Source organism: Cinclus cinclus, chromosome 8, assembly GCF_963662255.1.
Source record: "Cinclus cinclus chromosome 8, bCinCin1.1, whole genome shotgun sequence".
NCBI classification, from domain to species: Eukaryota; Metazoa; Chordata; class Aves; order Passeriformes; family Cinclidae; genus Cinclus; species Cinclus cinclus.
Genome location: NC_085053.1, coordinates 17050382 through 17122470, shown reverse-complemented (window position 1 = coordinate 17122470; position 72089 = coordinate 17050382). Strand labels below are relative to the sequence as shown.

General features: G+C 37.4%; 1 protein-coding gene across 1 annotated transcript; it reads right to left on the bottom strand.

Annotated features, from left to right (window-relative positions):
• Positions 1 to 27280: 27280 nt before the first annotated feature.
• On the bottom strand, positions 27281 to 71326 carry TTLL7 (tubulin tyrosine ligase like 7). Its single transcript, XM_062497390.1, has 21 exons — positions 71302 to 71326; positions 71017 to 71148; positions 69978 to 70099; positions 69223 to 69290; positions 64044 to 64202; positions 62321 to 62537; positions 59680 to 59844; positions 58707 to 58865; positions 53876 to 53970; positions 53088 to 53235; positions 52931 to 53004; positions 50007 to 50142; positions 49109 to 49195; positions 44587 to 44782; positions 43601 to 43881; positions 42225 to 42281; positions 40521 to 40655; positions 38812 to 38892; positions 34890 to 35050; positions 30629 to 30802; positions 27281 to 27401 (listed from the first exon to the last, which is right to left on the bottom strand). Exons 1-21 carry the CDS (start codon positions 71324 to 71326, stop codon positions 27281 to 27283), a joined length of 2793 nt encoding a protein of 930 aa, XP_062353374.1.
• Between the last annotated feature and the right edge of the window lie 763 nt (positions 71327 to 72089).

The window sequence follows — 72089 nt, the reverse complement described above, 5'->3', positions numbered from 1 at the left end:
ATAAACTAGTCCAGTTGAAAATTTTAGCTCATTGTGACTTACAGGTTTCATTGCTACAGCGAGTAACTGACAGTGTGTTCATCTACTCCACAAATTATTAATATCCTGTGTGCCCATTGCAATATGCTGTTACAAGGTAAGCCCTTTTACTCCCTCTAGAAGGGGCTCAGGAAGGATAAGCAGCACTGCATTCTCCAGTAAATAAATCTGAAAAAAATAAGCTGCCAGCACACAGAGGTGTTCATCTCTTCCACTCCAGAATTATGAAGAGGAAAGTAACATAGCCTGTAAATTGTGCAGGCAGCCCAAGAAGCTCAGTTCAGTGTCTCTCCATACCATAGTCTCTCCATATGTGACTACTTAACAGTCTGTGAGAATCCTGGGGAGGAGGATCAAGATGAGGGGGATGACTTGTCCATGGAATTCAGTCTAGAGGCATTTGGCAGCTTTTCATTCCCCATGTTACACACAAATTTTATAAACGTGCCTGCCCAACCACAAGGGATTTTCTCATGAGTTGCCAACTTTTTGTTATAGGTTGATTCTTGCTTAGAGAGCAAGAGAATAGAGATGGCACCCATTCCAAAGAGCTGCCTTAGCACAGTCACATAGATGTTGAAGTAAAACAGTCAAGGTCATGTAGAGAAAATAAGGATCTCCAGTCAGGAAACTCAAACAGATAAAAGCAAATGTGATTTCTCCAGAAATCCACAGCAATCCCTACAAATGTGCCTCTACTGATGTACCCTACAAATGTGCCTCTCTACTTATGGCTGCATCATTCTTTGGAATAATTCTTCAAATGGACTTCAACTTGACGTGATCCTGACTTGAAAAATATTTCCTTGTACTGTTACCCTACTAAAATGAGAAGTATCATGTTGCTTCACAATTTCAGAGAAGCAATGACTGACCTAGGGCAGAATCTTCAGGTTTAGAGTCAGAAGAAGTGCAGACTGCCAAATTCTGCTGCAACAGTTCTGTTCTGGGGTAACACCAGGCTTTGCCTTGAGAACTGATCCCCAGAGGTACCTGGGGTCCACTAGAGAGGAAGTCCAAAGAATGGGGTGAACATCATACTTGTTGTTCAGTCTCATAAAGACCAGACACAGGTCAATTCTATTTGGAGGGAGCAAAATATTTTCTGTGTTACTACAATTTGTAAAATGAGCACTTAGATTTCTGAAAGAAATCAAAGAATGCATAGCATCACCCTCCATACTGCACAGATTCAGGAATTACAAAGAGGCGGAAAAATCCAGTCTGCATCACTGGCAAAATTTATAAAAAATTCAGAAGTATTTAATAATTTACACAGTTGGACCACTGACCTTAAAAGTTGTGTTAAAAAATTAAGAACCTCAAAGAAAAGCTATTCAAAAATACAGACTACACTTAACATAGATTATTGGTTCCCCAAAAGCATTAAATAAGAGTGAATTTAATAACAAATTACATATAAACACGATTATATGCATAAGTAAGTGTGATCAGATCTGAGAATTTCAGAGCACAGCTATGCAGTACCAGGCTGAGGCAGTGAGTCAGCGTGGCACCTAAAAGCCTGCAAAAAGCCTCTCGGAGGTACTAACAGTTCTCATCTGTGCTCAGCTGCTGCCTGGCACAATACTGAGGACATTTGCAGCCTGGCAAAATATTTATTGTGAAACTCATCTGAATTTAGATTTCATTGCAAATGAGACAACAATGCCTTTGCTACCATACCTCATCTATGAAAAATTATCTCTAAATGTCAGATCCTTCCTTCCATCTTATTACACCTAATCTATTCATCACACAGGCCACAGCAAAACAGCATCTGAACAGTGATTTAAGAAACATAGCTATGATCTGAAATCTGGTGTGCTGTGCAAAAGGATGTGCTTATTGTCACTAACATGGCATTCAGTGGAAGAAGTGTTAATATCCTATCTCAACAAAATTCAAAACTCAATTAAGAATGACGAATATATTTTTCACATCTCAAAACTATTATGTAGATTTATCAGTACAGAATATCTGTAATTTGGTCGGTTGGTCAATGATTAATCCCTAGATATACACTCAGTAAACCACTTCAGGATTTGCTGTGAAGAAATAAGTACACACTGCAAAAATAACAAGCCCTTCACTTGAGAGGAACTTTTTTGGGTTTCAGTTTAAATAAATAAATGAAAGAAAGAAGTGTTAACTTGCATGCATGAGAAGTGCATCTGTGATTGCCAGGTGCTAAAATATCTTGCTCAATTTGCCTTGACTTAGGAAGTGCTCTCTGATCTCAAAATTGTTGATGCTAAAAAAAAAATAGCATTGTCTTAAAAGAGCAAAGCTGACAGTACTATAAAAATAATGAGCTGGGAAGACTCTTAAGCCATTTACATAATAAAACCTCTCACTGCACTGAGAAGGATTCCCTCAAGGCCCAGTGTAGCTCTTTACTTTTATTTTGGTTTAAACAGGCAAACACCACAGCATCAATTAAAAAGGCCACTTATTTACTAAGCATTCAAAGACTACAGCAGTTAAGAGGATTAATTGTCTTCATGCATATGAAATTTAAACATAGGAGATTAAAGACAAACCAACCTGGTCACACACAACTAACTTCAATTAACCTATCTGCACCCCCTAAGCATTTTTGTTAATAAGCACAGACCACTGGTCCCAATTCAGATGCTGATCTTGCAACAAGTTTTCTCCATGTGAACTGTGAAAGGAGTGCTGTCAGAACACAGCTTCAGAAGGAAAAAAAATAAAACCCTTGGAAAAAACTGTAAAGCAGCAGCTGCAAGAATATGCCAGCTGGACCACAATGGAAAACATACATGGAGACCTCCATAGTCACCTTCCGAAACTACTGGCATTTAAGCATCCTAACACTGGAAGCAACTTGGCAAATCTGAAATTTGCAAACAACTCTGACTGCAATTGATGGGACAGGAAATATTACAAGCTATAGCTGCTCCATTTATTTCAATGACATTACAGTGCTGAAGTGATTTATACCTATCACATTAAACATCTCCTAGTGGTGACTCCAGCCATTTTATCCTTACATAATTAAATTAATAACAGTCATACTTCAGCTCTGCCTGGTTATGAAGCTTCTATGTTCTTTCTGACCTTCACCACGTAAGAGGCTGCAGCAGTACTGTCTTGAATAGTACACACTTGTCAATATTGGTTTTCAGTATTAGAATCAAGTCCAGTTCTTTCAGTGACACTTTTTTTCACAACAAAATACTATCTTGAAATCTTCCTGGTTCCTATTGCAACCATTGCAATAGATCAATGGCTGGGATGGTGGGAGAGGGAGGAAGAGTTAAAAGAGTCTTGTAACAGACTGTCAGAGTTGTAACCACTGGGTTTATTTACCTAGAATGTACAAGCCTTGTCCATAACAAATACAAGAAATTTCATTTAAGCATATGAACAACCTATTTTTATCCTGCAAGGGCAATTGAATGCTGGAACACATTGCTCAGACAGACTGCAGTGTTTCCATCCTTGAGGATGTTCAAAACCCAGCTGGACACAGCTTTGAGCAACCTGTTCCATCTGACCCTGTTCTGCACAGGAGAGTTGCACTTCAAGGTCCAGTCTACCCCAATTGCTCCCTGATTCTTCAGCAGCTGTTATAATAGTGGTACCCACTGCTTCTGGCCTCTCTGTACATGTTCAGTCCCCAGCAGAACAGCAACAATAAACTCCCTCTCCACAAAGTCAGAAACCTCTGTAACTCATCCAAGGTATGGATGCTTCCCTTCCTACTTTTCTGATCTCTTCTGATTTCAAACCACAACACCACTTTGAGCAGCACCTCCCCGAAAGTGTCAATACACAAGTCCCACATTCAACACAAGTTGTTGTGGATTTTTCAGTTTATCAGGGTTTTATAACAGTGGATACCACCCACAGCTGTCACACCATGTGCCTTTCCAGTGAACAGCAGGCAAAGTACAAGGCAATTAGGTGACAAAGAGTCACATAGCAAAACTGAATCTAGGATCTCTAGTTTTTCTGATTAATAGCTCACTAGAAAGGGTCTTGAGATAATACCAGTTTTAACCACCATTTCATTTGCATAAGTGTCTATTCAGACAGATAATTTTCCTGCTAGCCCTTTGTAGGTAATCACCTCCGCCAGCCACAAAGAACTGTGAATTTTACTTCTCCTTCTGAAGTGCCAGCAGAATTATTGTCTCGTTTCACTAATTTCCAACCCATTATACCTGCGCAAGCTTATGTGCTCTTCATAGAAGCAAGCAACATCAGAATTTGGCCTGATCTTCTGTGATGGCACATAAAGATCATCCCACAGAAATTGTGCAGAGCTGCCAGTTCAGAAGGGAATTCCTGGCTGTCACAGTTCCCTTCCCCCACAGCCAGGCCTTTCCTGCTGCACATCCTTCCTACTAACTCCCCACCTAACTCTAGGTACCTGAAGGAAACCACAGCTCTAGATTAGGAACACTATTTTTTTTTTTAATACAGTTAGAGTAACATACCTCTTTTAAATCCACTTTGGCTATCGGAACAATTAATGAATTAGAAAAAAGTAAGGAGTTTCAGTGTAAGAAATCTTATGTATTCTCTCCTGCAACATTTCATGGCCAGGCAGCTGACTTCATGATTGCTGGGCATCCAAATTTTGGATGTAGAAAGATAACAGTGAATCTAATTGGTGACAGATGGACTATGGCACATTTCAACAGTTTCTCAGTGGCTGCAACTTTTCTGCTAATAAATAAATGCAGTAAACCTGTTCTTTAAAAGTTCTTTAAAATAGACATGGTTAAATATCCAGGGAAATATAGACTTGAGGCAGAGAAGAACCCTGTCTACCTCTTGTCTGTAATTTCCCTAAATGTTTAGGCAGGACCAGTGAGTTTCTTGCCCCATTTTTAGAGGAACAGAATGATATATCATCTGAAATCATCGTTATCTAGTGTAGGTTCCCTGCTGTGTTTCCTTCTTGAAGGCTCCTTCATTAAAGCATCATATATGACATCTGGAAGTGCTGTAACATGATTCTAGGATCAGGGAACAGGTTTATTGTTTGGGATTTTTTAAAAGTAGAGCTTCAATAATGTAGCAAACACCTCACAAAAAAAAAAAATCTCTCATTTATAGTAACTCTCTCCTATTTGCAAGCAGAATACATTTGATGTAAATATCAACAGCAGTGTCAAAAAAAAAATCAGGAACCAGAACCTTAAATTTATTTTTTATAAATCATGTCATGATTCTTTTTTTCAAAATTGAAACTCAGTCATAGAAGTAAGGCCTTATATGGTTCATAAACTATATCAAAAGACACATCAAAATTAAGAGGGCAGAACATTAGAAACTGTTGTGTGGTAGCTACACAGGAAAAAAATTACAATTATTAATTTAACATCTTTCCCTAGCAACTATGTATTTTAGACAGAAACAATCTGACATCGTACACAGTCATGTTCCATGAAATTCAGGCCAGTCACAAAAGTTGGGCCTTTATCAAGCAAAACCAGGGAGTTTAGAATAAAGAGCCAAAGAGAAACAGCAGATTAAACCAGAAGCAAGCAGTGTGGAAATGTGACGCCTCAGTGCCCCTCAGTCGGTGCCTTGCAAAGCCCTTTTCCCCTTGTCTGCAGTGCCTGCATGGAGCCCAGCAGCCGCAGGCAGCTCCCGAACACCGCCCGGCCCTGGCCCTGATTCACAGGAGGGGAGGGGAGGGCAGGGGAGGGGAGGGGAGGGCAGGGGAGGGGAGGGCAGGGGAGGGCAGGGGAGGGCAGGGGAGGGGAGGGGAGGGCAGGGGAGGGCAGGGGAGGGGAAGGGAAGGCAGGGGAGGGCAGGGGAGGGGAGGGCAGGGGAGGGGAGGCGCAATGAAAGAAGCGAAGGGCTCCATCCACAGGAACAATTTCCACAGCTAATCCCGGGCTGGCACAGGGCCCTCAGTGCAACACCAGCCCCGTGGGAGGCTCCCGGCGGCCAGGGATGGGACACAGGGAACGAGCCAGGCTGGGAGCTCAGCTGGCTGATCCATCACAGACAGCTGATAACCACCAGCTAGAAACAGAGCCCTACGCCCTATGCTCCACCTGCAAAAGCCCATCACTGCTTAATTAGGGTGAAAAAAAAAAAAAAAAAAAAGGCAATAAATCTGAAATACCTCACAAGTTTGAGAGAGCATTCAAACCATCAAGGTGAAGCATGAACAAAAACCACAGTCCATCAAAATATTGCTAATTAGGAGGTGTTTCTTCCTTGTCGAAACTCCTCTGCTTGATATAAGTAACATTTATAATGAGAAAGGATAATATCCTACACACTGTACATGATATCTCTAAAGATACCAGAGACCCAAATTTTGATTTATACTGCAAGGTAAAAAAACAAATAATTTTAAAATAACAATATAAAAAAAAAATCTCATTATGCAAATATCCTGGTCGCACCTCAGCACACCATCTCAGCACACCATAGCTCCTCTGCTTTTGGTTTCAGCTGATGCCTGCTCAAAAAGTGCCTCTGCAATTCAACTTTGCTGATCTTGTTGCCGAGCTCTGGTTTCAAACAGACGATTGGCTATAAGGTATCAATAACAGGTTGAGGTAGCAAGGGCAGGAGGGTTTTAAAACAGTCACTGCCACTTAACAGGAAGATCAAATACCTAAAAGCTCACATAGCCGTTAAGTACATGTGAGATTATCATTCAAAATTATCATTCAAAAGTCACAAAAGGTCTGAGCCTCCAAAAATCCAAGTGCTTTAATCACTACCTGCTATTTTAGCATATTCCATACAGATGTGCCTTCTGCTTGTGTAACTCTAGCAAGACAACAGAATTGAGCTGACCCCTCACCTATTGCCAGACTGAAGTTTACAGTGTTCCCTTAACCAGTTAACTCATAGAGTGTTCCCAGCAGTACAAAAAGTATTAGCCTTGGAGACACACCAGCTAGGTCAAATTGATCAAAATAATTGCTAAGAGCAGACTGCAGTGGTTTTATAGGAGCTCTCCAGACCTGCTCTCTACTCCCCAGTAATACCTACTTTGTTTCAGAGGCATTAGGACTACTGAAAGGACAGCTAATACAGAACAACTAATTCTGGAATGAAATGGTTCCATGAAAATATAAATCCTTGCTCCTGAAAACCTTCACTATTCAACAGACAGTAAAATTGACATCAAACCAACCAACAGAGGTTTCCCTTCCTTCAGTTGGCCGGAAAGGGAAAAAAACCACAGTTTATCTTCTTTCACATTCCCCATTCTTTACAGACCTTAACAATCAAATCAAGTAAGTTGCTGTCAGATTAACCTAGACATTTATACTGTATCACTGATTTCCCAAAGACTGCCTGTCAACACTGAGACAAGTGTCTGGAATCCACTATCCAATCTCATCAGTACAGGAGAAATACACATTCTGTAGATTATCCCAAATGTTAAAGTGCTCATTTGAATAATCAAGATTTCCTCAATATACACACAGTAAACAATCAGAGAGGTGATAATTTGGCAAAGGTCAATTCTTTGCAAGAAAAACAGAGGAAGCCTGACTCCATAAGAAGAGATGTACAATGCCTGGAGGCCATCCTTAGACAGCACTGGGATCTACATGAAAAAAAACTCTTGTCCATAATGCAACATGTGCCACTTAAATAATAAAGACCTCTTTTTATGAATTTGCATTTCACATTTGCTAGTCTGGCAGAACCACTTTAACCTAGAAACCTTTGCATATAATCTTCATTTCTTGTCTGTCCTCTTCTGCTTTTATCTCACATTCTATGTGTATACAGCTGGTATATAAAGAACCTTAGCATGAACAAAACTGAAAATCACTCAGAAATCCTCACTGCAGAAGAAGTCACTGCATTATAGGATTAATCTGTTGAAAAACTTTTTTTGAGCTGCAAAAAATACAGAAACTGGCCATGTGTAAAGTCAAGGTTAGCTGCAGAATTCATGAAAAAGACAGAAAGGTTTGTGTCATCAAACAAACGATTAGTTTCTCAGTCCCAGAGTGTCATCTCACAAATCTTTGATAACCTCATCAGGTGAGATAACTCAAGTCACTTCACATTTCAAAGATAAAGCCCTAAATAATTGCCTTAGCTAAAGTAATGAGGATTATAATAACCAGAAAACTACAATTTTATAAAAACAAATATGAAAAATATTTTTGAAATAAATTCCAGGTGCTCTTACATATTCTAAATTATCATTTTTTTTTACCTATATATTTGAGACCACATTGCATTTTTCCTGATGTTAAAATCCCAAACAAGTCAGCTTTTCTTTCTAAACTTTTGTTTCCTTTAAGTTTCAGCATGAGTTCAAATCCAGCACCCATGTAATAGTACAAAAAACCATTTTTTTTTAATTATGTAGAACACAAATTTATGGCAAATGATGCATTAGGCACAGGTGTTCTAATGTTGATTACCCAAACCCCAGTTATCTAAAATTCCTGGTAGCTGAAATGAGGTCGTATGCTGCTGTACCTAACTGTCAGGGGAACTTATTTAACATGATTAACTGAAACCCTGATCCTCTGAATTCATGTTCCCTCTGACATTTGGATTATTAAAGCTATAACTGCTCTGAAAAAGAAAAGGCTAAAACGAGCTAAGAGGAAAAGACTTTTCTAATGACTTTGTTATTTTAAAAAGAATGCCAGGCAATTACCCAGGCAAGAAGCAGCCAGAGTCCCCCAGCTGGAATGGCCCACGGTGCACAAAGCTGGAAGGCACAGCAAGGCCCAAGACAAGGTACAGGAGTTACAGCAATGTGATTACACGGCTGCACGGTTCAGGAACGTGAAAATCCTGATGGCTCAGTTGCAAGTCCGCTGGTCATTTTGGGTGTGTAATTATTATTGATGTACTTCTTGACAGAATCTCAGAGAAAACACCAAAAAAAAAAAAAGTCGGGTGTAAATGTAGGTTTTAAATGGTATTTTCATTTGGAATTAATTGTTTTAATGGTATTTTTAATTCTGCTTGCCAATATATAATTTTTTTTTCTCTTGACTTCAAGTTATCAGATACTGTGCTTTAGCAAAATGAAGCAATCAAGTGTGGAATGGGCACTGAAGGCAAAGACTCAATAAAAGAGCAGCATGCTTTTCAATCTGGCCTTTTAAAACATCCACTATCAGAGGGCTTTGGAGGTTTAAGGGATTAGATACCGTGACACATCTGTCAGATTATTATGTAAGAAAACTCTCCTGCTGTTTTCTGTGGGGAGAATGTCTGCTGTGGAATATTTTTTTTAAAAATTACAAACAAAAAGACACAAAAAGGGCAATATTTCATTTGCTTCATAGTGTTTTTTCATGAGAAAAAAAGGAGATGACTTATTTTTCCTGGCCTAAAACCAAATTATATTTAGTACTCTGACTGCAGCTTCTATCTGAATATGGATTAGCAGAATGCACATGCTTTTACTGTTCACAACAGAGATTATGCAAAGATATCAGGATTTGTAGGTTGGCCTAACTTAGCAATAATTTACAGAGCCAGAAATCACTGACAGCATGAAAAGAATTGCAATGAAATGTGAAATGATAAATCATGTTACAGCACTTTAAATGACTGCTAAACTTAGGAAGCTTTCCTATCTAAAACAAAAGCCAAAATAATTTTATGGAAAATAGCCAGTATCATCCTACTGCTCACATGCTTTGCTTGGGTAACACAATTACATCTCAGTGGTGTGGCAGCAGTGTCCACATCCTGCTGCTGAGGGCACTGCAGAGCAGCAGCCAATCTCCAAATTCACATCACACATGGCTGGAAAGCTGCAGCTTCATTGAAATTATTATGAGAAGCAAAAGTCTGAAGCCATCATCCACCACCAGTTGGATACTACAGACTTAAACAATTATTGTAAGTTCTCTTTTGGTCCATTCTGATCTTCAAGCTCTGCAATTCCCATGCCCCTGCTGAGTTCTTTTAGACATCTTGCCCTTACAGCAGGGGTCCAGATGATGCAGGGCTGTTTAGGTGGTAAGAGATACAGTACTGTGCTACACAAACAAGTCACAGAGGCAAACACAGCAAGAGCTGAATTGGATGTTTCTCCCATTCCAATAAATTTTCTCTCTGCTAGCACCTGAAATCTACCTTTGCCAGGAATTCCATTACCAACTGCACAAAGCATTTTAGATTCTGCTCTGCATAGACAGATGAACAGAAAATAGTTGTCAATAGATAGAAGCTAGAAAGAGGCAAACTAAAATTAATCAAAAACCTGGAACACCACTACAGATTATGATCAGGGGAACAGATAGTTGGGTTTTTTTAATAGACTTATGCATATATATAGTTATAGATATATAAAGTTTCTCCCAAACTTGACCTTCACAGGAGCACAGTATGATGATGAAAAGGAATCCCTGCTCAAGGATCTATCCAAACTGTTTTGGTTTTTTTCTCTACTGACATTATCACAGTTTGGAGCTACAGGGTTCCAGTCTCAAGCACTAACCCATTAGTTAGTGCAACTGCACAGAGTGTATTAGGGCACCTCCTAAGCACAGGAAGCTCTCAGCACTGACACACTCATTTGCTTAATGTTTCAAAAACATCATCCCCCTTACAGAGGGGCCTTGTTTCTTCTGGTTTCCCCTATAACTTCTGTGAGTGAGAACTTAAAGGAGGGGTCTTCTTAGCCACACAAACTCATTTCACCAAAATGTCCCCAGATTTACAGTCTATGACTGGCAGTTTCATTCTTTCACTCCTGGCATTTCTGTAAACCAGAGCATCCTGAGCAGAAGGTTTGCAACGACCAAAGAGCAGAGCAACAAGAACCATAAAAATACACATTTCACACTAAACAAGGATGGTTCAGTCACAACATCACAGACTATATTGATGAATATATAATGTGTTAGTAAAGGATAAGCACCTTTTGTTCACAGAAATTGTACAAACTTAGTCTGGAAACATTGAGTCGTATTTTGTGACTGTGTGTACCACTGGCTTCCCATAGTGAAGTCAGTTTAATTCACATTGATAATTTAACACAGTTAAATACTTAAAATACCATTCATGGCTGATTATGTGCATACATAGACAGCTACTATAGTAAGTTTAAAAAACAGTCAGTTTAATAACAACAGTTTTCACAAGCAAAGAGTTTCTAGGAAACTGTGTGCCAAATGTAATTCAGAAATCCATGAGGATCACTCATTCAGATGTCTCTCGTGCAAACACTCTTCTTCAGCTGGGTTCCCTAGCCTGACTTAATAACCCATGATGAATCTCATTAATCTGGGAAGAGGGAATACTCTTTCCTAATACTGTAGGTCAGAATTAGGAATGGGAGTTCAATCTACAAAACCTAGTAATCCATAAGGTTTCAAAGCAGTGTTCCTAAATTTGGCTTTTTAAACTATGCCAACACCTCTCATTTGGACAGAATCACTGTACCCCCACTCTGTAGAAAACTAGCCAAAATTTTGTTGCAAGACCTCGTACCTTTACAACAAAAGTTTCAAAAATACTGTCTCAATCTGAGATGTGAAACATCCAGAGTCCTAAGGCTTGAAAGCTTCCACAGTCCCAAAATTACTAGTGTATACTTCTTTCAAATGATTATTTAGTCTGAAAATATTTGGGAAAAGGATGATACCTTGGCTCATAATCAGAAAACCAGTTTTTATTGAACAATCTAGTCTTCCAGAAATCTGGATTTAATTATTTTGAGCAAAATTCATGTGTACATGCATGTAGATCTGTAGAGATATACACATTTTATCTTATTTGCATGCAGTACTTCTACTTTGGGCATCTTATACAGACATCTCTTCTTGAGGGATTGAAAGACAGGTTCAATCCAATGTTTATTATCAGCTGGCAAAGAGATGAGAGTGCAGCTCTTCAGGAGCAGAGTCTGCCTGGCTCACACAGGGTCACTCTCTGTGCACAGAGGTCTCAAATGAAGAGCTGCTCATTCCAACAGATGCACCACAACAAGCAAGCATGGGCTCAAAGCCTCCAGCACAGCCAAATCTTGCTGCACCTTTGCTCAGCTCTCCAGAGCCCCAAATACTCTCACTCCCACACCAAGTATCTATCAGAGCTTCCCTTTTGTTCATCACATGGAACTTCCACAGAATACTGAAGTGTGAAATTAACTGTTTGTCTTTAAACAAAAGTAAATAGGGGCGCATCATTCAAAAATCCAGGCTATAGTAGACTACAATCTCCTTTCCAGTGACATCCATACCTAACACTTCCTGGCTCCAGCAAGCCTTTCATGCAAGGTTTCTACTAAAAAAAAGACATCATTTGTGTTGCCTCTGGCCACATTTAAATTCAAATGCACTCCTATTTCACATATATCTCACATTTCTGTTCCTACCATCATCCACATTACTAATAATGATGGGATGATGGTTTGTTACAGCAATTTTTAAGGATTTTCTCTTCCTCTTTTCTCGTACTCTGACTCTCTCCATCCTGCCACAGGCATGAAGATGTCATTCAGCTGACTTTTTGCTGGACCCTCCTAAGTGAGCCCTAGTAAAGCCCTTTGGCATACAGGATCTGTTCAAGAGTCTTTGCAGAGTTCAGGACATGCCTGAGGCCACCCATGCTGTTGAGTCACTGGCACAAGCTGCACTTTGGAGCTCCAGCCCTGTCCCTGCCTGAGGATCCCAGGGTACAGAATATCCTCCCAAACACTGTGTGCAGCCAGTGGTGCTGTACTGAAGAAATGTCTGCTACTGGGACATTGGAAGTGACCAGAAAGTTTACAGACCTTGGTTTCTAGTGGCTTAGCAGGAATATAGCTGAAACTAACTCTTAATTCACTTAAGTCTTAATTAATTCTCTGAACTAACAAGGAAAAGGAAGTCAAATGATTCTTTCTCTCCTGCATACAAGAAAGAGGGAGGAGAAAACTTCCCTTCTCAGCCTGGTACAGGACAGACTTCATTGCTCATGCCTCCATTTCCCTTTGCCACTGCAGTAAGGCCTCCCCTCGTTTCAGCCTACGAAGATCTAGATCTAGCACTGCTCTAAACAAGGTCACAGGACTGTGCCCCAAGCACCTTGATGCCAGCCAAGGCCCGCAGGGTACATGAATTTAAAGACAGTGTAAACAACCACTTGCTAATAAGCAACCCCCAAATCCAAGTTATAAGAAATGACACAAGTAGGTTTTGGGCACTCCAGGTAAATGCTTCCAAAAACAGCCTTGTGCATTACAAAGTCCTTGTTCTTGTAGCTTGAGGATCATTTATCTTTAGTTTTGCTTCTAAAAATTCTCAGCTACTAACTCAAGATGGACATAATAGTAGGAAAGGGACTTGGAGGAACTTCCCAATGCTTACCAAAATAAAAATTTCTGAGTTTATTTATTAGCTTTGGGGCTAGAAGGATTATTCAGCAAAATTAATCTGAATATTAAATAAAATAATCTGCAAACCCAGGATAGTGACAAATACCAATGCAAAAAACCCCACTCATTTCTAGGCCTACAAGTGCTTTTTTTCCCAAGTCGATCAAACACGTAGCTGATCTCATGCCAAAGTATTTAATAAAACTAAAAATGTTAAGTACATCCTAATGACTTTAGCCAAAGAAAATTCATGAATACAAATTCTGCCGCTGAAAAACGTTTCTAGCAGGAAAGAAAAGCAGCAAAGTTTCAGTAAATGTCTAAAGCATGTATCCTGAATGCAATCATAATGAATGAGGAAACATATTGTACATAAACATCTGAAAGACAAAAATACGATCCATAAAAAAATACATCATCAATAACTATAAACTTAAATAATAATTGCACCACATTCATCACATTCAGAGGCAGGTAAAATATAGACTAAAACAGAGGACAATATGTTCCTGCTTACAGTGTAAAATGGCCCCTTGCCTGAAGCACATAGAGTGTGCCTATGTTGCTCTCTTTTGGTGAATGTGCTGTACTGACACAAATTTCTCTCTGCAACAATTCCAGCTTTAAAAACATATTTATTTAACTCTGATTCCAAAACTGGTCTTACAGATAACCTTTATCTTCTGATTTTAATCCTATTAAAATGCTGATTCTTCTTCATCATTATTACATGTGAGAAAAGGCTAACGATGTAAAAAGTTACCTGCTCTTGTCTTTGCCTCCTCACCAGGCTTATATGCCACAGGCTACTTTACCAAAGTGGCATAAATACTTTGCAACACCTTATCTACGTGTGCAAAAATATTAATCAAAAACCTGTATGTTGAAAGGGAAGAAGAGTTTTGGAAAAAGTATTATGATAAACTGTTTTGTTTTTTTAATATGGCAATGGCAGCTGTACTTTACTGCATTGCAGGTTAAGGAAGGAAAATCAAAGGCCAGCAAACAGTAAAGCATTCACTGAAAAATTCAGTGTAAATACAGTTGTTTGTGTGCAGTGGCAGAATAAACAGGATATGAAAATTAAAGCAAATGGATTTGTTCACTTCATGCTTGTTGAGAGACCATTATCACAGTTCATAGAGCAGAGACCTTGCACAGCATCACAAAACAGTCCTTCCCACTTTCTATATTCTCCTGCATCTCACCCTCAGTGGGCCTTCCTTCCCTCCCTGTCCTCCCAATTTAAATTCTTCCTTAGCCAACACCTTCTCACAGTGATATCTCTAGATCCTTGTTTTCCTCATCCCTTGTCCTGTTTTGTCTCCTCTGTGTTCACCTGTTTGCTTGTACATATGTTGTGCTATAAAAATGTTTAAGAGCAATCCCTGTCCTTTCCACCTGGGTTGCACAGAACTGCAGTAATTATGTTTATAACCAATTCTGTGTGGTAGCTATACAGAGCCCAGTAACCTTCAGGCTATTTCTCATTCAGGACAAATAATCTAAATTAAAGAGACTAATCCTTAGGGTACACACGGACTTAAGGTACTAAAGGAGGGAAACACTTTGCTCCATTTTTTTGGTGAAAAAGTCTAATCAACAAAGGACAGTCTTCTTAATTTAAGCACCTAAAATGAAGATTTCAAACTGATATGCATAAAAATAAGCAAAAATCATTCCTCATTAACATGAGAGAAAACTAATTGGTTCTCCTGGATTTCAATGGCACAAAATGAAATGTTCAGCATCTTTAAATCCCCTTTATTTTACTGAGATGCATGAATTGTGGTGACGTATAATTTTATCCATGACAGTTTGAAAGCTTTGTCCTTCTTCTGTGAAGAACAAATAAAGGAACACATAGATTTTGCGGAAGTATAAAAAGAATAGCTACTCAAGGACTTAGTGATATTTAGAAAAACCTTATCTTTTTACGTATTTCAGAAAACAATTCATCCCACTTGATCCAGATGTACCCACCTACTCTGTAAATCAAACACACACAGAAGTGTGAGAGTTAAATCATTGAGAGTTTCTGAACCACTTTAAAACTTCCCTAAAAATCTGTGGGGAAGCCTGTGAAGTTAAATTGCTGCATCTGTACACAGAACAGAGTAATAGCAGGAGAACTATTGTGACCATACCATTTGATAAGTATTCCCACTACAGCTGCTGCCCCAGTAACTAGAAGTTACACCTAATGCAGATATCATTAGTAAAATTTTAAACTAATTATTACACATAAATAGGGAAGAGAGAGATTAATGGAGCCATACTTCAGTCAAATGATTCTGCCAAAGTCACAAATGGTAAGAACATAAACTGAATAATTCATAAACAGCAGCACACCTCTGGAGCAGAAATTGTAGTAGCTGTTTTTACTAATGGCCCAAACATGTATATTTGCAACATACAACAGAATCAAAAAAATAGTGTAATTCAGGGGACAACAAACCAGATAGACTGTAACAATGGAAACCGGTCTCAAGAGGAACAGAATGATTGTAAAATCACAGAATCATCAAGGCTGGAAAATACCTCTGTGATCAAGTCCAAGCACTGCCAAATCCACCACTAAACCATATTTCTAAGGGCTATATCTACATTTTTTTTAATACTTCCAGGGATGGAGATTCCACCACTTCCCTGGACAACCTGTTTTAATTCTGGACCACCCTTTCAGTGAAAAAATCTTTGCTAACACGCATTCTAAATGTCCCCGGTGCAATTTGAGGCTGTCTTCTCTTGTCACCTGGGAGAAGAGACTGACCTACTGCTCTCTACAATTACCTGTCCTTCCAGGTAATCAGAGAGAGCAATAAGTTCCTTCGTGAACCTTTTTCTCCAGGCTAAACACTCCAAAAAAAAAAAAAAAATAGATGTGAAGAGTTATGGGAGAGCCCTGAGAAATTATCTGCTACAGTACTTCTCAGCCCCCCTCCACCCCATCAACACCAGCATCAGACTGCTGCCACTTCAGAGTACCTCGGGGCAAAACCAAGGAGGAGATACCTGGGCTCAGCCAAGGACGAGCCCTGTGGATAAGTGTTTGACAGCTACACTCCCTGGTCACAGGTTTTCTCAGACTGACTTTGCAATTAGTTATACAGCCATAATTCTTTGTTTCTCACTTGAACACTGCTTGAAAGCACCTCAGTGGAGGTCTATGCAGTCACTTGAAGCTAGGCAGAAGACAGTGTCATTCAAAAGGAAAAGTGTATGAATTCTGACAGTCTAATGCAGAACAATTTTTTTTTTTAAAAATAAGGCATAAAAAAAATCTCAGATAAAAAAACTGCCCTCAGATAGTGACTTATGAGATCAATTCCAGAGCAAGGAAGCACATTTTAAAGCCACACTGCAATGTGTAGAGACTCATTTTCAAACACTTGACACAAGTTTAGGTCCAACGCTTGCTAACATGGGCAGTCTCAGTGATGTCTACTCATTCTGCTGTGAGTTTGTCAAATCCCTTGTTTCACTGAATACCACCCACTGCTGTATCTCTCTAGAAGCCAGTCCCAACAAACTGCAAGGCAATTTTCTACACATTTCCATTAATTCTCTTGATCCCCACCCCATACAGCTCATCCCCTGCATGCCTTCTGCCATCCTGCAAGCCAGCTGCAGAGAGCAGAAGAGAAGGCTCTGTACCCTCTCAGGCTGGAGTTCTCTGCAGCTGGAGGGATGCAGCCTGTTACATCCATGACCCTTCACAGTAGTCAGCTTGCTGCTGCTGATCTGAACACCTTAACTGGAATGACTTCAGCTACAGTTGAGCCCAAACATGAACAGAAGGCAGAAATTTGCTGGTTACAGTCCCTTGACACAGCTGATACATCCAAGAGCAACTTTCCACCACTGAGGCTTTAAGGGTCACACAGATTATTTTGCCTTTTAATTTCCAGTTTACAGAATAAATGAAAGTTAAACACCAAATGCCAATAACACCTAGTAAATGGGCAAAAAATATCCTGAAATACTAAGCTTTAAAAATTCAATTAAACATAGAAATAAATAAATAGCCAATCAGTGTTTTTGCAATTATTCTAACTTTGATCTTTAAAATCTCCGAGTTGATTTGTATTCTATTGCTACAGAAACCATTTTTACAGTTGATAAACATTCAGGCTTGGTAGTTAATTAAATCCTTTTTAGATTTTTCCCCTTTCTTTCAATTTTAATGGAGCAAAAGTTTAAGCTTTTAATAGCAAAGTGGAACAGCATTATATAATTCTTTTAGATGATGTTCTTAATTGCAATTACTGGTTTAAACTAGTGAACTCCTTTGGGGGCAGACCAAGAAGGGTTTTTCTTCCTTAACTAGAGCAGTAGTTAGAAAATACTTGGCTTCTCTATACCTTTGAAAATCTACCTTTTTCTCTTCCAAACTGCAAGTTTCTCATATCACTAAGATGACACGCACTCGGTGTGCAAATTAATTCCCACATTATATGTGACACACTTAGTTCATACAAGTCACACATTAGTGACATTTCAGACTCCTGAAAAACACTAATATTTTATGCTGCATTATAAAATACTAAAAAAGCAATTTTCATGTGATGTCACACAACACAAAAAAACTACAGGAAAAGCAAACTGCTTTTAAAAGTGAGAATACTTAAGGAAAGCACCTTTTATTTGCATTTTTGTAGTTATGTTTGACAACATCTGATTGCACAAATGCTGCTGGTCCTCATATTCCACTTGATAAAATCACACAAGATTATAATTTTAAAAAACCACAACAAACACCAAACCACTTCCTTGACACTGATTTGCAGAAAATTATTGCTACCGTAAGAATTGCTTCTCAGTTTCATAGGGGTAGGGTCATTTTCATTATTTGATTAAAGAGTGTTAACAGGAATTAAATCTTCCAGAAGAAAAATTTCCCCAGAAACAATAACTACCAGTACAAAAAGGCCAGGTTAATTATTACTAGACTGCTCTCTCACTTGGCCTCGGCAACAAGAAAAAGTTGGGAAAAAATCTCTCCCATCAATTTTGAAGAAAATAACTAAAATAATAATAGGTAAGAAAAATCATCATTGATAGTGCTAAAGTAATTCCTTCACTGCCATTGCACCACAAAACCTTAGTGCTTTGGGCTGAGGGGCTTGCAGCTGGAACTGGATTATTTCACCAGTGTTTTGAACAAGCAAAACCTGCAGGCTGAGAGAGCCCTCCCTGCTGAGGGAGGACCATGGCTTTTCACAAGCTTTCTCACACAGACTTACAGAACTACAATAAAAAGAGAGCCCAGTGTCAGAGGAATGGGAGGAAGAGACTTCTCTGGCAGACACAGACCCTGGTGCTGGAAAGGCTGGTTGCAGTGGCACAGGTGACACTGCTGGTGCCTGCTGAGGACGGGAGGCAAGAGAGCTCAGAACTGGCAGTGTGAGAGCACGGTCTCTGCAGTGCCTCCGTGCTTTGGCACGGGGCTCCTTTGCTGTCAGATTTCCACACAGGGTTCCTGAACTAGAAAAAAATCTCAACACTCAGTAGTTTAAGACCAACATGGCCAAAATGTGAAATCATTTCTCCCCACAGAATAGCAAACCTTGATATTGAATGTTTTAGGTGTACAGACACAAGAAAGGAGCATTGCTGGATGGAAGAGGCTCACTAGTAGGTATGCAATGAAAGGATAGTTGCTTCTGAAAGACATGGCATTTTATTTAAAAATAATAAAATCAACAGCACAACACAGGAAAGTACAATATTTATTGTTGATTAAATAATTAAAGTATTATACTTCCTGCTGAGGCTCTGCAAGCTAAGCCGCAACTCAGGTGAGGTACAAATCCCTAAATAACAAAAATGCTGATATGACAAAATGCATACTAGAATTCCTGGATGTTGTTATCGTTGATACAGAGAAGAAGATACACAATTGTCCTCCTAGAATGGTAAAACAAGCTGTATGGCTGCCACCTCACAGAAATGTGTATACCAACTTTATTTACTTGAATTGACTGATAACCAGTAAAGTTATCCTCACCATGTTGTTCCAGCCTGCACAGGAGAAAAAACAATTACTGTGAAATAGATCTAATCACCGTGAAAGCTTGACTGAGAGCCAAGCCTCTTCACAACATAGGTGTTTCTCAAGTAAGAGTAGACATCCAAGTACGTCAGCATTCTAATCCTAAGTAGGTTTTCTCTTATTGTCAATAATATCTGGATTGGTGTACTTGAAAGAAGACATACAACAGGCAGAGGTGTTGCAGAGTACACTAATTGGATACCATTTGGGCAACTGAAACATTTTCTGTAAAAGAGTTATATTCTAACGCACATGAGAACATATACTTGCATAGTTTAAACACTGTTTCACATCAGATGACAATTCATATTTTTATCAAAGCTTTTTCCTCGAACCCAGACTTGTTTGCATTTGGAAGTTATAAGATGTACAAAACTTACTGTTTCCTTCATTTGAGTGGGCTGGGAGTGGATGGAAGGAAAGGAAGAAAAACTACACAGCGTCACAGCTTAGGAAGAACAATCTGAGTTTGCAACAACTTCCTCTACCACAGCAAACAGCCATTCTACTCTGACAGCTACAGCACCTGCGAGAAGGCACCAACAGCTTGGAAGATGGCAAGTACAGAACTCCTGCACTTATCCTGCTTTTCAAAAAAAATCCCTTGCTACCTGTGTTTGCATTATTCACTACTTGTGACCAGTACTGCCATACTCAGTGGCACACTTGTGGAGCAAAGCATTTGGCTTCTCAGTTGGTCAAAAGGCACGTCACAGCTGAAGGAAGTCAGGGGTTCCTGGGTTTCAAAATAAAAGCAGAGGCCATGGTGACAGAAGAGGAACATACACACCGAATCCACTGCAGACAGAAAGAGAAAAAAGCACTAACTCTCTGTCTGGTGTGACACATTGTAGAGGAGACGAATCCCTCTGCAGATACCCCTGTGAGGGCCCCCTGGAACCTCCTTTGACATAAGAAAAACTACTTGTTTAGAAGTACTCATGTTAGAAAAATGCAAGCTCTTCTTATCTTTTCAGAATATTATTGGTTAGGTTTGGTTCTTTATGATAGGTTGTCCCAAACAAAGAAAGATAATGTAGTTGGTCAAATGTGTTAACCCTGTTTTCCATTGGTTTACTTGTGATTGCCCCAAACCCTATAAAATTCCATGTGTGATCCCCCATCTTTGGATTTGTAGCCTGACCCCTTCACGGACAATAATAAAGCCTGTGGAAAAAGTCTGAGCTGCTCTCCCAGTCTTTTTATGCCGGCTGGAAACTACAGGTTTGTGTGAGAAACCATGAAGCTGAGTGCCTGAAAGGTCAGCACTCACTAACCTTGTAACTTTCCCCTGCCCAAAAACAACAGGGCAGGGGACACAAGCAAAAGTTACAACACATAGTCAATTTAGTGAGTATAACCCAAGCACACAACTTCAGGCAGTCATTCGGATTCATCTGGCAAAGCATCTCACAGATTAACTGAATTAAAGTTTGGAAAGATGCTGTCAGGTCCATTTTACCAATACTTGTAGAGAAGTTGTTTTAAGAGGAACATATTTCTCACCATGCCAGTAAGATTTCTCAGTTGCTTCTGATTGCATAATGTACTAATCACCAAAGCAACCAACAGTGTGACTGAAGTTAAACTGTCCCACAGCACACTTGTCTACTACTGTGCCATTTTGATGCAGCTACTTGGTTCAGTCTCTGAATCAGAATAAAAGAAAGGAGAAGGCTTGAATCCCAAACAATTGTGAAAAAGCACATCACACCCATGAAGAGTACAAACCCTGCATGGGGAGGGAAGAGGCCTGACTCAGCAGAACACCGCCAATTACCTAATAGGGCTGAATGGGAAAGGAAAGTTAGGGTGGAAGAAAGTCCAACTGTTCCAACACATACATATCTCTGAGTTTGCCAACTATTTACCAACATGGTCAGTTACAAAAAAAAAAAAAAAAAAAAAAAAAAAGTCAGGACTGCACAGTGTCCCCTAGTTCATAAATTACAGAAAGAGTCCAGATCTCAGCACAGGACAATTTGTACTACTCCTCATTGTCTATGTTTAGTTGTTTGACAAATTTAATGCCTTTGGAAGGGATATTGTAAATCAGTTATTTTACCAAACAAACACTAGAATTAATGAAACCTGTAGCTGTATGTGACCCACAAGTACCTGGACAAGCAAGAAATGTCAGAGCTGCAAGGAAGCAACTTCAGTTTTGAACAAGATCATTCAGTGCTCAGCAGAGAGGTGCTTGCACACCAGGGCTGCTCGGGGCGCAGGTGCATTCTCCTGGAAACACATATTGAATTCTCGTATTTGTCTACTCTTGTGCCAGATGCACCTTTACTGAGTACACTTGCTTGTCACTCAGAGCTGTATTTCTCTTTGCAAAGTAAATTAATCCCATCCCTCTTGTGCAAGGACAACCAGAATGATAGTCTGCTACCTGGGTCAGATCAAGAAATCTGTGCACTACATAGAAGTTTGAAATACAAGTATTGAACTACTTTTTTTTTTAATCTTGAAATTGAAAGGTTCTATTTAGAAAATAAGGTCCTCTATGTGCTTCTGATAAGCTTCCAAAAGAGACAGTGGATTGTGGGGAATTTTTTAAGGAACAACTGACAGGGTATAATGATATAAGGTAGCCAGATGACACTGCACCACTTAGTTAAATATTATATATAGCTTTAAGTGAAACCATCTGTTCTGCCATGGCAGAATTATTTGCCATAACAGCAAATAATTTCCACAAAGGTGGGCAGAAGGAAAACTTTTAATGTGAAACCTTCTCCAGAATAATGGGGGTTTTTTTTCTCACCATATCCCCTTACTTCTTATATCATTTTTGGGCTCCAACCTACCTCATGAATTCCACCTTCAGCCTTGAAAGGCAGTGCTTTGCAGCGAGTGCTGACAAACACCCCAGCCATGGCACTCAGTGTGCTGGTGGTCAGCAGAGCTCTGTGACAGGAGCTGGAAGCAGCCAGTGCTGGGAGGGCACAGCAGGAAGGGCAGGTGGGCATCACTTCCCTAAGTGTCCCTGCCCTCCATGACCCTGCTGATAAGTCCTGACAGGGACAGGCACACAGGGGACCAACTGCTGTGCAGCCACCTGAGCCATACGGCATGCTGAGGTAACTCTGGGCACCCATGTAAGACACCCTTTCACCCAGGCACAGGCTGCACTTCACTCTGACCCATGCAGTGGGTACTTGGGGCCACACACAGTAGCCTTAACTGCATTATTTTATACCAAAAGCTATAGCATCTATGTTGAAAGGAGGGCAATACTCAATTTTAACAGTTTTCCTTTCTGCAAAGATGTTGCCTTTTGTTTCAAAGAAGAAATGAGGATATGTTAAAAACGTCAAAAATGCATCTGCCTTGCTTCCCCACAAGCAGAGTCTTCCATATACGTAAATGGTAAAATTACCCCCATTTCCTTAAGAGTCCTAAAGTGCTACACACTATTTACACACTAACAAAGACTCTTCTATGTTAACAAGAGATTTCAATAATATAGGGAACTGCACAGAGGTGGCTGGCAGAGAACAAAGAACACAGATGCAAAATAACAAGTAACACATGGGAATTTTACCACATGCAGAAAAAATTACAAATGTTTTTTAGCAAATGCTGAAGTGAAAGATTTCCCAGTAAGAATGCCAGCCAATTTTAACAGCAAATTATTTCCTCCTGAAAATGGATTCCCATTGTAACAGCTTCAAGTTAACTTTTAACAATGAGTGCCAAGCTAACTTGCAAATACTCATATTTGCTAACACCCAAATTAGATGCTATAACTGTCAATGCAATTCATTCTTGTCACAGAATCAATTAGGTTGGAAAAGACCTCTGAGATTAAGTCCAAACTATGGCCAAACACCACTATGTCAGCTAGAGCCAAGTGCCACGTCCAGCCTTTTCTTAAATGCCTCCTGGGATGGTGACTCCACCACCTCCCTGGGCAGTCCATTGCAACGTCTAATCATTTCTCTGAAGAAATTCCCACAAATGCCCAACCTGAGACAACCAGCTTGAGACTATGTCCTCTTGTCCTGTCACCAGGTCCCTGGGAGACCAGCCTGACCCTACACCCTCCTTTCAGCGAGCTGCAAACAGAGATAAGACCACCCCTGAGCACCCCCTTCTCCGGGCTCAACAACCCCAACTCCTTCAGCTGTTCCTCACAGGACTTACCCTCCAGACCCTTCACAGCTCTGCTGCCCTGCACTGGACACCCTTCAGCACCTCCATGTCCTCCCTGCACTGAGGGGCCCAGAACGGGACTCAGCACTCGAGGTGCCTTGCCAGTGCCAAGTGCTGGGGGACAATCACTGTCCTGGTCCTGCTAGCCATGCTACTTCTCACATAAGCCAGGATGCCATTGGCCTTCTTGGCCTGTGCCAGCTCGTACCCAGCAGCTGTTGACCAGCAGCCCCAGGTCCCTTTCTGCCAGGCAGCTTTCCAGCCCCTCTGCCCCGAGCCTGTGGCACTGCATGGGCTTGCTCTGACCCAAGGGCAGGACTCAGCATTTCTCTTTGTTGAGCCTCATACTCTTGATCTCTGCTGATCAATCCAGACTGTCTAGATCCCTCCGGGCATATTTTTAATATTTTCACTTGAAAATACAGGGAAAGTCATAAACCATAAATTTAAGTTTTTATATATAAAAAGTGAATTTGTTCTAGAACTCCTAGATCAGATAAGGAGCCTTTCAGATGTAATTTTAAACACTGATTAATTTGTTTACTTTTCAGTACAGAGAATCAGCACACATAATAAGACATTCTTTCTTGGCACGACAATAACCTAAGGCCAAAGTCTGGGCGTCCTTATGATGTACTTCAAGTAACATTTCCTCCAACGTCATTTAAGTAATGGTTTCAAAAAGGTATTTTACTGGCTCTGGACCTCAAATAACACGTGAAGTCTTTGCAATTTTTAATAGCTGGTATTTCTGAGCCCATCTGCAGCCGGGGCAGTAAGAGCCCCGGTGAGCGCTGCCGCCGCACAGCTCTGCCCGGGGCCGCTCCCGACCCCGCACGGGCAGAGCCGGCGCTTCCAGCCGCTCCCCACTGATTGAAGCGTGCAAACCGCGTCACGGGGAATAAAAACAAAACAGGGCGATATTTCTAACTGAGCACCAGCGGGGCTTCCGGCAGTCCCGTTATCGCAAAGCGAGGAGCTCGGCGCTGCCCCGCTCCGGGCGGGCCGGGGCTGCGCCTCAGGCGCCGGGAGCGGGACGCGCACCGAGAGCGCTCCAGGTGCTGGGACACACTGCTACTGAACCCATTACCTCCTTCCAGTCGTGTCTTAACCGGGTAAAGATCACCGCTGGTAACATCTATCCGCGCTCCTTCGCTTCGCATCGCAGCTCCCACCGCGCTGCCGAAGACATTGCGGCGCTCCCTCAGCTCCACGCTTGATGCATCTGCGCTCCCCAGGCAAAGCCTGGATGGCGGGGCCGGGATGAGGGCGGACCTGCTGGCCAAAATGCTGCAGGTGCTGCCACAGCAGGGCTTGCAGGAGCTCAAGGCCACTAATTGAGAGTTCCCGGACCACTGGTCTGATCACAAAGCAAATTGCTGCTGTTTTGCAGAGGAGAGGGAAACTGCTTCCACCTATGGCACCGCCCGGAGCTGGGCTACAGGTGCAGCCCGTAATTCACCCGCAGAGCACACACTGGTTCTGAGGAGCTGCAGCAAAGTGTAGCATGATGTTTATTGAAGGTATTGATTCACACATTATTAGGAACACATGACCACTTTAGGAAAGGTTATCAGAAATACAAATATATTAAGTCGTGTCAGACGTAACCCACCATCTGTTTCGCTTTTCTACATGCTAAATGTACTCTTTTTCTAGATTTGTCCATAGGTATGGTTAGTAACCCTCTTTCTTTGGGCAGAGTATTCTGTGCAGACTGAGTTGGCCCAGGCCTGGTATTCGAACAGAGAAATCATAGTGAAGTGGTTTTTTTTGTTTTGTTTTATTGGTTTTTTGTTTTGTTTTGTTCTGGATTTTTTTTTTTTTTAAAGAAAATAAAAGACATGTGAACATCCTATCGTAATGCTCTATTCGAGTCTGGCAAGCTAAGCTGGAAGCTGATCTTATGGCAAAAAGGAGAATACAATGGAAGCCTCCTCCAAGAAGAGAAAATTTACAGCTTTTATTACATGTTACAGATGATCAGAGTATGCTTTAATATCACTGTATGACCAAAAGAGATATACAATTAATGTGAGCATCCTACATTATGGAACTAGTATTACCACAAAAAATTAAAAAGACTTTACCAGACCAAAATACTGCTTTGATCTGGTAATCTCAAGAGGGTTTTTTATTTGTTACAAACATTCTTGTTATATATTCTGCAATTCTAGAGCTGAGGCACTACAGCACAGGCATCAAAAATCTCAATCAAATTCCCAGTTTTTATATATCTTAGGACTAAAACTTCTTTAAAAATCATTTCCATACAACTTCAATCTCAAATCTCTTAAGTCTCTTAAATTTGTCTTAAACTGCTGGATATCAAAAAACACTAACATATTTGCTCCTGAGGATAATTAGCCCCCCAATTATTTTTAAAGTATACCTGAAATACACTGATAATTTACAAACATGTTTCAGGATTAAATGATTGATAAGTACACGAGTCTTTGGTAAATAATAACTACTCTCTTCTTTATTCAGTTAAAAAAAACTTAATTATTTTTAAATCTAGATTTACTGATTTGCTTAATAAATATTTCTCTAATGAATAAGGCTCACATGGCACAATGCTGAGCGGGATGAATGGCTGTATGTATCGAAACCCGAATGATGTTTCAGGCTACAAATTCTGTTAATACTAGGTTCCTGCTCTGGCTCATTTTGGTTTTGTGTTGTTCAGCCAGACTCAGGAATCTAGATCTGAATGAGAGCTTTCTAATGAATTAGATTTCCTACATTTAAAGGTGTCAGCAATCTAGAAAATACTGTCCATTGCAAAGATAGATTCTACAGCAGGTACTGGATTGCATGCTAAAAACTACAACAAACCAATTAGTTTAAGTTTGAAATAATACATTACAGCTGCAGTATTTCCTAAAAATGTCTGCTTTACCACTTATGCAGTGTAACAGAAAAACTATGCACTATGCATGCGTGTGGAGCTGAGGATGACCACTTGCTCCCAAAGGAAACCTAAAGGCACAGGATACAGGTAATGTGAATGAAAACCTGGAAACAAACATTGGCTTCCATTTTATTACGAGAATCCAATTAGGAAGTGAGTGCCTAAACTGATACTTTACTGTTTGTGTACCAGATGCCTTTGCTTTGGCTAAAAGATACTATATCATGTCCTCTAAGAAAAATAGCAGAATTAAATAGGTCTTGTCATTTCAGAGGAGAAATAAAAGTATGTCTGCTTTAGGTTTGGCTTACAGAGTTTTGGGGTTTATTTTAAACATGTCCAAGAACTGATCAGATTATTTTTGATAACTGTTACAGTTTTACTGTTCTACTAGAATTTTTAAATTATCTGCTTTGTTAAAGGATAAATTACATTTGAGACAATAAATAATATAGACTACAATAAATAATTTTCAAGTCGAAGTGTTGTACTTACAAAATAATGTAATACTGTAATAGAATCTTCAAGAACAATTCCATTTTATATATTCTGCAGCAAAAATAACATTTCTAGTAGGAAGGAATTACTATAAACCTAGCAAGATCTACACATTCACATGTGTGTGTAAACAACAAGGTTTATTATGTTCCCAGAAAAGCTATGCTTTTAGAGTAGGTTTTCAGCTAAATTTTATTATAATATGATGGTAGGAAATATATAACAGTGCTTATGTTTAGCTCCATCATAAGTTAAAAAAAAAAGAAATTGAGTGCTATTATTTACAAACAGCAATTTTCCTTTTACTTCACAAGTGACTGTATCTGTGAGTGAACAAAATGTTAGGGCGAGGCATTCCAGATGAACTGCAGCTAAGTTTGGATGAGGATGATTTCAGGATGAACAGTGTAGGTCTTGGCAATAAACACCTAGAAAGGATATGAAAAATACAGCGAAGTTTACAGACAAAGCAACATTCAAGAGCAAAAGTTAGTTGTTAATGTGCCAGACTTTATAATTGCTGTGTGCAGGAAACTCAGTACAGTAAATGCTATTTATGAAACACAGAGGGCAATAGGCACAAACTAACTCAGAAAAGGAATCTAAACTCTGTTGTAAGAGGATCAAACATCTTTCCAGTCCTTTGTGTTTCAAGCCATAAATAAACAATGGAATCCTGGGTAAACAACAGAATCCTGTTTAATTTAAACTAGGCAAAAATTGTAAATGACATTAACCATTTGAAAAAAGGTTGTATCATAAAAAATAAAAAACTGATTAGAGACCAAAAAAGATTTTCAGCTTTGGTTTCCAGCTTTAATGCTCTGAGAATAGACATGTTATCATCACTACTCTAGTAAAGGAAGAAATGATCCTACAACCTAGTAATTCACATAAGTGACTATTTACCTTTTAAATACAGGAAATTCTATAGCTTGTATTTCGTCTAATAATACAAACAGTCTTTTATCATATGTCTAATATAAATTCTTAAATATTTTCATGCTGTAATTACCTAAAAGTTAATTGTGGAAGTCAATTAAGTGTGCAAAAATAACATCCATACTAAATCAGAATTTCACAATGAATTATATCAATGTTAGGATGGATTAACACAACACATTGTATAAATTATTGCTTAAAAAATTGTTGTGCCATTCTAGTGAATCATACTGATTAATGACAAGTTAAAAGACTGGTCAGACTGATCTCAGGGACACAAACAGCAGCACTGTGTCAAGGGGAGACAATCTGTATAAAAAAGTACACATGTGCTTTGTTTAAGCTTGAGAAAAACTTTATCACCAATATATTTTTAAAAGAATTTGTGAAAAAGTAAAGTCTGATTTGGAATGGCTTGGTACTGAGCTTGACAGTTCACTATGTCACCAAACTGAGTCCTACCTTTGCTTGATAATACAGTAAAAAAGTCTAACACTTCCCAGAGAATATGCCATGAAACAGGTAAGGTCATTTAGCCAGTTTTAAGGACCTAGTGGTAGATTTTTATTTTTTTTTGTAACACAAGTTAATTTATTACTTTTTCCACAGTTTTGTTTTAGCTGATTATTTTAAGATAATTTGGTATAGTTTTTGAGCATCCTATTGTTGTATCTATTTAGTGTATTTACAGTTAAGAGACAGAATTGAAAAAAAGATTGAGAAGTTATTAAAGAACTCTGTGGCAGTTTTTATTATCTTTTTATCTGTCCCTGTACAAACAAATTTTCCCAGCTAAAGAGCTATTTATTTGTAAACTGTGAAAGCTTGAGTTTCACAAACTTTTGCTTCTTAAACACAAACAAAACAAAAAATTGGCTTGTGCTCAGAAAAAAACAAAGTTCTTCAAATTAGATTTTATTGTCTTGAAAAAATTGACTTCTCATACATTTATTACATTATACTCTAATATTTTCTTGCACCACATAATTTTATGGAGACTCAGGAAAACTATTATTAGTAGTGGAGATTCATTAAAAGCAGAAACCAAAGTGAAAAATGAATTGGTACTGTGGCTCTCCCATTTCTACAAAAGTAGTTCATTACTCTTACAATTGTGGGCCATAACAGACAAAGGAATTTATTTCCACATGTTTTATTTCACAGATTCAGAATATCATGGTTAAATTGTATATTGCTGTATTCATTTTTAGGTGAAACATTTATGGAGACTAATATAAAAACTGTAACTTTAATCAATCAGAGTTGTCCTGACAGTCCATTACTGCTATTTAGGATATAGAGGGCTTAGATTCCTCTAAGCCTATGGAATTTATGAATAACTTCCATTCAACATTCCAAGAAGTACAGAAACTGGAGATGGGAGAAAGTTCTCTTGGACCACCCCTTTCATTGCATTCCAAATGCAAGCCTGTTAGCTGAGTACATTAGAGTAATCTGTTCAGTTTGAATAGTTTGTGGTTGGTCATGATGTAAAATTTTCTGCAGTATTAACAGTAAAGGCAATAAAAACATTGAGATTTTCTAGTCTTAGTTAATCCAAATGACTTTACCATACTCCTGCTATAACTCAGTAGATGTTAATATTGAATATGACTGGTTTGTGGCTAACATACCTCTATTTTTGCTGTGATCAAACAAATTTAGTTTCTGTTTGGCTTTAAATTATGTTAGAGTGTCTTAAGATCTACATGTCAATACTGCATGAATCCAGTGTATCAAATAACTAATCTGAGATATATCAAGTAAGCAACTAAGTCATAAAATACGTTTAACAGACAGTATATCAAAAATTTGTTTTTCACATAATATTTAGCTCACAAAGTCCTTCTATGTAACAATACATGTAATATAATTTATATAAACAAAGCATTTGTAATTTTATATACACAGTCATTAAAATAGGATAGAATTTGGATCCTAAGTAATTTGAAACTGACATTTTATTCTCTGTCTATGATTGTTAATTGCAAATTGTTGACTGCCACAGTTGGAGCACTCTCAGTAATCCCTATACAGATAATATTATAACCCCTATTGTATCCAGTTGGGGAACTAAACCAGCCAATGGAGAATCAGGTAAGTGCCAAATAATTCTTTTACTATATGATGCTGTTTTGCAAGGTTTGAAAATACATTTATGCTCCATAAGATGGAATAATAAAACTTTTGATCTATAGGTTTTGGAAATCAACGTTGCAAAACTGTGCAATACAGTAAATCAGATGGCACTTACCTGACCCTTGGCTGGAGCTGTGCCCCTATAGCATCCCACTGCGAATGTGAAGCCAGAAGTATCTGACATGTTAGGGTACCTCTAGGAATGCAAATCTGGAAACAGTGACTTTGAGGGATCTGAGAAGGGGAAGAAAGGAGATTTTTCAGTTCACTTTATGGAAAGCCTTTGCTGCAGCCAATTAGGCAGTAGGCAGTCAAGAGTTTGATGAGTGTACTTTCCCACAAGATGGGTATGTCACGTTTTCTTTTGGTAGCACTTCATGACTGGGATAGTGAGATTAGAATGACTGAAAGGCAGGACCAAGGGAAATGTTGGGGAGTTTGCTGGGTTTTTTCTTCTTAATTACAGAAGGAACCAAACTTAAAGAAAAGTTTAGTGTTAGCAACATGGACAAAAACCTATTCCAGTACTATCCTTTATGCATATTGTTTAGGAGGAAAATATTCAAATTTATACCTTGTATCATCCCAGTGGTGGCTCATCCCAGTTGGGGATCCTCTTGAATCTGATGACTGTTTGTAAACTACCAGCAGGCAGTGTTTACAAAGCTGTACTATTCGTTGGCAACACTGGAGTTGCTCAGGAGTCACTGCCTCTGAGCCTTTACTGAACATGGTTTCCCAAGAGCTCCTATTACAGAAAAAGAAACAAATTAATGGTCTCTGTCACAAATTGCTATCTAAGAGCTTTACTGCTTTGCATCAGATTTAACAACAGAGGAACAAGAGAAAAAGCACAACCTTGCATGTGTACAGGAAAGGTTTCTACTATTTAACATAAATACTGGCAGATGCTGAGTCCAAAGCACAAAGAAGTTAATTTTTATATGAGAAATGTCCACTGCCATTTTTCATTTGGTTTGTTCCCTGAAGTGTTTACAGAGCCATTACTTAGGTTTAGCACACAAAGAGTTACTGTCACAAAGTTGTATACTTGTCCTACAACAGAAATAACACAAAACAATTCTTTTTAACCACCTGAAAGAAATTATTATATTAAAGAATTAATAAAAGTAATAAGTTATTTCAAATATCCACACAGCATAGTAATACTTTTAAGTACATGATACTAAGAAACAAATATGAAATTATTTTACAGGAGATTAGTATGTGTTCTGTTTCCTTATGCAAAAATAAATTACATGAAGAGAGTCTCTCAGTTTAGTCATTCAAATACTGCTTATTATTTCCTCTGGTCACATGGGGTTGGCTATCTACAATTAAGTGCAACTTACGAAGCACATCTATAGAAAAATTCCTTTTGCTTTCTTAAGAAGCCATTTTTGGGGGGGGAAAAAAGCCACCAAGGCTTACCACACCAATATAAACCAGGTGTGTTTCATCACAGAAGACTACAATAAACTACAATAAGTTCTTTGCATATACCTCAACATTCTTATTTGTGCAAAATTCTGACCAAATTATAGATCATTCAATCTGTTTTAAAAGGCAACATGGTGCTTGTGAAGACTTTTTTGGACAAAATTATTATCCAGTAGCACAGATGGTTCGTAAGCTTGAGCTTTTTTGTTTGTGTATGAAAGAAGCACTTCACAGAGTGAGGAAAATTTGCTGCATCTGGCTTTAACATAGCAGCCAGGTTGATTTAGCCTTGCCCACAGAGAGCAGCAGTAGATTTCACAATGCCAGTGTAGAAAGTTCATCCTTAAAACAAAATAACAGAACCAGCAAGCTCACTCCTGCCTAGTAAGATTTTTTCAAACTGGGCTGCATTTCAATGTGAGAGTGAAGAGACACTGGCACAGGTTGCCCTGGTAGGCTGTGGATGCCCCAACCCTGACAATGTTCAAAGCCAGGTTGGATAAGGCCTTGAGCAACCTGGTCTAGTGGGAGGTGTCCCTGTCCATGGCTAGAGGCTGGGACTAGATAATCTTTAAGATAATCATTCCAACCCCTTAACATTGTATGAGTCAATGATTCTATGATTAGGATGAAATTAAGACCATTAACAACTAAAAGATGAACTGTATTTACGGCTAACTGATTTGTCAGCCTGGCTCCTCTGTCTAGATGGCATGTTTCAGCTGAAAAGACTCAGTCCTACAGAATTTTAATTGCAAACATAAATTTCAGTGATGGAAGCATTTGTCCTTAATTATCATCCATACAATTTTTAAGAAGTATACATCAAAACTGTTTAATTCCACAAACTGAATAATCATAGAATCATTTAGATTGGAAATGACCTCTTAAGATCATTGAGTCACACTACTACTTTTCTTTAATATATTTTTTTCTCAATTGTTTTCTGTCTGGGAACTGTCCACATGTATTTTTATATAGAAATTAATCTATTGTCTTCGGTCTTTCCTCATGAAGTCATGTTGGTAGAAAGTAGCAAGATGACAGTCTAAGTATTACATTCATTCAACAGATTCACATTGCTACACGTAATTATATTATAATTTGCTCCATACAATTCAGAAATCCTGTAGAATAAACTTTCCTAATAAATTCCTTAGGTTTTGGATTTTGTGATAATTTTCTACAGTTAAGTGGCATTTTTTTAGTGACAAATAATATATGGCCTGCTGCAACCATGGCTGACTATGAACTAGTGCTATATATTTACCCTAATAACAAAAGCTGAGATTTGGAAACACACACATGCATTTTAATGAGCTTTCATATAAATGTGCCTGTGCAACCTCCTCCATGTGTTAGACAGATTCAGTTTATTCTCCATTATACTGCAATCAACAGGGATCACAATTCTGTTTCCTCAGTTTAATTGGTTATGCTGAAACTTTAGTTTCTATACATTAGTAAGAAATCACGGACTCCTGACCAGATACCAAAAAGAGTATTATAATGGATTGTGCAATGTGGTCAATTATGTGTTATTCTTTTTGTAACCATCTGAACTCCACTGGTTCTTCTAGTTTTCTTCTATTAGTTTTAATTGTTTACTATACAGTAAAACAAATGAACCTTTATGAAACCATCTACATCACCTTTTTTTCACAGAGGTTTTCTTTGTTTTCTTTTCATTAAAATAGCACATACCTAGTAGAGATCTAACCAGCAAGAGGAAACCTTAAGGCCATTAGCTCCACTATTCTCCCAAGGTATTTATCTTACAAATAGTGAACATAGTATACTCCTTAATGTATTTTCATATAGTAATGTTGTTTCTGAACCAGCACTTTAATACCCCTTTCCCAACATGTTTCTCCAGATTCTACACACGCCCTATGTTTATTCCAATCTGTTCTTTAAAATAGCACAATGAACTCTTAGGGAAGAGTGACGAGAATTTGGCCTCTCTGCTACAGAGGTGCTGTCATGAGTTCTCAGCTGGGTGCTATGGGGCAAGAAGGAACCTTGTTAACTGAGTAAACAACATACTGGCAAAGTGCAAACAGCCTTTTTGTTTTCTTCCATTAATTCTGTATTATCTGTAATAAGTGTATCAAAGAGTGATTTCTACACATACTGGATATTTATATATTACTCTTACAATGTTTTTAGAATCTTTTATGTAACAACTCCTCTTACAAGGAGCTCAGCCTTTGTCAAAGAATAGCTCTACCTATAATATTGTATGACAACAAAAGAATTGAACTTGTACTCAAGACTTCATACACTTCTGCTAGCATAAAGAAAAGAAAAATTTGCAAAGAAACAGCTTTCACAACAACAAGCCTTCAGCAATAAGAAGATGATGGTAAAAGACCTGTTGATCTGTTGGACCCCTCAGATCCCTCTTCTTCTTGTTACCATTTTCTTGGGAAACAATTAACAAGGGTAATGTGCACGTTGTCCATATATGATAAATGACTCTATGGGAACAACTTATTGACTTAATTCCTTTGTACACACAATACCCAGCATCATACTAATTGTTGTAGTTCATTTTCAATACATCTCTTAGAACACCTTATGCCAGCTAATAAACCCACTCCCATTCTTTATAGATTTTATATACTAACAGAGAAAACATCCTTTTTGTATGCAATGTATTTCATATTGTATTCTTATTTTATTAATAAATTGGTGGGTGGGAGGAATTGTTTAATACCCTTGATATGATCCCCCAAAGCTATATTTCTACCAATGTCTTTGATTTCAGGAATGTAGATTCTGAAGTGTAGGTTATTGAACTTTTTTATATGACCAGATCTTTTCTTCATTGTAGAAAACTTGTATTTGCTACCCAAATCAAAAACACTTGCTTACATGGACATTTCATAATCTGCATATACTTTCTACCAGTATGGGAAACAGTGAATGTAGTGAAGCACAGAAATTTGAACTATTTATTAGTAAATCACAGAAGTGGCATTGCATCTGGCATGAGATGTCAGCTGCATTTCTGACTGAACTCTCCTTAGGAGTCTGGAGTACAAATAAACACATTGATTTCTCTTGACTGCAAGTCCATGTTTGACTCAGTGGTTTGGCCTTAAAATCATGCACCATCCAGTAAAAGAGTTGACTTAAGGCTGAAATATTTTGAATATTTGATTGTTTTTCTTAGATAACTATATTTGTAAATACATTACTAAATGTTTGATTCCATTTCTGAAAAGGTTGGCGTTGCTTGCTAGATTTAATTCTACTATATATCTTAAGATGCTTTTAAAACAAGTTCCATGTATTACAACATTCTTGTGAATGAAAATGAGCAACAAAGTATGCCAGCATGGACTGTAACTGAGAAGTTATAAAGAAGAATAAAAGAAAATTCAGCTTACCCTGAATTACAGAAACAGTTCCATAGGCCTTGACCATGGCTCCAAAGTAAGCGATTAAATACACGGTTAAACAGACGGTAGAGATGTAAATTTTCAATGTCTGGAGCTTTCCAGACATGGTGTAGAACTGCACGGACACTAGTCCTGACTATATCCAAAACCTAGGAAAGAGCATTCTGAGTAAATCAAGGACATTTTGCAAAACTGAAACCCCACAGATGGCTGATGCCCTGCACACATCCAGACAACTATCTCTACACATATGACTGCACACCTGTACTTTCCTACAGAGGTCTGGGGTTAATTTCTGTGCATTCATCAGCTAACTTTTATTATATGTTCTTTCTCTTAGTAACATTTTGCAAAGCCAAATCAAAGTATTTTATTTTTATTATGGAAAAGTTCTTTTCTGTTTTTTTCAGTCTGCTCAATACTAGCTTGTTTAAATGACAGAAAGGGTAAAAAGAAACAAAATTGACTCAATTAAAGACTAGACGCAACTTAATTAACCCAAGTACTGTATATCTTCTTTTCCTACTCCCTTGTAAAATACCATCTATTTTATAAAGAACTAAAATGTCCTGAAAAATTACAAACTACCTTTGATTTAATGTCCATTTAAACTCAAGTGTTACCCTGGATCAAACCATATTAGTGTACCTGGCAGGAGACTGCAGTGAAATCAGTAAGTAAGAAAATAATCAGCAAGATATTTAAAACAGAAACATTTATAGACACGCCATGGATTTATTGCACACAGACTACATTTAAATGCAAGAGCATAAAGGCTGAGGTGCAGTCAGTACAGTGCTAGACAGCTGCACATCCAACTTACCAGAGTCCTGGACACCTTCGTACATCCCACTCAACTGGGGCATGGAAGGAAGGTGGGGTTCATTGTGCCTGCTTTTAATTATGTGGACACTCTCTTAACTGAGTACTCTCTGTTCCCTTCATAATCCCTGGCGAGAATCAGACTCCAGAGTGTCTTGGATTCTGTCTATTTAGATACTATCAATAAGCCTGGCAATAATTTTGTGACCAAAGTAGTACTTAGGCCCCATATTGACACTCTGAACAGTGTAAAATCTGTCCTACAAAAAAGCCTGTAGTGCATGTAAACTATCAACAAAAAAGCCAGTTAAATTCCTTTCAAGGAAACACCCTCTCTGCCTCTGTTGCATAACAGCATCTTCCAAAAAACTAATCAGACTCAAGTGGGTGGTAAACAGATGGAGGTATTTGCTAATTTGGTATAAGATTTTATAAATTAGAAGGTACAATGCTTTCCCTGGAAACTTTCAGATATGTAGGACAAACTGATTCACATGGTGAATTGTGGTTGTCAAAAGATGAAAGAGATTTAGTAGAACAGTAAAATATGGAAGAATGGTGTAGAATTGCAATTTTTAGGTCCTGCATAAAAAACTGTTGTTTATAAATTGTCTGACAATTAAGGAGACAAAGCTTAAATAAACAAAATGCTTGCACTAGCACAAGGAAGCTGTGTAGTAAGCCTAATGGGCAGAAAATCTATAGATACCTAATAATGAGAGCCTTGATGAAATATGGGGTTTTTCCATGCTATTTAAACTCTTTTTGAAGACATGGGATAAGTCTGCATGCACAGGTCTTGCAGTAATTCCATGCTCATAATAACCCAAAGTAAATACAACACTGTCCTCTCTATTGGGAATCCTTAGGAATGCAGGTGTCAAACGCACTAAAACCCACACCCACGGACTCCTCCCCCACAGAGTCAGATAGAAAGAGTAAGATAATAAAATCCAAGGGGGCTGATCTTCTTTTAGTGACAGCAGGAGCTAAAGCCAGGTTTTGGACTGTCCCATGCCTGTAGAACAGGCCCAGACTTTCAGATGCTTCCTTAGCAGCATTAGCCTTTGTGCTTCTCAAAAGCTTCTCAAGCCCTTTTCCTTGTGTCTCACCTGTCCAAGTGTGCATTACAACATTCCCACACACATGGTTGGTATCTGTGGTCAAACACACATCTGAAATAACTTAGTCCCTAAAGCACACAAGGATCAACCCTACATTTCTTTGCAATGTTACACCAGCTAATAATGCCTCCCTGTGTGAAAAAGAACAATTCCACTCTGTATAGACTCTCTCACTAGTCCAAAAGACATAAGCTAAGAGCAACGATGCCAGTGTGGAGCTTCTTCTTTTACTGTAGTACCTGGAGCTGAAGAAAACTAAGAACTGAACATCTTAAAGCAAGCCACAGGCTGCCAGGTACTCTGGGAAAAAAAAAAATATTTCTTGCTGTTTTTACTGTGCTGATATTGCCAATATGCCAGACCAGGAAATGTTCTGGCTAATTGTCCTTAATTTGCAAACATGGCAAAAAAAAAGATCATCCATTTAAGAAAAGAAACAAGTCCTTGCACAAGGGCTGGAACTTCATGAAACCTACATCTTCATTTATCTAAGTTAATTTCCCTAGCTTGCCTTCATCTTTCTGTTTAATTTACATCATTTACTTTAACAAAACAAATTATCTAGGTATAACAGAACAAGATATTATGAAAGGGCATATTCAAAACCCTCTGGTAGCCATCAAAACACTTTGAAAGGAATTATGTGAAGTGATGAAACATGAAGCAGTCATAAGTCCCCCCATACAAAAATCTCTTTTTATTTAAAGTCTTACAGGTTAAATGTCTTTTTAACATTAATTTATTTAATTGGTTTACTCTCAGCTTACTTCTGAATGCTTCCTGTACCCACACTGTAAGGCCAGAATAATACACACTAAGAATATAAGAGTAAGTCTAACGTTGAATAAGTGTTAAGCAAATGCAGCTGCCAGTGATGAACATTGTGAAATCTAGTACACTGCCAGGTATTTTCTTCTTGTGTGTTAGAATTTCCCAGTAAGTAAGAGTGAAGGGGACTAAGACTCTGTTTTGTATTTCACGAAGTTGCAAGGGTACCTTTGAGACAGATTCCTTACTTGCATAAATATTCCCCACCTTGCTCATTTCTCCTTCACCCACCTCATTGGAATATAAAACATACTTCTTTCAAATCAACACAAGACATTTGGCAGTCCTCAGCTGCAATGTCATTGTCAAAGTTAATCCATTTTTATAAACTACCCTTCTAAGAATAACTATTTGATTGCTTGAAGGGATTGAGGTTAAAAGCAGTTAAAAAAAAAAGGCAAATCATTTCCAGTGCAAGCAAAGATGAAGGGCTCACTAGTGCTTCAGGAATTATAAGTCTCCTAAAGTTGTAAAAGATGTCCTCACAAGAAGAGCAAAAAGTCCACATTTCTGACTGTGCAGTTTTCACAAATAACAACCTGGCACATCAATCTCTGTCATCCTGACTTTATACAACGTGCCCTTGGTTTAACGTGACTGCCAGTCAAATAAAGGGCAGAACCACCCTCTGTTGGAGGCTTTCTGAAATAACGCTTGAAGAAGGAAATTCTTTGCTTGGGAGGTTCCATTTTTCATTCAACATGATCTATTCTGTGGGTCAAATACTCAAACAGCCAAGTACAGTACCACTACCTCTAACGGAGTTTTACTATGCCTGGTCTGAAACTGCTGACTGGTGAAGCTCTTATCAATCAAATCTGCCGAGTGAATACCCTTCTAAGAATGTTAGCTAGAACTTAGGTATTTAAGCACTAAACATAATTTATTTGTGTGGGTTTTTTTCAGCAGACTAATTTTTTGAGAAATTGATTTTTAAATTATAATCCAGAAAAATCATATTTCTCCAAATATGGAGCAACAAAATGTCCTATAACAGAATTAATGCATATCTGTGTTAGTGCCAAAAGCCAGTATTTTGGCATCTCAAGTCACTCCCAGCTACTGCTAAACACCAGTAGAAACACTGCTATGCATCTACTTTAGATGACCTTCTGAAAATTAATTATGTCACTTACTTTTCGTTGCTTTGTTGAATCCAGTTTCACCAGCCAATAGGATGACACTTTTGTTTTATGATACTTCCAATTATCCATAATCTGTGTAAACACAAAGATAAGATTGTAAAACACAAGATAAAAAATATACGTGAAAACAACTGAAAAACTGAAAACATTCACGTGCACTCCTAACCCTCAAAAATGTGAGCATCTCAAAGGCTGCCGTGAGAAGTTTTCTCTAAAAGAAATAACAAAACATTTGCAAATTTATGTGGGGCAACATTTTCAAAGATCTGTGTGATGCTTCAGTTTAATACTACCCTCTTTTCTGCCTGATTCTGACACTATACACTACAAAGCAGTTAGAAAGTTGTCTTGACTGACTCAGCTCAGATTTTTTGAGAGTAGTAAGTTCAGTGATGTATAACTGCTGATCTATTTAAATAGTGAGGGGTTTTGCTGCATATGGGACATTAGACATACCTGGAAATCATCCTTTCTATTTATAATCATATATGAACTGCAACACTCTGCTTTCACAAAGTAAGTGATACCAAAATAGCTCAAGATGCGAATATACATTTTTATTCTCATTTTGTTACTTCATCCTTTTACTCTCTTCCAGACGTTCAACAAGCACTCGCTTTCCTCCGCGATGAACGATTTCCCATCAGGAATTGGTCGCGGCCAGCCGAATTTTGAGAGCTGGGCCGCAGGAGGGCGCGGGGCTGGGCGGGCTGGGGCTGTGTGAGCAAGGACCGGCAGATGGAGCGCTCGCAGCCCCCGCGCGGAACTGCGCGCACGGCGCACCAGGGACAGCGGCTCATCAACGCTTCCTTCTGCCGCTGCGAAACCCAGCCTGCTGCCTGGGAGCGCTGCCTTCCGCCGCACCAACCAACCTCCAGGGCAGAACTTCCCACTCCGATGCAGCTGCAGAGAAGCTGCAGCTGGAAGCTCACAGAGCTCTGGCCGCGTAATAAATCAGATGAATTTTAACACATCAGGGGCTGTGCTGACTACATCAGAGCACAGGTGCTAATTCGAATCCTTTCATTTTCCTCCTAAATTGAGAACATCTATCTTTATTTTTTTCTTTTCCATCCTGTTAGCTTTTTTGCATTAAATATTTACAAGGTATTTAGACAGCATGCAATTTCTGCTTATATATATTAAGTACTGGGGTTTAATTGACCTTTAGTTAAGCGTTTTTTCACATGTCTTGATACCAAACTACAAGGCTCAGGACAACATCAGATGTGAGAAAGGCTAATTGAGTAGACTACAAGAGCCAAAAAGCACATGACTGGTGTTCTTTATGACCCTCAGACCTCCACTCTGCCTGCAGCACACCATTCTCAGTTCTCTAGTCCGCCTGCTTGAGAGCAACGTAATAAGGTCAGGATCTCTTTTAACAATATCAGATGAAATATGAATTGGAACATTCCTCTTGGCTTACTTAAAAGTCTGAACTTCCTCTAAATGAAAAACTGAATTTTCCTAACCCTCCTGATTATTTTTTATATATTTTATAAGGACAGAGGAATGTTTTCAGTGTTGCTCTTTCATGCAAAGCTCCAAGCTTTCAAATTCTTTTGAGTTATCCTGAGTTCTGGAAGTTTTAGGGCCACAGGAGCTAATGAATCATAGATAGAGCTTTTTACTTTCCTTCATTTCAGTAGCCTAAACAGTATCTAGCCTGTTTTTCTTCCTTATTTATAGATACTTACATCTTCTATAATTAATTCAGATTCTTCATTTGTTTTTCCTGGGAACTTGACTCTCAAGTCATTCATAAGGAGAAGAGTCTCCTTTGTCAAAGCAACTTCTTGCTCTTTCGTTTTCTGTTGCAGCAAAGACTCACTCTAAAAGCCAGCAAGAAGCAGAGGAAAAGATTTCAAGCGTGCCATTAAATCACATTACAAAGATGTTTGCTTGACAAAAAAAAATTCTAGAGTGACATAAAATACATTATTAAAGTGCATAGATGTATTCTCTAATACAAAACTAATATGTATCACATACATTAATGCATCACCATTACTTAGAGTTGTCAAGAAATCCAAGAAAAACAGTTTAAATGTAAGTTTGTTTGAAATAGAATAACAAACATATATTCCATATTTATGATGCCCACAATTTGAAGTATAAATTTGAAATTGAGATGACAGACTTTGAATTTAAATTCAACATAATGAAAAATATTATTAGTCTTAAAAAGCATCCTTTCAGTTCCTTACTTCAACAATTTTTATTGCAATAAACTGGCAGTATATAACAGGGCCAAGATTTCAGGAAGCATTAAAAAGAACACTCTTCTATTTTAGTCAGTAAGGGGTCTGACAGTGTCTTCAGTTGTCCAGAGTTTTGTTTAAAGTATTGTTGTTTTTACACCACCACTGTTCTGAACCCCTGCAGTGTCTGCAGAAGACCATCTCTGGAGGATTTGGGGGGTCTTCCTTAAAACAAGACACACTAGTTAGAAGTGTTTCTGGTCCTCTTTCTTTACTTACAAGTACTTTTGCATTTTCACATTTGCAAGACCAAATCAGTTTAACATTTTTCAAGAGCGAAATTCAAAATTTTAGGCACTTCTAATCTTTGTATCCTGCAACAACTACAATACTTAAATATACTTAATTAATTTAATAACTAAATGCTTCATTATTTTCATTTAAGTGAGTGATAAATATTTTCAAGCACAAAAAATCTACTTTGGTATTTGATACATGTTAATGTGGCTGAAATAATAAGATAGCAAATATTTTCAAATCTACTTTTGTTTATAATTCCTATAATAATATGTCTGTAATTCCCAACTGTAAATGATTGATTTTAAATTTTGTTTCCCTACGTTTAAAGCAGTCATATCTCAGCAGACTCCAAAAATGGCAGTGTACTGCTCTTTTGTCACCCAAAGGATAGATAAACTAACACTTTATCATGCACAAATGATTTCTTCTTAGTAAGTCACAGTTTATCAATTTTAATGTTATTCTAGCAGTAATTTATATTATATTATTCTTAGTTGCAAAAATAATTATGAACAGAGTTCCATTCAGAATACAGTGCTAAATTATAAGTAGTTCTTATCCATTCTGTAAGTAATTTTATTCACATCATTTTTAGGAAGCATGACCTAAGCTCTATCACCCAAAGTAATTGTTCTGCACATCAAGATCATTTCTGTGGTGGAGAATTCTCAATGAAAAAGAGAGTATGATTTCTAACTAATGTTAATTTAAGCAAGTAGCCCATTTTTAACATCAGATGGTTAAGAGACTGCTTTTAATCTTTCAGCAATTTGTATTTGATATAAAGTTAATGTGAATAGAAAAATCCATATTAGCACTGTCTCATTAAACTCTCAGAGTACATCGTGATGATAAAAGGGTACTTTTTAAACTTAAGATAGCTAATGTGATAAAAAATACCTTTAACACGTTGTTGTGAAGACACAAGCTTAATGTCTTTCCAATTCTATTAGCTGACTTTAAAGATGGAAAACCCTGTTAAGGAGTACTTCACAAGATGTCAGCACACAATTTTAAAAGGATCCTTTTTCATCATTTAGACAAAACCTCACAGGCAAAACAGACAATGAGCGGTCTACCGGATAAAAATGATGATTAAAGATAGTAAATACTATGAAGCAAGTTAATTAGCATTACAAACTGGATTTCTCACAATCAAAGCTCACCACAATACAGAGAGGCAGCAAATACAGGTTAGAAGTGCCAATTTGTTTTGCCCTATCTCCGCACAAATTATTTGGGTGATGAAATATATAGGTCAGGCATCAAAGCACGAATGGAAATGCTCTGGCACCAGCAGGCAATGCAATCCTGAATGAGGCTGGGGATTGAGTCCTGCAAACACTGCCTAGGGATAAATGAATATGGGCTCCAACATGCCAACACAAAAGAAGAAATGTCTGGACCATGAAGGAGATACCAAAGAGGATGACAATCTGCTAACAAAATGAAAAAATATACATGGTCCAGAAGTACACTCTGGAAGTGCAACTAATCATACAAATTCTAAACAATTAAAAGTGTTTAATCCAATGTATTAATTATTTGGACCAGTTGCTTGTCTGTCTCAAGGAGAGGGTTCAAATGAAAGATACTTTATCTTCTTTTTTGAAAAAGAGAATGGCTTCTGAGTCAGTTACTGCAGTGGCAGATCCTGAAGACCACAAGCACTGTATAAATTTTCAGTAGTTCACTTTGGAAGTAGAGCTCTACTGCAGTGGTATCACGTATGCAAAAGAGACCCAGTAGGTTGAAGATTAATCTCACCTTCTTCTACAATGGACAGCCATACAAAGAGTTACTAATGTTTTATTCTGTCAGAATCTGTTTCCCCTTGGACTATACAAAGGGTTTGAAATCTGGATGTATTTTTGTTACTATAAAGATTTTGAAGATAGATATAGCCTTACTTCAGAACCAGTAGCCCCCAAACAAATCACAGAAAATTTTTAAGAGAGGTAATGATTTTTTTCTATCTTCAAAAGCCTATTTAGGAGTGAAGGTTTCCCATTCACAAAGTGAAGGTTTCCCATTCTCTTAAGATTCCAATTTCCACAAAATACATCTGTATTGCTGCGCCACGAACACTGAGACATCACAGCTGGCACTCATCCCATATCACATACAGATCTGGAAGTCTTCTACTTGAGTGTCGGTCAAAATAATCTTGACTACAGTACCTCAAGTTTTCTGATGTTGCAAAAACTACTAACGTATTTATTGAGTTTTAGAGAAAAATGGAACACATTTTGAATGCACCTGCTGTGTTAACTCACCCCTGAAGAGTTCATAGTTCCCAAAGTGGCTGTCTGAGAGAATCTGGCTGAAGATGGGCTACGACTTAGAGAGTGAGACCTGTTCACTGGGGATGTTCTCTGCATTTGGAGAGATGCTTTGGCTGAAAAGGGGCGCTGCTCAGCTCCCTGGGACTGCATAGTGAGTATGGAAATGGAACGAGGACAGCTCACAGAACGCCTTATTGGGCCTGCGGGTGAGGTGGGGGACGAATACGATGGAGACTTCACATTTTTATTGGAAGGTTTGTAGTTCATTCTACCTGCAGACAGATCAAATGATGTTATTATTTTCTAAACACCCAGTTTTCAGTCTTTCTAACTAACAACACATATGATCAGTGTGTGCACAGATGTTGTATTACAATGTGTGTTGACTAACAACTATATATGTAGAAGGCAGTCGTGACAGATCCCCTAATAATACAGAATTTACATACTTTTAGGAACATTTATTTCTTTCTTATATTCAGCTCTAATCAGGCAGACTCCAATCCACTATAACATGCATGAGATTTATGAGAGAGGGCATGTGCTCTTTAAGTCAAAAGGTATGTGACTTCTGTGTGTGGTTTCCTGACTATAAGGATAAGGAAACAGGAGAGAAAATTTGCTCAATGGATCCCATATTTGCAGATCCAGTATCTCTCATTTTCTATGTAATAGTTACACTATTTTTAAATTTAGTTTTCAGCTAAATAAATGCTGCTATGAAAAATAAAATTTTAGAAGCAGCATTATACATATGCAACTGTGTTATAAAATTCTTTGAGACAATACACCACTAGAACAAAAAATAACATGTTATATGTATTAATTTAGAAAATTTAAAATTTTAAAGAAACTGAAACAAGCAAACCAGTGCTTAATCCTGAGATACAAAGTTGACACATTCTAAAGGACTGAATAATTTAATATAACTCATTGTCAATGCCAGACTTCCTTGGAAAAGTGATCACTTAACTTACCTGATCGTTCCAAAGACTTGTATTTATTTTCTTCAAGATCATATGAAACTTTTTTCTCTTTTTTTTCATTGTGATCTTCCTTTTCAGTTTCTTCTCCCGAATCTGACAAACTGCTATCACTATCACAGCTACTGTCACTGCTGTGGTTCTTAGGTTTCCTTAAGGAATGTGCACTTTCTGGCATTGAACACAAGGTCTAAAAAAAATTTTAAACAATTTTTTAAAAAATTAAATAAATAAAAACACCCAAGAAATTGAATTGAATCCCAAAGAAACAGTCAGCTATCACACTAGATCCTGATTCAGGCAGGTTCAGGCAGGATTTGCACAGCTATAAACCCTTCCAAATTAGATTGAATGTTTGTCCTAAATTTTAGAAAAATTGCTTAAATATTTAATTAAATTAATTCCACTGTAATTCTAATCTTTGTCACATGAAGAGCAGCATAATATAGTAAGAGTGGGGGGAAACTATTTTAAGTATCAACTGCACTACCAAACATACGGGAATTATTGTTTGAAATCATAAATCAATTGATACAGAATACCATTTACAATCAGTTCAGGTTTTTTTATTTGCAATAACTGAAGCTACAGCTTAACAACAATCAACATGAAGTAGAAAAATACATCAGGGAACTTTGGCTGTTTTACTTTTCAAAAGAAAGTGATTAAACCACATCCTGCAGAGAGCAGAAACGAAAGAATATACAGCAAGCTGTGCTGGAGGTTCTTGGTGCCTCATATGCACATGGGATTCAGTGTCATTAGCTAATTAATCCTGTGCTATTACCAAGGATACTGCAAGACAAAAGCCAAAAAGGTGGAGACAGAGAAACTGATCCAAGGACAGAAACTACAATTGAAAATTTTGTGTCTTCCATCTACCATCATTCAGACACAAAAAATACAGTATCTTCCATTACATCAGATCTCCTGTGGTCACCTTTTTTTCCTACACACTTTCTTCCCAATAACTCCAAGCTACAAGAAGCTATGTTGATGGCCTCATCTACCAAATGAATTGCAGTTAAAGCTCAGATTTTAGGGAAAAAATTGAAATCATAATTTCTGGATATATTTTGAGTCAAAGTGAAAAAGAAATCTCAGGAAGAATTTACATTTTCTTAACGTCTTAGCATAATGCAATGCACCTAGATTTTTTATGAAGCTAACAGAAAAAAAACCCAAAACCTCCTGTTGCTGCAAGATGCACTTTGTAACTAAATAGATATTACTTAAACTCTTATTCCAGACAAGGAAGGGAAGGGATTTATATTTATAAGGGAAGACTAATAGTCTGCTTATGCCATCCCAAGCTGTTAGACCAGATAAGAAGTTAGAGAAGAATATTGCATTGAGGAGAGCCCTGACAATTGTTGTTACTCAAAGAATATGTTGATATGTATCTGTCTGCCAAAGGTATAAAAGTAAGGTGCCTCAACAAAGGTACCACTTTATTAAAAATAGATCTTCTTATCATGAAATGCTGTGTATGAATGATGGAGACATATTGATCAGACATTCCTGAGGAGTTACACAAGGTATAAGCTTTAACATAGGTCTTATTCCACTTATCACATACATGTTCTTCACATATTCTACAGTAAACAATATCAATTAACAAAGAAGAATAAAAAGAAAGTTCAAAGAAATTATGAAAAGGAATCAAGACAAATAATAGCTGAATGTGGGTATAAGCTGATCTCTTAAAGAGATATCTGATTGCCTAGCACATCTAATCATCTTGATTTTACCCTTACGCCAACCCAATTTTTCCGTGATTAAAATAATTTGATCTTACACCAAAATAATTAAAATTAATTATCTATTTCCTCTACAATATCTGATATTTTAGTTCCTTAGTCCATTGTCCTGCACACATGAGTAACCCTGACAGTGTGTAGGTGTCAGGAGCCCTCTAGAGGCTATAAATAAACTGGACATTTCCAGAATGCACTTCTCCATCTCTGCAAAACTCTGTGATATTTTGAGTGCAGGAAAACATGCCTTCATTCTCTGAAAACCTTTATTTCTTTTTTTCCTGCACTGACTTCCTAATCATGTTCAAATAAAAATAAGGCTGAAATTCCTAGCAAATATGGAATAATTTCTACACGCAAAGCTTGTATTTATTTATACATACACAGCCCTCAACCTTTCCTATGTATAGATATGCATGTGGAAATGTAGATGTTTATATATGTTTCTATATATGGAGGAGCATGAGGAGGAACACACCTCTCTCTCCTAGCTAGCCCAGTTGTTTTATTAGTTTTCTGAGTCCTGACTGATGGGTTTTTCCCCAAGGAAGAGTGCAACCCAAAGCAGTGCACCTGACCAAAAGGACCTTCTGTCAGCAGGGCAGCCACTGAAGTCAAGGAAGGACAGACTCTGTGACCTTCTCAAAGAACCTTTCATGTTGGGTTACATGAAAAGTACCAGTCCCGTGGTTGCTTTGTTGGGTTTTTCTTTTTCTTTTAGATCCTGCATATGCAAATAGTTCTTTATTTGTAGGATTTTATGGTTACAAAATGAGATTTGCAGCTGGATTATTCTCTTACCTGGCAGACTGACAGGCAATAGTACTTTCTACTGCCTGCCTCACCCGCCAAATTTCTGTATAGATATATATTTAGACATTACATATCTCATAGCAGCCTCTTTACAAAGAAGTAGCCAATTAAATGCATATGATTGGCCATATGCACCTTAACCCTTACAGGTAAGAGGTGATGCTCTCTTGGAAAAAGATACCAGGAACATCTTCATGGGCATCTGTGTTTCAAAGGCAGCACACAGGACATTATGCAACCAGGGAAATCTCTGCTTACATGGCTTCACTACAGGCAAGGCTTAAATGACTGAAAAATGTATCAGGACCATAAAAAATATGCAGGAATAAGAATCCTGCATAGCATGAAGTGTGCACAGTGCAAGGAAAAGAAACAGTCTCCCTGGATAAGCTATTTTCATTGTTTTCTGTTTTGATTTCATCAATTTTGGGGCGGGGGGGGGGGGGGGGGAAGAGGAAATTTTGGTCACAAGCTATTTTTTCTTTCTTCTGTAAGTGCAAACAATATTGTACCAGTAAGGCAGCTGTAAGCTATGCAATCTATTTGTCTGCTATAAAAGAAGACTATGGCATATAGCCTTACTCATAAATTAATCAAAATTAATCTTAAAACTAATTGAGAGAGGTTTCTCAATTTGGGCTTAGTACCCTATTAATGTTTAATTAAATGTTACAGCCTCCAGCCTGGGGATGCCTTGTGAGCAAGGAGTGTAGAGGTAGAACAGAACAAGTCAGTGTGCATACAGGCAACCAGAGAGATGCTCTCCAAGGGTTGCTGGGAAAAGACAGGCTTCTGGAAAAAGGGAAAAACGTGACTGAGATGGTAAACTTGAATAACTGACCCCATGTTAAAGAACTTTGAAAACAAAATTTCAAGGAAAAAGATCTCTTTAAGAATGTGGACTGAGTATACTGCTAGGGTGGACTGAGTTTTTTCCCTCTTGTTTAAATGAATCCACTGTTGTTAAAGCACGAGCTCACAAAATCCCCATATTTTAATGAGGTCCCTGCAAATCTATCTTAATACCAGATTGGGCATGTAGATCCTCTTTCCAGAATTCATGCCTGTAATAAGATGTAGGTCTTTGGGTTCTTGCACATATTTAAAGTACTTCTTCAAGCTCAGAACAATTTTCAGCATTCATTTTGTGTAGATATATCCACAGATTTGTACACCGTGTCATCAGAAATATTAAACACTGTAAAAAAATTTACATGCATCCACAAACAAATCCATGAAAGCTCAGAACAGAGATGTAGGCTCTTCTAAGCAGACTTGACCTAAAATGTTTACAGAATACAAAAAAACGTACTTATTTCAGCCAAGCCCAAACTATTTATCTTTCCTGGCTTAGAGATAAGTTTATTTAGGGCAGCGACTCACATGAACTATGCAGACAAGCAGAAAGCATTAAGCTAAAAATAATATACATTCACATTAAAAGCAGATTTTGCATACAAAATGGGTTCCAAGATATACTGTAAAACCTTCTTAGCAAGGGAGCGAGCTACAGATATATCAAAATTATAATTAGACCTTTGACTTTCCATAGTGCCTTTTATCCCACAATCTCAAAAATCCTAATTTTGGCACTAATAAATTGGAGATGAAAGCATTCTTTTGAGATCCACTATTGATATAAAAATCCTTTCACACACTGAAATCAATCTCTCATACAACAGTTGTAGCCATGCATGGCAATTCCTCCAAATGGTTTAGGGAGGGAAAGAAGGATCACATATCCCCTTAAAAATTTAATTGGATTTAGTTGGACAAATGGTAGTGATTGGTAGTGATACCTCTACTCATACTTAAAAAAAAAAAATTAATGGAAGTCTGAGGAAGAAAACTTCCAGCAGGATCAGCTAAGTAAATTCCCCACATAAAATTCTCAGAAAACCTATTTATAAAGTGAAATAAAAGATTGGGATCTAGAACCCAAATACCTTAGGTCCTCGTTGCCTGGTGCATTTTCCCATTAGCTTTTCATCATCTATTTCACACTGCTCCAGAAGATCCAAAATGTCCTCTTCCTAGAAATGGGAATTTCATTACTATTAATTCAAAGCAGGACACACCCTGTCCTTCAAAAATTCAAGCAGAAAGTGGTAGAAATTTGAAATTACTCTGATTACTAATCCTGAAATAGGACTACGAATTCCTCCACAGGAGGAAATATAAATTTTTCTTTTCATGCATGCATCCCTCCTTGCAAGCAACATGAAATTGAGGGTTAAAATCAACTCTTAACATTTAAAAAAAAAAAGTATGAAGAAAGGCTTGAACAAAGATTCCTGTAAAAGTTCTGGATGATGCCAATGACAAAGATGAAAAATTATTTCTCAGATTCCAAACTACATCATGTTAGCTTGTTATTAATATAGATGTTTTCCTACTTCCTCTGACTAAGTAAGTAGGCAAATCAGGAAAAATTTTTGGATGCTTAAATCCTTAAACTAGTGGAGCTGGTTTTATGATATCTCTTGTTCCAGTCCATACAAGTGGATGAAGAGGCTGGGAACATTACTGGAGGAAGAAGGAGGCAATTACCAGCTCAAAAGCAGTTTCTGCCAACCTCTAGTCTGGCCAGGGGTAAGGCTGAGGATCAGTGATATGGTAAAGTAGCTTAAAGCCATCTAGCCTGTCTCCACCCTGGGTTGACTGTACTTCATCCAGATTCAAGGATCTGGCCCATAGGCTGCACAAAGAGTAATAATAAGATTATGGAACATTATCAAATGCTATTTATTAGCCATCACACATTATTATAGTGAAACTAATCCACGAGGTCATGAATTCAAAGGTAAGTAACTCCTAAAGCCAGTACTTGGTATACTTCAGTACCTTCATTCTTTTTAAGGGGTTATTCATTTCCCTCTGAAGTGAAGCTGCTCTTCCAGCAAGAAATGTCTGGAAAGCAGTGGCTAACAAACTCTCATACTTTTCAAGTAATGTCTTGTCATCAGGAGGGTAAATTCGCCTGAAAAAGGAAAGAAAGAAGAGTTTAAGATAGAAGCTGAAGTATTCATCACACAAACGTAATGTCAATAATACACAGTCTCTTTTTTAACATGTACACATCCCATCTATACTAATTACATAATACCAAATCATAAAACATACACTCTGAACACTGGTCTCTAAATCTACTTTTAATTCAGAGTTAATTTAAGTTTAAACCAGCAATTAGCCAGTCAAAAGAAATACCACGTAGATCATTCCAGAGTTATACCAAAATCCAGTTTTGCAGAGCTCAGAAATTTCAGTGGGTGTGAGTGATGCATACCGGTGTGAATGATTCACAAAACATTAAGAAAATATTGTATGTCAAATTCAGAGCCACAAGATAATTAGTATTAGCAATCAAAGGACACAAAACAGTGAAAATCTGAACAATCACTTTGATCCCATGGGCAGAACATCACTTAGAGATGGAGTATGTACTGCACTTGAATGCTAAATCCTCCAAGAAATTAACAGGAAGAAATAGGTGCTATAAGAAAAATAAAAAATGGTACATGGATATATACAGTGGCTGATTAGAGTAGCTATGCCATTATTCTCTAAAATCACAGGTAAGGAGATTATGACAATATCAGAAGCAGGACTTGGTGATTTATTTTGCCTGCACTGTACAAGGCATGGGCAATATTTATATAGTGCATGACTTTATGTAACTTTTATCTATTTTTGAGTTTTTTCTGAACTTTTTTACTAGTTTCTTGTTTTTTCTTGTTCTTCCTCTTTGGACATTTTTTCCTTGAAAACCTATCTATCATGAGGATTTTGCTACAATAAAAAGAAAAAAAAGAAATAAAAAGAAAAAAATAATGCTTTGATACCATTAGTTTCAGTACAGTTGTAAAACAAAATGAAAATGCTTCCGGACTGTATTAAACACCTAAAGGACATTTAAGTTCTAGTTTAGTTTCAGTCAATACCTTTTAATGGTGTTGATTCTACTTCAGAAAAAGTGCCATAGAAGAATGCTTTAAAGAAAGGGTAATATTCTTAATGTATTTAGAAACAGACTGCAGCTAAAGGTCACTTCAAAGCCATGTACATCCTTTCCAATTCCTCATGATTTCACAAAAACTCAAAAGTGTGGTTCCTGCTTCAGCTGCCCCAAGACTCCTACTGGAGCCTGCTGTGCTTGCAGACAGATATGGACTAAGCCAATTGCTCAGCTGATACTCAGAAATTAAATCCAAACCTCCTGAGTTTGACTGAGGTTACTCTGGATTTTTATTCAGAGTGTAATATTAATCCATTCAGCAATTCTAACTTCCAAAATTTCCACAATTATACATCAATGCCTGACACAAGCTAGTCCTGCTCTACAGAGGAATATCACAGAGAGAAAATACTGCATAATGTTCAGATAAAATTCTTCTTCTCTAGCCAAAATTACTTTCCTTCTCATGTTCTGCTGATCCTTCAGACTTTTCTCAAAGACATGATAATAAGAAAACACAAAGTTGTTCTGCCTTTTTAAAAGTGCAGATTCCTCATTAAGTGACACTTTACTTTCTCCTGAGGGGAAAAAAAAAAGTGTTTTTTACTGATTTACATTAACCCAAAAACTAAATAAAGGGAATGTGTCTGATTCTCAGTCAAGAACTGAATAAACAACTTAAAATGTGATCAGTTAATAAGCTAGACGTTTATGTTACCAAAAAGAAAAATGTGTTAAAGCATCATAGTGCCTCTCTTTCTTTTAGTAGAATGAAAATAACCAATTTATCACTTCATTGTACATCTAGTGTTTTTTTTTACTTACTCGTTCAGCTCCACACATCAAGAAAATATGTAATTAAAAGTTACAAAGAAAGACTCCTTGTAAGCAAAATGTAAAGTCATCAAAAATGCAAATTTCACAGAAACATCTATCTGTTTAAATGAGAATTTTACTGAGAACTATAGAACAGCTGCTCAAAAAAAAGACAGGAATGAAGAACAGCAATAAAGGCAATCTGACTAGTTCACAATAACATATATGAACTCAGACCTCTCACACCCTGGATGAATGTTATAAAGAGTGGGCAAATATTCCCATCATCTCTTGCTAACTGCACTCTGCTCCCTTTCATCAATTATTCCTAGGCCATGCATTCACTTCTCAATGAAGCAATTATCTAGAAATAATAATAAAACCATCAAAAAACTAAACTTTTGTTTTCTGGTAAATGCCTGCTGTAACTGACAATGCAAAGCTCTCTTTTGAACATGTTTTTCCAAGGAATCTGAAGGTACTTACAGTTCAGCCTACCGAGATCCAGAATCAAAGTGCAAAAATACAGTACAGAGAAAGTATTTCAAATGTCACTCTATTCAAAATGATAGAAGCATCCATAATGTTTCTGAATTTTTGGCAAGCCACAGTGATGCAATTCAATTACGATATTTTTACAGGGGAATAATGATTCTGCACCCCCTGCCACCAAGAAAAGAATGATCACATGTGATGAGAGAACAGGTTCCCAACAACAATCATGATTCGTGGTGCACTGAACGTGAACAATCATGTCTTTCAAGCGTCTTGCACAAGCAATAAGGTGACTGATATAATATAAATTCCTAAGTGTATGGAAAAAATTGGAATCAAGAAAAGAACTATCTGAAAAAAGACACCTGATGTGCATGTATGTATTTTTTATAAATGCCTAGGTACTTTTGGCAGAAAATTATCATCTACCACAAATATTTGCTCCCACTGTTCCTAAAGAATATACTGAAAACTTCCTACTAATACAGTCAAAAACATTCACCTGTAGTTCCCCATGTGTCTATTTTCATGCTCCTCTTTGGAAATCTGTTTACGTACTTGTGCAAGTCTTTCCTTCTACAAATCAAGAAAGTAAGACAATTAAAACAAAAACGAGTATATACCATGAGCAAGAAAGAGCACTTTTTTCCCCTTCCTACCAGTTCTTGTTTTCTCCTTTCCAGTGTGTGGCGCTGCTTCTCCCAGTCTGAGGAACCTGGCAAGAGTTTTTTCACTGGACCTTGGCCATAAAGTCTTTTTTGAGCCTCAGCCTTCTGTTGGGCTAAATTTCTCCTTTTATCACTTGTCCTGAAACACAGATGATATTAAGAAATGTCAATTCAATGCAGCTGAAATGAGATGCACTTTCATATCAAATACATAATCTGTGTTTTCCAGTCAGTCCTGTGTTTATCATATAACATTAGAATTGAAACATTCATTAAGATTTTTTAACTTTCATGGCTGCAATATTTTCACACATTAAGGGATACTGTGTTGACTCTGTGCTATAATGCAATGTACAAACATGGTTGTATCTGTTTTCCTGAGGTGTAGATTTTTTTAAACATATCTCAGTTACAAAGTTTTCCTCCAGAGGCCTGTGGATTTTGACTGAATGTGACAATATTACTCAAGCAAATTTCCTTTATGGCCACATACCCATGACTGCACGCATATGCCAACTTCAAGAAGTATTTGAAAAAATTTTAAAAAGGAGTACAAAAATTACTATTACCATTCTTTTTTTGCAAGCACATATACATGAAGAAAAATTTAATTTAGGTTAATTTCTATAGAAAAATTAACAGCAAGGGAAACATTTACATTTTGAAAATATGAAGGTGGAAAAAAGGTTTTTCATTTTCTCTGAGTCCAATTCAATTAAAAAAAAAAAAAATCAAAGCAACAGAAATGGAGCCAGACTGAAGAAAAATGGATGAGGTACCGTATGTTGAGAAGCTTTAATGCATTTAGCAGAACACCTTTTTTTACATCATAGTCTATTTTTTGATCCGTTCCAAAGCTTGGGGCACGATTAATCTGAAAAAAAAAAAATCAGACACAGAAGACTCAGGAATGTTCAGATTCACTGGCAACACACCTGTTGTAACAGGCTTTGTAGAAATGGCTCTTTCAAACACAGCAGAGATTAAGAGAATACATGTTGAGAAGTTCTTTTCCATTTGTATGTTTTTTCAATAGAGTACTGAGTATCAGAGATACTGGGAGCTGAGAAATGTACCCTTTCAGTCACCAGGTTATCCAGACATTAACAATGAACTCCATTCAAGACCTGCCACTGTGAATCCAGACTAATCTACTCTTGGTTGCTGCCACCATAAAATTTACCACACAAAGTGTTGTTAAACACATCATAAGAGATGATGTGCCATGCTATGGTGGTCCAGCACAGAAAGAGTCAAACTCTTTCCTAGTTCCCAGTCTGAAAGAAACTCTAAATACTACTCTAGAAAGTAACAACTATACAAGGACAGAAAGAAGCTCTAATCCAAGGTCTTCTTAAGCATATTCAAATAACTTTTCAGATACACTTGACAGCAACACATAGAGATCTAAGTTATTAAATCACTACATAGTGTAAGAACATAAGATAATTAACAGTCTCAGCAACAAAAAGCTTGTAAGCTAAGCACAAGAGATTAAAAATGGTACCATAAATATAGAGAAACAACAAAAATGCAACTGGGAATCTCATAGTGAGACTAAATCACACACTTAACAGTCAGGAGCCTCAACCAGCATCCTATAACCCTGACAAGTTCTGGACTCCCTGCAGAACCTGTTTTCAGGAAGTCTTGAGGAGGAATAATGATTTATTCTAGGAACTCTTTCCAGGCTGCTATAAAAATTTGTATTTGACTAATGGGTGCTAATGACAAGCAGGAATCTCACCTTGATAGTGAATGAGCAGTGCTGGTTACAGAAGGGACAGATACAAAAGAGCTTCAGAAGTGAAAACTAATATCTTGTGCCCCACACAAATCAGAAGTGTGATACAGTTTGTATGTCCAAAGCAGAGGGCAAAAGCAGTTTGTTTTGTTTTAGCACTCTAAATATATTAGAGCATCCTAGAGCCTCTGCAGTTGTGGGACAGAACTGTAGTGGCTGCTGTGCCACCCAGTGTCCTGTTGATGTGTTCCAGCACCTGTGCTCAGAACTGAAGGGTACCTTTTGGCTTTGGGAATCAGATCCTTCGCTGCTTTTGCAGACAGACTGGCAAAGTCAGCGGTGAGATCTGATTTTGAAAGAAAAATCTTGAAAAGTCAGCAGAAATAGTGAAAAGATTTATACATATTCTCTTTTGGAAGACTGTCATCCAAATATTTAATTGACCAAGCTCTTTAGACTGACCTGTTCATTTACTATCATATCACAAAGAAGAAGATAAATACGGTTGTTTACTAATCTGTAAGACTGTGGCACTGTAATCTTAATAAGGTACTAGTGATATGCCACAATAGGTATTCATAATTACTGGTTAGCAAACCATTGTCTGTGCATCTGCCAGCCAGGAGATGGTTATTTAGAGCTCAGTGACCTGAGAACCAGGACATGCACAACAAGGTTGTGCCAATATAACACAAGTAATTTTATCAGCAAGGCACATCTTGAAGATCGTTGTCAAAAACAGGATTGTATGAGGAACCCCAAAAGTACAAGCAAATTATGATTGCGAAGACCTTGAAGGTCCAGACACTGATGCCAGTGGCCAAATTGTGTTCACTACAGGAATGCAACCTTGTAAACAAGATAATATGGGGTCTAGAGGCAACAAAGAAGCACATGGAACGATTCCAGGAGATGTAAAAGACTTGTGGCAAAACTTGGAGACAATGTGGAATTGCTGGCCAGTAAATGAACAGTCAGTAAGCAGATCATGTCAGCAAAGAAAAGTAACCCAGAGTGAAATTAAGAGCAAAGAGGAAGCAAAACTTTACCATCAACAGTGTGTTCTTCCTGGTGAAGAATATAAGAGTGAAAACTTGGTACAACCACCTACTCATCTCTTTTTGGAGTAGACTTCTCCTACCCCATGGTGGCCTTTGGACATGCGGGGGTACAGACAGGGCAAGCATAACACAAGAGAAACAAGCAGATGCCAGAAAGCTTGTATATGTAAACTTTAACTACTTCATTAATAGGAATTACCAATAACTGATTGGTTTAAGATGTTCACATTCATTTCACCTGATTGATAACAAAGTTTTGAACGAATTTTGCTAGCTCAGTGACACTAAATAATACATTGCTGAATGTGTATGTAAGGTTTCTTTTGCCTTACCCACATAAATCACAAGGGAAGTTAGGTACCCTGCACTTGAGGAAGTTACTAAAATGCATGCTATCTTTTTCTCCAATTATGACAACTTTGTGATCCTAACTGAATATAATGAGGGTGAACAAGACTGAAGTCCACCCAAGAACTTCATGTGTATGATTTTTTTTTTTTTTACATAAACTAAACTAACTTGGGAATTTTGGCAAAAAAAGTAAAACAGGATTTCCAGGAAATTGAAAGGAGATCTAGGTCCTTGTTACTCAGAAAGGATGGAGGCTGCACAGATCCTTGCCAGAAACATTTGGTGCCACAAGATGGCAATCATGCATTTCCCACAACCCTCACTATCATAGAAGGTTCCGGAAGTTCAGGAGCATCAAGGAGCAGGGGAGCTACAATGCATCAAGGCAATATAAACAGAAGTCAACTCAGGAAAGCAGAGTCATTATAATATGTTGCACAATTTATTTCTTTTAATGGTTTGTTAAGCTATCTTTATAACAGAAAAGCTGCATGAGGCATGGAAACATGAAACTAATCATCCTAATCCTATGTTGGCAATTTTCCCATAACACTGGGAACATTCAGGGCCTTGTGATTAGGACTTGTTACCACCGCTAGAAAGAATGATTCACTCCTCTAATGGGGTTTTGGCAAGAGGGAAATGGTGGAAAGAGATAAGAGTGGAAATCTGTGGAAGAAGCAGAAGTGCTTTACAAAAAAAATAATTATCTATATATGAGCATATATATATATACACACAGACTGTATATATTATATATAGTCTATCTATATACACTGCAGATTTGACCTTTACTACGCTGCATACATGTAGTGTGCATACATCTACACACTGTTGGAAGTGCTGCAAAAAATCATGAACAAGCAAGGTAAAAGATAGTAAATGAGCATGCAAAGTGAGTAAGTTTCAAAGTTTGAAATTTCTGTTAGTTTTGGTAAATGTGTAGCAAAACAAGTTGAAGGATATATGTATTACCAAAAGCAAAAAAAGGAGATACTTGGACTCCTGCTTTAAAAAAGGAAAAAAAAAAAAAAAAAAAAAAAAAAAAAAAAAAAAAAAAAAAAAAAAAAACTAACTAGGTACATAATTCCAAGTCCTGAAGTATTCTCCAGCAAATCAAAATACCAGAGGAGCATTTACTACTTCACTCTCTCATAAACAAAGAGTCTGGGATTGCATTATTCTCCTCTGGGACCCATAAGTGGTGACTCAATCCCCCCAAAATCTCCATACCTCATGAAAACACCAGAGCAGACAGAGAGGTGTCCTTCAGAATGGACTCCCTGTGTCAGCTGACTCACCACCTCACAGAATTTGTCTGTCAGCATTTGCTACAAGGCTCAATGAAATGTTACACAGACCCTTCAGTCTGCACTTAAATAACTACACACAGTTATATGCAAGCTACAGGCAACCTATAGATGATAATCAGGAAGTGCAGTGCTAAATCAAAGGGACAGCAAGCTTCACTGGACAAAAACAGAGGATGCTGATGTAGTACAGACCGAGTTCATGTCATGCGCTGCTTTTGGCGAGAACATCAAAGCCACCAAATATGTTTTGCCTGCATGGCAACAGTGGAGGAATTTCATTTTTCTAATTAAAATTATAATGAACCCCTGAGAGAAATAAGCATGACAAAACAACTGTTGACAGTATTAATGGCCTGCAAATGAGGTTATAATTCAGTAAATTAATTGTGTACATTTTGTTCATCAGTAGCAAAATCATATTCATGACTTGCTGTCAATAGAGAGATTTTGAATACGTTTTGCTTTTTCCCCAACCTGCACAATCTCCCAACTAGTTAACAGAATGAAATTAGACAATCTGAAAAAAGACAAGTGAATTTCATCTATATGATATTAATAGGGCAATAAAAGAGATGCAGCAGACAAACCTCAAACATTCCTGATAGAAAATGTGTGTGAGCACCACTCAGTTTAACTGTACCACTAACAAACATATTTCTAGTCCCATCATAACAATTGTTTGCAGAATTTCCTGTATATCAAATTAGTTTTCTATTTTTTATAGTAGTGCTTTTTAAAAGCACAGGAGAGGAAAAGGACAGATATCCCCAAAAAGGAGGAGATTAAGTGTACATGTTCACAAAAGTTACCAGAGCCATATTACAAAGCTGTATTCAGGAAGGAAATCTATGTAGCACCCACTTGCTACAACCAATTCCATTTAAAACATTCCCATTAAACTTTCAAAAACATCTGAAATGCAACATCAGTCTAGGAAAACAATTATCTTTTTTTCAGTATCAAAAAATCACTGCAAGGTGATTACTGGATTTCTGTATGGATGCTGTAGAAAAGCACCATTTATGTACGCAACATCAGTGCACAGATTTTCTTTGCAAGTTTTCTTACAAAGATATGGATTCAGCTGTGGCTTAGTTAATTTTACCCCTCAAAATTTACTTTACTGTATTAAGAGGTTTACCTCTAGGAGCCATGGTTTTAGTTTTCTGTCCAGCAGAATATCAAATCCCAGGACTTCAAAGCAGACACTGTCACTTCCTGGTGCTTGCCCTGGCCTGCACATGCGATAAGCGTGAAGCACGTGCGGCTCTGCAACTATCAGAGTCTTCACCACCAGCTCCTGCAGGCATTTGTTCCAGAAAAATTCATCAGGACAGAAGACACCAGCATATATTGAACTACAGTATTTCATGCTTCAGTATTTTAAATTTCATTTACATATCTACTAGAAAAAATATTTTACATTCCAAAGAAATACAATAAACAAACAATTCCTATGTAGTACCATGTATAACTTTATATGGTTCATGTAGTTTATATAGTTTCAGACTATATTGTTACACTTTCCGCGGTACATACAAACTTTGAGACTTGCAGTAAGTTAAATGATAAAAGAAAATTGGTATAAAAGTATAGTATAGCCAATCTTCATCCATTTCATTTTGCAGTATAATTTTTCTAAGTGTTCTCAGAATCATATAAACAGCTTTAAGCTGTAACAGTCTTAAACCTATTCCTCATCTAAAGACACCTGTAACACAACCACTTCAATGGTGCTTGATTAAGTACATAGATATATGCAACATTGACTACAATTTTGTAAATATTCACACATAAAATTCACTTTATACTCCAGAATAGTCTCCAAGAATTTAAATGGCATGATTCCTTTGTACCATATTGCATATGTGAATAACTGTTTGAAAGGACTTTTGATCCTCAGAAAAATGCTAACATTAAATTAGTAATCAAACTATGAATTTAGTCTTTCAAAAACATAGTAATTTATAGTATGTCCTTTGTGACATCCATTGCTGAGAATTTAGATTATTAGAGTTTCAAAAACCATTCTGAATTGTAGTAAAGCAGATGGCAGAATCAAGTAATTTTCTAAAAATACATAAAACAAAGAAAAATGCTTTAGTCTATCTTACTGAAATATCACTCCAAAATTTGGAGACATCAAGGTTGTTTGTTTCTAGAAACTCAGTAAACCATTTTATGGAGCGTTTGCTTCCTTTGTCTTCTGTTTCATCCCGTTCAAAATGTTCATTATGTTTATTGACAGAGTAGTTAGTCAGATGCATATACAATTGACTCTAAAAAAAGGAAGAAAATACATTTTAAAAACTTAAAAAACAATTCTTAAATAATCAATTCAAAATCATGTAAAGAAATATTGACATTAAATCTATAATGACATAATCAAACAGCTCATATTTGCAAGTAACACTACATGCAGATTTAGTGTTTCTGATTCTGGGAAATTTCATGACTGAATCCTCTGTAGCCTTCTTACAACAAAACCCGGGCTTCTACTTAAGCCAGTTGCAGTGAACTGCTCTACCAGTCCACATCTGGTTAGACAATATAATATATCTGCTATCTTCACAGGTCTGTATGCAAACAGCTACCTAAAACAGTAAAGAGCAATTACCATAACTTAGACAATGATTACATTCCACAGGAAGCAAACAATAAAGATGGTATTCTGAAGTGCTACTTTAAAAGCGCTAAAAATCACTCTGGCATCTGCTTCATAGACAATCCCACATTTCAGTTTTCACTGTAGCTTATTTATGAGAAATGTTCTCATGATAGTGATACTTTGAAATATCTTTTACATATAAACTCATCTGCCATGCTGATATCTGCCAAAATTGCTCATTTTTAACTGGCTGGTAGCCATACATCAGAGGGAGGTAAATTTCAAAACATACGTTACATAAATGACTGAGTGCTACCGTTCCTTTATGGAGTAAAATGTCACCAGTCAGCAACAGACTCACACTCAATTAATGTCAGCAATAGACTCACATTATCAGTTGAATTCAAAGAAAGCATTCCCTTTCTATGGCCAATTTATAAATCATGATCTGTACATTTACATTATCTCCCAGAAATTCATTCAGCTTTTCAGTTACACTATGGTAATGCCTGTCCTCATCACAGTGACAGTTCTGTCGTGTTTGATTACATACATGAGAGTAGATGATATTCTAAGGTGACCACAAGCCTTCTGTTCCAATTCATCTTTAATAGATAACACAAACCTTCTGCTATCATTTATCTCACTAAACTTCCTTATCTTTAAAAAACTTGATGAAATTACCAAAGCCAAACAATTTAATTGCAAGCTAGTTAACAGTATACTGTAGTAGCACCAGAAGTAATGAATTTTTTCCATGGCTTCATTACTCCTTTAAGAATCATGCTGAAATCTATTTGTTTTGAGTCATCTTTCAATGAAATTCAAATTATTTCAGACAAAAGTAATTATTTGTCAGACTACAAAAAAAAAAGTGTTTGTGCATTTGAACTGATGGTCCAAAGTTATTTGAAACAATGTCACTGTGGAAAAATGTCATCCAAAGAACAAAGTCATTAGTGACAAGCAGGTTATTTCACACAATGGACAACCTCCAACATGAGCAGTTCTGAGAACACAGAAACAACTGCCTGCTCTGTTTATCCGCTCAGAGCATATTTCAGTGCTGCTAATGCTGAGATTAGCAGCAATACACAAATATTAAAAGCAAACTATTCCAAATATAGTACTGGAACACTTCCAAATACAGCATTTGTACTGGGCTTCAAATTGTACCTGCGTTTTTGAAAGACACACCAAGAGATAGTCACAATTTTAAGTTTCGTGCAGGCAAAAATGCTCTATGGTGTTTTCTGTTACATAATTCCATGGAAGCTGCTCTAAAAGCAACAGAGTACAGAGGGTATAACAAACCTAATGTACAAATACCTTCCAATGCTGCAAATCTACTTCTTAGATATCTGTATTTTGGTCTGAGCCAAAAGAGAAGGGTTTACACCCCCCAACAGGGCAACATGCTATACAGTGGAACAAGAGGAAGAAATTGTGCAAAATCTTTAGCATGACCCTTACCATTTCTTGTTTTTCTCTATGTTTATAGGCAGACCTACTGCATCACCCTAAAGCTGCCAAGTACATACTCCTGTCCCTGCTGAAGCAGTCACTAGCAAGCAGCAGCAGGAGATTCCCTCATGTTCAGGGACTGCAGTCAGCATGGGTCCCTTACAGTGCTGGTTCTCTCCTTTCTGCCTAAGTTCCAAACACAATGGCTGAAACCTGGCAGGACTCTCAGCAAAGGCTCCAAACTTCATGGATGCTAAGCAATTATTTAGCAGAAGATAAACTTTATTACCACCTGCCACCCCAGCCTCAGTCTCAGATGAACATAAAAGCAATGTGCCTGCTCTTGAAGTGATTTTATTTTCTTTATTTTTTGGGTTGATATCTTTTATTTTCCTCTTTTTTCCTCTTTTCCTTTTTAGAATATATTTAAACTAATTAGCATACATACATGCAAAGTAATATAAAATTTTTATATATAAGCAATAATGTGGCTATACTTGCAATTTTGATAGAAAAGAATGTGTTAAGTACCTTTGACATAATTTTTTTTCCTCTTCAATGACAATGCAGAAGTTTATCCAGATGAATTCAAGTCTCAATTTATTTAGTTTTACCACCTGCAAACACTACATGGGTTAAAGTCTACACCATAAGCAATAAAATTGAAATTAATTCCAACTTACCAAATTTGAGTCACTGGGGGGGTGATACTTTTCTGTGCCCATTCTCACCAGTCCATCATGATATAAAAATACTTTTAATGGATCACAGGAAGTTACAAGAATATACACACGTAAATCAAACTTGTAGCCTTCCATAAGAAATGGTTTGTCAAGATATTCCTGAACAATTAAGTGATCCTGAGCTTGTAACTTTTCTCCATTTCTTATTAAAGAGATCCTGGTAAAAACAAAAGTTATTTTAAAACTTGGACATTACTTTTTTAAATAGATTATAGTGGTCACCCAGACAAGTAGTGAAACAGACTAAAGCCTATCTAGAGAAAGAGACTTAGATATCTGATTTTTAGGGCAGAGAAAATGTTCCATTCCCTTACAAGGCTTTTGGTATCCTGTCCTTTACTGAGCTTCACTAGATGAAAAAAAAAAAAAAAACAAAACCCGGCAATGAGCCATTTCAAAGTAACTTTCTGCTTGTTTTGATTCAACAATTTGTAGTAATGAGTTTGCTCTACACTTAGAAATTGTTTGGCAGAACGACCAGTCTCCAGCTTCTGTGATTATTCCCCATGCAGCTCTAAAAATAGACTTCCAGTCTTTGTCACAACTTCTGCCTGAGGTACAGGCTGCAAAGAACTTTCAGTGCTAACATTAGGTGATGAAGTTTGCAAAGAAGGACACTGATCTGTATGACTGAGGATGGCAGAGATTAAGCTCAGTATTTCTGTATTTCCAGTCCCCTCAAACCAGAATGAAAACAGGTTTATATATGAACTTATGAACTTATAGTCTTTAACTACATAGGCTTTTAAACAACTGTAAAAGCTAGTATTTTCAGTACACAATTATTAACCTAAAATTCCCAGAACCTTAATTCTACCTTAATCTTATTCTCTATTATATATTTCAGAGGTTTGGTGCTGAATACTCGTAATAGAGTGAAATACTTGGCAGAAATTTCTCTGAACTATACTGGTACCTTTCCCTTCAGCTTATCTTTGCCCTTATCAAGAGGACTGAAAAATGAGGAAATGGAAAAGTTTGGGTGCCTTACTTTTATAGTAATTCTGACATATGCTGAAAAACTAAGAGCTTTACTATACTGTATAATTCAAATTGATATTAAAAGCAAAAAAAGTTAAAACAAAATATTGGGGAAAAAAAATAAAAATGCAATTGCAGTATTTATCTCATTGGATTTTTACTATGCAGCCCTGTCACAAACAAAACTTCAACTCAACTGCAGATCACAGTCTCTTCAGGGGTGTGCCCTGCTTCCAAGAGGGCAAATCCAGCCACATCCCCAACAGCATCTCCTCTGTCTCTCCTACACCTTGTGGCTGCTGCTCTTAAACAGGTTTCTGCTTCTCTGACTGGCCACAGTTTGGGAACACAATGGGGTGCTTGGGCTGTTTTTAAAGCTGTTAAAGATCCTGACTTCCCACACACCATCCCTGCAGCCTCCAGCCACCAGAACCCTGCCAGTTATGCCCAATATAATCTCACCCTATAAATCTAAGCACAGCAGAAAAATTCACGAAAAAATAACTGTTCTTAACAATTGTTTGAGCTTATTTAAGGCTTGTGAAGCCTTCACCCAATACACTGACTTTCATATGACTCACAATACAATCTTCTTACTAATACACAGCTTCTGTTAATGTTGTAAGTAGCCCTGGATTTCATCTCTAACAGGTAAGAAGACTCGAGTTAACTCACAACTCACCCATGTCCCATTGCACCATTAGCTGGTTTGACTATGAAAGTTTTCTGTCTACGTTTCTTCTTCAATTCTTTTACATAGTTCTGAAACTGTGTGTATTCTGCAGGAAAGATCCATGTTCGAGGAACGAAACTGTACTCCTGAGGCTGACTCTTGATCATTCTGCAAGAAAAGGGTAATTGAGTTAAAATCTTTTGATTACTTTGATGTTTCAATCCTCAAGATTAAAAACCACTTATGATTTGATAAGGGAAGTTTTTTAGAAAAATTCTGTAATATGAAAGTAAACTTTTGCATTTCTTTAAGAATAGTTAGAGCTCTATTACATATTAAAATGAGTGTGAATATGCTACATTCAAAAGCAGAGTATCTTGAGCATTTTTGCTTATGTGCTTATTATGTTACTGGCATCCATCTCGTTTCTTGGCATCCATCTCAATCCTGTTACAATTTTTGGCCAGAGACTCAGATGAGTCAATGCTATTCCTATTCTTGGAAATATTGAACTTATAACAAAGAATGGATTTTTTGGAAGGGGGGTGGTATTTGGGAAGTATCTTAATTTTCATATTAGTAGGTGTCTGGGGAGGTATGAGGATCAACAGACAAAAAAAAGAGGAGTTGGGATATTTGGAGTTTCCTCCAAAGTGCAAAAAAGACTGAATTTAAAATTAGAATGGAAGCAGTTAAGGAAGAGTTTTTTGTTCCTTTTAAAAGAATTTTAAAAGTAAGGAATTGTAGTAAATAGACTAGGACACAGGCCAAGCAACTCATTCATTTCCTATGTAGGACAAATCACAAAAGTTTTGATTAGTGTTTGGTCCCAGTATATCAGGATTAAGATTCCAAGAGAACCTAATTTAATCAAAAGAAAGCAAAGACATTCAAAGCAAGACCAAGCAGGGAGGGAATAGGGGTGAAGGGATGGAACAGAAGAACTAAAATAAAAATAGGGAATCAAACTCTGAATCTGGGGAAAGGATGAAGCAAGGTCCTGGTCTCCCTGCTTTAATAGCTGTGGCATCTGAGGTAGTGAGTGTATCTTATTCTGTACCTCTGTTGTATGTGAAGAAAAATGGAAGAATGGTAAGGAATTCAGGTAGTAGAAGTTTCCATCAGCCAGAGCTGTGTATGTGGCAGACAGAAGATACACCCACAGCACACTGTCAGTCTGGCTGAGGTACACACGAGTTGCTGTAATGCTGGTTAGCAGCCGAGGCATAGGAGCACTGGGGACTCCGTACTATGCACACTGGTATCCTAGTTCCCAACAGGATAAATGTAGTCTTTGCTAAGTTACATACTGGTGCAGCTAGCTTGCTTCAGCTACTCAGTACCTGAAATTTCCTGCACACAGAACCTCATATGAAATTATTTCAGGTAATTCACAACTACACTGTAGCATAGAGTGGACACATCTAAAACACAAATATCCACAGACCAACAGAAAAGAATTGGAAGTTTAAAAAGAAATTAATTGATACAGGAAGTTCCCAAACTTTTTTTGTTTAATGCCACTACAGTGAAGTTTAATACTTTTTAATTACGTACAGGTTTAGGTGTTTTTCTCATTTTGTATTGAAAACTAATAGCATCAGCATAACTAATGTGTAAAAGAGGCAATATAATTTCCATTTTTCATTTCTACTATGAGCTTACATTAATACTCTTGGGCAGATACTTTTTCTTTAAGTGGCTAAAATAATAATGGAAAAAACAGAGCTGCCAGCCACATGTGTAGGGCTAGGACTGTAGCCAAGCAGACTGGTATAATGGATACACTGTCACCAAACGGAGTAGCCAACTGCCCAACAAACACTCTGCAGAAACCACAACAGCTACAGCAGTACTGCATGAGGTTCAGTGCTTCTGCAGCTTCATTGTAACTATTATTCTTACAAATCCAGTCCAGTGAAAGCCACTAAATAGTCAGGAAAACTTTTTGAAAGCAGAAGTGGATATTATAATTCCTGATTCATTTATATTGTTAAACTACTCTTCATCTGCTCTGTCTTTACAAATGTAATTACTTTGCCAACTGAGTACCTTATCTAGGCAGAAATTATCCTTCAGGCAAAAAGCAATTTCTGTGTTAGTTTAAATCCCTCTCCAGATTATCTATCATTTGCATCCTGTTACATGCTAGAGACTGCTGTTTAAATTACTTAGGGGTTTCAATACACACACTCCCTACTCATTGAATATAGCTTCAAGATATTCTTGATATATTGATATTATTTTGTGACTGAAAGTATATTAGTTCTATATGCCTTTTCAATGCATAACTGGGTGGATTACAAACACTTAATATTATGAAGTGGAATGCTTCAGCATTGTTTATAGGTTCTGGGGCTCACTAAAACTTTCAAAAAAAGAATTCAGCTCTGTTCTTTCCCTGCAAGGCCCTATTCAGAAAGAGCTTAGGAACATCATTAAGTAGCCTGTAGAATCAAGGCCTATTCCATTACAATAGCCCTATTTTTCTGCACATGGGCCATCCACTACTATGAGTAACCACTTTTTCACTGTGCTGCTCCATCCTTTAGACTTTGCTGTCCTTATCAGGAGGTCTGAGAAATAAACAGCAAATTATTGTTCTTCTGAGTACTATTCTACTCACAAATATGGTCAGAATGTGCTCTTGATCTCATAGTGCTTTCTGTACCAAAGAATCAATGGCGTTGAACAAAACACAGCTTACTAAAGGAACAACCTTCAGTCTAATAATGCAGATTCCACTGCCTAAATTTCAAAATCCTCTGACTTTTCACATATGAAAAGTTAGTGGGTATGTACGGATGAGAATGATTCTTGGCCCATGATCACTTCATGAACTTTTTTAGTATCATCAACAAAGGTGCTGGAAAAAACAGTATCACATAGATGGATCCATGCCCCTTCCCACTCATCCTGTGCACCTTCTCCCCCATTTACTGAATGCATTTTGTAACCACACTTATCCTTCACAAGAGGAGCTCTCATCTAAGAGACACTTCACAATGGTCTCTTAAGATCTAGTTCGCCCTACGATGGCACTTCTGTTGTTACATTTTTCTCTTCTGTGTTCTGATTATTACCCTTGAAAGTGATGCTCATGCTGGCCTTTTTTTCTCAATTACATTCCTCTTTCCATCTGATCCATTATTCTGTGTTCCTACACTTTCTTTGCTGAGTTGTCTTTTTTCATATTACACATGTTACATAATACACTGGTCTCTTCTACCTTTCTGCATGTGAAAACCACATTGTCCTGTGATCCAGAGTGCTTGGATATTGCCTGCAAAAAGAACTCCTAAAGTGCATTACCTCCTGAATAGTATTTTTCTCTCAAAGTAAGGTAGATTTGTTCTTCTACTTCATTCCCAACAATGTGCATAAAATGGAAGGGTGAAATCAATACAACAACAAACATGGGAGTAAAAGAAAAAAAGGCCACTCCACCAATTCTCAATACAGTTTAATTATCTCTCAATGATAGTGATCAGTAGAATCAGTAATGGGAGTAGAAAAGATGGCATGCAGCAGTAAACAAGACAAGAGAATTCGCGTTTCTGCACATTCAAATATTAAGACAGAACAAGAGCAGTAGGAAACAAAATCCAGCACTCTACGGGCAAGAGCCTGCTCAACCACATATCTCAACTGACTTATAATTTTAACAGCAGTCTCAAGGCATATTATTTTGATTTTTATGAAGTATGAATACTGAGTTGTGAGGCCAGTATTGAGTTGTGAGGCCAATATTGAGACAAAAAAAGCAACTGATTAAGCCCTGCTCTATCTACTGATATTAAGTGAAGTCGCAACATAGATGTTTGACCCAGAGTTACAGAGTAAGAGAAATTATTCCCATCTTAACTATTTGTGCAATCTCAGCATTGAGTAACTTCAGACTGTGTTTTGAACTCAGAATTCAGTAGGTTGAGACAGGTATCATCAGACTGCATTTGAAAGAATGTGTGCAAGATAACAAGAGCCTTTTGTCCATTTTCCATATTTTTTTTAAAAGACCACAGAACTGCAGTAATACACAGGGGTACCACTGTGTACCAAGCTGACTATTTCCAAGACTTCTCCAAACAGCTGCTTCCATGTGCTATCTCTGTGTTTTACTTTCAGTCCAAGAGGGGCAGTGCAAAGTGCTTGTGCAGCACCACTGACACAGGGAAGCTCTGCGGAGAGCTCACATGGAGACAACACAGCAAAGCACACAATAGTTGCATCATAATAGTTGCATACATTCTACATGTTATGTGTTTTAGTTACAAAACAGAAAAGGAAAAAGAAATTGAAACAGAGAGAGAGAGAGATCTCACATTACTCACATTAAACACATTCATATGAAAACAAATTCTGTTCTGTTAGCAGTTAAGTTGCGTAAGTCAGGTTGAGGGCCAAAAGATTAACTCTATTAATAATTGCTCTACAAACTAATTCAGATTAGAGTAAAATATTGACATATATTTACCCTCAAACCTTTCCTTCCTACCAGGCTATCAGATCATTATTTAGTACTGTTTTCTCATAAGTCTTACTCACAGATTCTCAGCTAGGATAATTCCTCAGAACCCAGTTATTCCACTAGAGTGAGGAGAATTTTTAATTAGACAAATGAGCCTCACTAACTAATTTCTTATATAAACAGTAAGATGCTTCACATATTTTAAATTTGATATGCACAAAACCATAGCCATTAATTATTTTAAACAAATACTATCACAGAACTGGTCAGGTTGGAAGGGACCTCAGTGGGTTCTCTGGTTCAGCCTCCCAGATGAAGCAGGGTTACCCTAGAGCACATTGCACAGAATAGTCCAGATGCACTATCCAGCCACATATAGTTCTTTTTTTTTCTGTTCTACTATTATGGGATACATACGTGGGTGTATTATGTATTAGGTTTATTGTACATTAATTCAAGACTCACCTACATTCTGCAATGTTTAGACAGAGAAGTGAACCCACATAATATTCCAGTGAAGTCAATTGGAGAAATAAAGAAGCCCACTCCAATACTAAAGATTCAGGACCAAAGCTGAAGTTATTAAAGGACTTTGAAAATTATTCTTGGTCCTTTCTAGTTTCTTAGTAAAAACAAAGAAGCCTCAAAAGCAATAGCTCTGTATATTATTGCATTAAATACTACAGCTGGAAAACTTCTTAATATTAAAAGAAATATTACTTAGTCATGTTTCTTGCCAGAAAATCCTTTCTGCATATCTCTCCCATTCCTGGAAAATGATTGATTCTCTGAGGAAGTAAGAAAAAAAAGAAAATTAATTGAAAATTTGTAGTTTTTCTGGCATACCTTCTTACAATCATTTAAAACAGCTGCATGCTCAGGCAAACAAAAGTAGTGTTACATCTAAATTATTTAAGATAATATCTTACACTATACTACATATTCTTAGCAATGCCAGAGATGCTGCAAGTTGTATTCTCTTCCATCAGTATGAGTGCCATTGCTTTAACTGCATGCATGAGAGTATCATAGTTTTATTCATAAAGCTATCTAAAAACAAAGAATGCAAACACAAGATAAAGGTAAAAACCCAAAATATTTATTCACAGGACTGTGGAGAGAGTTATGGTTGTTAACTTACTGCTTCAAAGCTTATGAGAAACTTATAAACGATATTTTGTATCTTCTTTAAATTGATCATTCACAACACCCAACTAGCAGAAAAAAGCATGAAAGAACAGCCCCAGATATTTACACACCCAATTCCAAGTGGTAAGAGCAAATGACTGTGGAAAAGAGAATAGGATTTTAAGCTAGGCAGTGGTACAGCCTTAATGCAGCCTGGTTGGTTGTGGTTTGTGTGGGCTTTTTTTCCCCTTCACACAAATGGAACTGAGCAGTTACTGACAATTACTGAACATTTCAGAGTGAAGCAGCTTATTGAAAGATGTCAAAAATCTAAACTGCCACAGTACCTGATAGTTCCGCAGCTCAGCAATCTTCTCTTGCTGCACAGCACAATCGCTCCAGATAAGATTTGCTGTTTCATCCTCATCACGCGTTTTCACAAAGCCCATTTCCTGTATTACTACACGCACTGTGGAGAAACCACACACTTAGGGACTACTTTGAATCTCTAAAATAGATTAATTTTCAACATTTAAAAATTAATTAACATTTTAAACACCTCCAATATAGAACCCTTTGTTTGAGAACAATGTTAGCATGGGAAGCTATTTATCTTGCAATATTTGCATCAGCCTGTCACAAACCTGCCATTACAAAGTTACAGCACCTCACAGTGAGGCAGGACTCAACCACTGATGAGAACTGCAAAGAGCTTCAAGGTATTCCCCAATCATCCAGCAAAAATCCTCTTGTTCAGCAGTTAGATTTAATCTTGGTTATGCCATAAGGCAATTTTAAAACAGTGATGACTATAAGTGTCACTGCAGATAGGGACAAAAATGCCTCCTTTGACAAGGTACATTGTTGCAAAAGCAAATGCATGCATTATTTTAGTTTTAAAAAAGTAAAAATTAAAAAAAGGACTATGTGATTATGTGCCATGTATAACTCTGATACTAGGAAAAAAATATTTTAGTACCAAACATGAAAATACAAAACATTAATGGATTTTATTGAGAAGCCTCTGTATTAGAGCATTTAACATTGAATTTACACTGCTCAGCTTTCAAGGCTTTAAGTAAACTTCCAAACAATACATAACACATATCTAGAAGGTTCTTCCACAGCCTTATTGATTACCTAAGTTTTTACATTTCAATGGAACAAGTGGGAATTAATATGAGTAACAATGGGGATGAATAGATGCACAGGATTGAAAGCTATGAATTAAATGTTACAAGAAAACCTCAGGTTTCTTAAGAAAGAAACTCCTTCAGAAAAGTCTCACTATCAGCTTGATGCAAAGTCCATTAATTCACTCCTTTAATCAGTAACTCTCTCACATCAAAGGCTATTAGGATGAAAACAAAATATGCAGCTTCCTACCAATTTCATATTTTGTGCCAGCAACATTGGCAGTGATGACTCCATTCTTCTTCTTCTTTCTGACTTTTCTTTTAATTGTGCCCTGATAGGGTAGTTCCGAACTCAAAGTCAGAGGAGCACTTCCATGGTTATCTTTGAAAAACAATGTTGCAACGATCAACATTTTTTTATCTCAAATAACATATACAAATTACGTAAAAGTAGAAACAGTACTCCATCACAGTTTATAGGTACAAGCACACTGAATAGTTCATAGGGTATATTAAAAATCCAAGACTAGCATACCTCCCTCATTAGGAAAGGATGGCATTATAATCTAGGATACTGCAGAAATAGAGTTCAAATTCTGTTCCAAGTTCTCAGCAAATGGTGAAAATGTCCAAGCCAAATTACTTAAAACTCCAGTCATGCCATTTCAGTCTCTGGTTGCAGAAAATATTAGTTCTGGAATGGATAGATACCTGTGTTAAAAAAAGTAAGAGAGACTTTCTCATAGACAAATCCTGAAAAAAAGCAGGAAACTAAATAAGAAAACATTTTTAATTGCATGTATAAAGAATTGCTTATTTTACAAGATTGATCAAGCTATTGTAAATACAAAACTTTGTTCATTGCAGTTCAATTTTCTTTCTGGAAAAATCGTTTTGCAGTGTTAATTTTCAAAATGAAATTATATTACCGCTTTTTCTGATTTTCATTTGGGTATGGGACATTTTGGACATGAAAATAGGCAAGACTGAATTCAATCAGTACTGCCACTTTCTATCTCCACAAAGCTCAGTGAATATAGAGTCATTTAAAACCATATTTTAAGTAAAAAATTAAAATCAGACATACTCTGTGATAGGTTTTCAGTACCAAATGGGAAATACCTGAAATAATACAAATAATCCATTTCCCCTTTTTCACTTTTCAGTTATTTTTAAAGCAATTGTTCAATAACCATGTGGTAATGTGGCTGCAGTTTCATGACCACTTCATGACAAAACAGATGCAATTTGAAGACATTTTGGGTCAGCAAACATAAATTCTCAGTTTTTAAAGTGAGCATTTATTTACATAAAATGCTATTT

What these genes read in the sequence shown, in the direction of transcription:
- TTLL7 (XM_062497390.1), bottom strand. Translation starts at nt 71,326, where the DNA reads ATGCCATCCTTTCCTAATGAGGGAG. An exon ending in TAAAACCATGGCTCCTAGAG is followed by an intron (nt 53,971 to 58,706) that starts GTAAACCTCTTA and finishes TTTTTTTTTCAG; the next exon opens with ATTAATCGTGCCCCAAGCTT. An exon ending in CACCACTGGGATGATACAAG is followed by an intron (nt 27,402 to 30,628) that starts GTATAAATTTGA and finishes TATCCTTTCTAG; the next exon opens with GTGTTTATTGCCAAGACCTA.